Raw genomic sequence first — 72,089 nt, 5'->3', positions numbered from 1 at the left:
TCACTGTTATCTACTAAAGAGCAGCAAGTATGAGAACAAGTGATTCTCTTTTGAGTAAAAGATCTAGAGAAGGCAAAGATTGTAGCCTTGTGATTTCAGTATTCTCTTGGTTACCTCTAACATGACATTAGATAGTCCAGAAACACCCAGCTCTGTCTCTAACATGTTATAGCTCTAAAAAGCAGCCTGGGGATTTGTTTTTTCCATGGTAGGGAACCATTGCCCTGGTTAACAAACCGGCACAGTTTGGTTCTTTGCCAACCAAAATCCCAGTGGAAAGAAACTACCCAAGGATACAAAGCAAACATAAACCTCATGCAGAACACCTAGGTACCAGAACCCTGAATACGCTCAGTACACAGAACTGTTAGCAGGGGCAAAACCCAGAAATGGACATGAGCTAAAATCGAAGCTGTTTAATGCTGCCATTCCCAACATGAAGGATTCTACAGAACCATGCGGATCTGGGACACTAAGGAGCTCAATATTTCTCCCATCTGTCCCAGAAAGAAAGTGGCTCTGTGCTCATCCCTCAGTAAATACCAAGACAGTAAGACAAATCCATTGAGGATTCTGAAATAGAGGCCAGTCCCAAATCAGAAACACAAGTGCTCTGGTACAAAGGCAGATACATGGCCCAGTCTCTTTCCACCTCCCTGCCTCCTGTTGGGTTAGTAATTGTACTAATGTTTTCCCATTACTAACCTGTATCTGTCCCCAGGACACAGTATGAATGTTTGCGGTATACAGTGGAACCTCTACCTCTAGCTGCTGAGTTCTTTCATATACAATTGATAAACAATTCATTCAACTCCATAACCCTTTGAAGCTTAGGATAAGCTTGTTAGCCAGACCGTGCTGTGGCATACATCTAAGGTGTCTTGCTCTTGGGGCCACTGGCACAGTGAGCAGTGTGGACTCTTAGCACGTCCCAGAATAGTACTTTTAACAAGTGTTCATTTTCATTTGAAGAGTTGCCGCAAGAAGTGAGGCAGACGAACCTCCCCCATGCTGTGCATGTTTATGTATAAATGTAAATCTTTCTTACCTTTCATCTGTGAAAGCTGAAACATTACCAAATGGCCTTGTTTACTGAAAATTCACATGCTAGTGCTGATAGAGAAGTAGCTTTCATTCTGCATTATGTATATTCCTCTAGACCTGCACAAAATTAATTTTGGATTGTAATAAACAATTGCAGTATTATTTTTACTTGAACCAGAGTGGCAATCACAATATGTTGTATTTAATGTGTTGTACAGAACAGCGAAATACAGGAATAATCTTGGGGATTTCAAGACATTTATAAAAATTAATCATCCCTTTTTAGGGTAAGACTACCATGTGGCAAGTATGTTTGGGCTAGGAAAGCATTTCTGAGCTGTCTTTTCACCTCTGCCTGAGATGCCATCCTTTCAGAACATGTTTTGCATATGCAATTTTGGCAAATTACACACCCAGCAATCAAGCCAGCAAATTTTGCAGTAGGACATATTAAAACATAAAATCGGAAATCATTATGCCTCTCTAACGTGTTAATCTTTTCCCACTGTCACTTTTAAATAGATGGTGAGATTTCACCCTACAACTGTGTGTCTAAACAATGACAAATCTGCTAACGCAGAATCAACCCTACTTAGTGTCACTCTGCCTTAAGTTCAATAGTCTGCAATGCTGAAGCAAATTCAGACCAACTACAGATCAAACAAACACCAAGTAAAACCAATAGTGGTAATCAAAATTAACCTGACATTTGACAACAGAAAAAGAGAACCAGTGTCAGGGCCTCTTCCAGGTCCTACCTCTCAGATGCTAAGCACTGAACCACAGTTTCAGTGTGTTCATAATACTGCTTCTCGTGGTGCTCGTAGAGAGAAGCTGTCTTTTAACTCAGAGCACCTACAGCACGGTTTAATGCTAAATTTTGGAAAGCACTAGTTGCATGTTCAGTAGTCACTATTAAGGATTACTTGGAAGAAGTCAAAATCAGGGAGATTGACTATAAAATTGCTTGACGTTGATGAAAAGTGAGTATAGTTTATCATACACACCCTTGTGTTAATGCAGGCTGTGCCACAAGACCCAAAGAGCCTTCCTTCACCCCTGTCCTGTGGGGATGAGGTAGATGGGAAATTGTATTCCCACGTGGGGAAAATTTTCAAGAGCTGAAAAAAATTATCCACCCCAAATCAGGATAAGAAATGTCCATGTCAATTAAAATAAAAAATTAAATAGATTACTTGGGTTTGAAAAGAGATTCCAATCCAGTTTTAACGATTTTGGTTTTTTCATCATACAGTTTCAGTAGAAAAGTCACCTTTCAAAGGAGAAAAATTGAATTGTCTATGTATCTTTGTTTAACATCTTTGTCAGCAACATGGACAGTGGGATTGAGTGCGCCCTCAGCAAGTTTGCCAATGACACCAAGTTATGTGGTGCGGTTGACACGCTGGAGGGAAGGGATGCCATCCAGAGGGACCTTGACACACTTGAGAGGTTGGCCAATGCCAACCTCATGAAGTTCAACAGGCCAAGTGCAAGGTCCTACACCTGGGCCAGGGCAACCCCAAGCACAGATTCTGGCTGGGCAGAGAATGGATTAAAAGCAGCCCTGAGGAGAAGGACTTGGGGTGTTGGCTGACGAGAAGCTCAACATGAGCCGGCTTCAGTGTGCGCTTGCAGTCCAGAAACCAACCGTGTCCTAGGCTGCATAAAAAGAAACAAGGCCAGCAGGTTGAAGAAGGTGATTCTCCCCCTCTACTCCACTCTCATGACACCCCACTTGGAGTACTGCATTCAGCTCTGTGCCCCAGCACAAGAGGGATGTGGACCTGCTCGAGTGAGACCAAAGGAGGCCACAAAGATGATCAGAGGGCTGGAGCACCTCTGCTATGGAAACAGGCTGAGAAAGTTGGGCTTGTTCAGCCTCGAGAAGAGAAGGCTGCAGGGAGACCTTAGAGAAGCTTTCAGTGCCTAAAGGGGGCCTACAAGAAATCTGGAGAGGGACTTTTTATATGGGCATGTAGGGATAGGACAAAGGGGAATGGCTTCAAACTGAAACAGGGTAGATTTAGATTTTATGTTAGGAAAAAATTCTTCACTATTAGGGTGGTGAGACACTAGCACAGGGTGCCCAGAAGAGTTGTGACTGCTGCATCCCTGGCAGTGTTCAGGACCAGGTTGGACGGGGCTTGGAGCAACCTGGTGTAGTGGAAGGTGTCCCTGCCCATGGCAGGGGGTTGGAACTAGATGATCTTTAAGGTCCCTTCCAACACTAACTATTCTATGATTCTCCATAGATCTTGAAATATCTCATTTCATATCTCCAAAACCAGTGGTTGTTCAGATCACATGCCTCTGACTGTGGCATCTATCTGTCTATCTTCTCTTCTTCTAAGTTAGGTGCTATAGAGGGAACAGAGATCCTCTTTTCACTCTGCGTTTGTACAACATCTAGAACAAGTCCTCGATCTACTACTAATAAGCCTTTAAGTGTAACAATAATAAAACAATAAAGAATAATTGAATAACTGGAAGAAGCAGGTTGTCCTTTACGTCAGCAAGTTCTGAACAATGTAAAGCTTTATAAAGACAAAACTCATACCCAAAAGGCCACAGAGAAACTTAGAAGCAGTTCGTGTATCACAATAAACAGATTCAGATTTGCCTATAACTTAATTTTAAAACTATATCAAGTAGCTGTAACAATAGTAAGAGAATACTGCAGGAGAGATTTATTAATAACAACATGAATTAAATGCATTTGCAATATATGGTGTGAGTGGAAAATTTTACATATTATTAGACAATATCATAAAGCAGAGGGTATCCAATCAAGATGCTGATTAGTCTTCAATGTCAGAATCACAAACCCAACCAATTCTTGCAAGGTTTCTTACATAAAAGCCTTCATTCCATGTATCAGGTCACATATCATAGCTGGGACTCACCCAGGATCTTGACACTGCATCAGAACAACTAATCAAAAAGCCCACTTGAAGCCTCTAGTGGGCTCTGCCCTGAGGATCTCGAAGTGCAAGAACAGTTCAAACTTGAAAATCTAATTCAGCTCTGTCTACAGAGAGAAAAGAATGCCCTATATTTCCTTCAAGTGATTTTGAACCCAGAACATCAAGCAGCAGCAGCTAAATATGATGTTTCTAGATATGAAACATCATATTTAAAAATTTTGTTCTTCCACAAATAGTGGAAGCAGTATATGAAGTAAATTTTCCATCTTGTGTCTTGTTTTCTATCTTTCAAACTGTGATGATTTCAATGATACTCACGTGAAACTCAGAATCCCAGGTTACACGTGCATTATGGTCATTATTAGTATCACAATGCTATTAAATTCAAGGTATGATCAAAGTTGTATAGATTTACCACAAACATCCTTTGCAGATACTTATGCATTCCCCACAGTCCACAGCCTGATCATTTGCACTTTCTTTGTATTTCCTTTGACTTCACACAACTCTCTCCACTTGAAGTTTGTTCCATTATTCTCACAAAACTGTTCTGAGTGTCTTATAGATTGATTGACACACGAACAATTAGAAGATTCAGAAACAATTATCCTCCATCATAAGATGTACTAGAGTAATAAGAAATTTTTTTAAGGAACTATTATAAATCATTTAAAGCTGTTTATAAAAATAGAAATGAAAAGAGTAATATTTCTGAACACTGAGCTACAATGGAGCATATTTTTAGATCAACTTGCTTTTTAGATATATGCAAAAAATCCTCTCAGTATTCTTCCCCCACATGTGAACTTGAAAATTTACTCCACGACTTCAAGAATGAAGGCAATACCTTCTTAAACTAGAGATAGAGATAATAACCTTTCTTGAGAGCACTTATGGCATCTTAATTTTGCGAGTATCTTTTTGAAAGTGTTGTAGACATAAATCATGAAGGAACTTTTGCTGACATGATGCTTGCTGATTTTGATATTCTCCTACCAGGCATTGTAGCTCACTGGTATCCAGCACTCAGCTTCACAATGAGTATAGCCTGAAGCAAGCACTACACAGCTGCATGTACTGCTTTTGCTTCAATGGTGATGTAATGGAAGAGAGCTTTTCCTCTGATTAAGTTCCCCACCCACTGTCCTAAAAGATAAGCTGTCTCTCTTCCACCAGAAGTTTAGTTTCAAGTTCCTTATTATGAGAATTATGTGAACCAGCTGGAAGGAGTCAAAAGAGGAGCAAAAAGGATGATTTGAGAATAAACATCATTTAAAGAAATAGCAGGCTTGTTTAGCTCACAGAAGATGAGAGGCAACGTGATAAACAAGGGAAAGGGCATAACAAAGAGGAAAGGAATAAATTGCACTCCAAACCTGTCCTATGGATGAGACAGTCCAAATTGCTTTTGATATAGGTGAGACATAAGGGGTGCTCTTTCCATCTCAGATAGGTCTGAACACCTATCTGTAGACAACTGAATAAAGATGCAAATCTCCACTTCTTCTAGCAGAAACATATAAACTTGTAGTATTTGTAGATACATACCTGCAGACATCAACACTTAAAGAATTAATTCCACAATGACTATTTGAAAGATATTTCCCAGGGAAATTATTCAAACAGTACATACCAGTCAGAGCTGGAGCATTTTGCCTACAACGTATACAGTGTCTCCATCACCAGAAATTCTCAAGAAGAAGTAGGACAAACACCTTCAGGACAAATTTAGGTGAAGATGATCCTGCTGTGGAGTATAATGATGAGACAAATTATGTCTCTTCTCATACTATTTTCCACAATTTCTATGATTCTTCTAATAAGAACATACAAGAGTGGCCAGGAATGGGGGAAATAGGCCCGCAGAGAGTCAAAGATTGGAGCAGATAAAAAGGTGAGTGTATAAAGTCATTGTTTCCTCACAGCTAAAGTACAGATACTGGAAACTGTTCTGTTGGTACAAAAATCAGAAAAGAAATCAAAGTGAACCAAAATCTGAGAACAAAATCTCAGTCCCAACTATCATAATATTGGTATCTCGAATACTACAGATAAATAAATACTGAGATGATTTAATGTTTGTTTGCTTTCAGGGCTTTGTTCAAAAAAAGGGGACAGAAAAAATATATAAATGGAAGGAATAAAGAAAGTAGAGGATCTCATTTCTCAGGAGATGAGGCATAATGAACAGCAACCATTAGGAGAGTAGATATCACTGCCATTTCATTAATGATATGCAAAACGTAATGTGTAGTTAGCAGCTTTTGGGCAAATTGCACAGTTCCTGGGAAAAAAAAAAAGAATTCTCACTGCAACTGAAAGCCATTTTGTTCGTTTGTGGTAACTGTTGTGTTGTGGCCACTTCCGAGCCACCATGAAGCAGAACTATGTACGATATAACACTCCTCCCCCACCCCTCACCCCCAGGAAAAAAGGCACGAGCACTGATTCTTTTTTTGCGTCAGTAGGATCGGATTTTACCAAAATGAAGGAAACAGAATGGTATCACTTCACCTTGCAAAAGCACCAATTACCCACAGCACCGAGCTATAAAACTTATAATAAAACACAGTGCCAGGTGAGACAGCAGAATATGACGATAAGCCATGCTGGCTGCAGAAGGACAGAAAAGAGCTTGTTCTTCTGTAATGCTCTGCCAATTTGTGCCAGCTGTGAATAAAATAAAAGAGCTAAGGTCAACATTCGATTATCTGAGCATCCAAGTGCTCTTGCATTTTAAACTTTGGCATTTAAAACATTTTCAGACATACTAAAGGCAATTTCAGAGCGAGAATTTCTTCCTAATCAAGGAATCAAAAAAACCAAACTACAGATGGAAACACAAATTATTTTACTTAATGAAAATTCTGTAAAATTTATGCATCCAAAAGTGCTCAGTGTTTTAAGGTTTTTGACTCAAAAATTGAAATTTTGTAGCAACTAATTTTGTTTGAATTTTCGTTACTTCAAAATACAAAGACCCAATGATAAATAAATGAGATTAAGGCATTTTACACTCCCATATCCTTCTCTCCCTTCATCATTAAACCACAGCATGGCAGTAGTAAGAAATGAACACATGGGGTAATAAAAACCTCCTTAAAATGGAGACAAAATTCTTTTTCTTAAGCTAACATTGGGTTTCTCCATTACCTTCTCCCAGTGCTCTTCCCAGTCTGAAGGGGATCATAAGTATGAAGAATTCCTCAGCACCGACCTTCTTCCCCTGGCTACACAATGCCTCCTGGTCCTCCAACAAGCTGCTGCTTGAGGTGAATTCTATCCTTCTAGGTTTCCAGAAGCCAACATGAATACATTCTGCTACGTGAAAGCCTGTGTAATATTCCTGTCAGTCAGACTTTTTCAAACATCACATTGTTGCTTCCCTGTGCTCTGTGGCGAAGATTCCCATGCTAGTTTTCAATCACACCTCTGGATATATTGACAGTGGATAATTCTCTTTCTTGCTCTGGAAATGCTGAGAACAGTGAGCATGACCCCCGCCCTGACCCACTTCAGGGATCCCCCAAGTGATGTCTCTCAGCGGCAGAAAGTGTGTTTGCATCTGCTTGATTCACTCTCCAGCAGGCACAGCAGGGGAATTTCTTCACTGCTTCCCCCATCCCCAGCATTACTGACCCATTCTGTGGCCTTACAGTGCCTGAGGATTTTGCTTGGGTTTTCATGATGAAGGAGAAGGTGATAATGGAGTCAGACATCTCTCCACACTTGTCTGTGTCCACAGATGTGGTAGGCAATCCAAGGGTTTTTTTACTAAAAATACAAATTTTAAAAAAAGCTCGGATTTATCAAAGGCAGATTTCTGTCTCCTGCTCATTCTTTTGATCATTTCCCAGGCTAAGTGTCTCCCACAGTCCTGCAAGGTTGCGGAAGCACAGACTCAGACAAGTCAAAGGGTTTCAGAGCTTTCTCAGTGAGCAGGGTAGTAAACAACAAAGTAAAAATGCTCACATTGGGACACATGTCTCTGTCCAGCCCAGCACCTCTCTCCAACAGCAGCCAGCTGAAGACGTCCTCTGCCAAACCCAAGAACTAAACAAATGTATAAGGGCTCCAGCAGGGCTGGAACTTGGGGCTTGGGGCTGTCTTAGGGACTTGCTGAAACAGAGATCTCTACACTTTAGTTTTTAACAGTTCTAGAAGGATTTTTATTCCACTTGTTTTCTGAAAGAGAAAGCAAGTGGATAGCCAAGGAAAGCCCTTCTTTCTCCAAGGCTCTCAATGTGGTCCCCCACAGCCTCCTCCGAGAGTAAGTGACACGTTACAGTCTGGACAAACGTCTGTGCAGTGGGAACTGGCTGACCGGCTGCACCCAGAGGGTGGTGGTGAACAGCTCCTTTTCAAACTGGCAACCTGTCAGTGGGGTCCCCCAGGGATCAATATTGGGCCCAACACTTTAATATCTTCATAAATAAGCTGGAAGATGGGATCCAGTGTATCCTGAACAGATTTGCCAATGATACCAAACTGAGTGGAGAACTGGACAGTTTGGACAGGAGAGCTACCCTGCAGGAAGACCTGGATAAGCTGGAAGAGCAGGCTAGTAAGAGCCATATGAATTTCAACAAGGATAAGCATAAGGTCTTGTGCCTGGGAAAACACAATCCAAGAGTGCAGCACGTGCTGGGATCTGCCTGGCTGGGGAGCAGCTCTGTGGAGAGGCACTTTGGGGTCCTGGTGGGCAGCAAGCTCAATGTGAGTGAACAGTGTGCTGCTGTGGCAACGAAAGCCAAAGGGATGCTGGGTTACATCAACAAGGGCATCACCAGCACAGATAAGGAAGTCACCATCCCACTCAGTGTTTCTCAGGCCACATCTGGAATACTGTGTTCAGTTTTGGTCCCCACTATACAAAAAGATGTGGACAGGCTGGAGGGAGTCCAGAGAATAGCCACAAAGATGACTGAAGGACTGGGAAGCTGTATGAGGAAAGGCTGAGAAATGGGTTTGTTCAGCCTGGAGAAAAGAAAGCTCAGGGAAGAGCTTATTACCATGTTCCAGAATTTAAAGAGGGGCTACAAAGAAGATCAAGACTCCCTTTTTATTAGGAGTCGGATGGAAAAGACAAGGGGTGACGGGTACAAGTTAGTCCTGGAGAGATTCCAGTTGGACGCAAAAGGAAATTTTTTCACAATGAGAACAATCAGTCACTGGAATAATCTCCCCAGGGAAGTGGTGGATTCCCCAACATTGGACACTTAAGACTTGGCTGAACAGAGTGCTGAGACATCCAGTCTAGGTCATACTTTGCCTAGAAAGGTTGGACCAGATGATCCTTGAGGTCCCTTCCAACCTGGCATTCTGTGATTTTATGATTCTGAAAATATTGGTAGTTTCAGGGATTTTTTCCTTTTGCCTCTCTGAAACCTGACATCTGGCAATTTTATCTGTTACTCCCTGACTCCTATATTAAGATGGGTACTTTATTTATGGGGTTTGTGCTATCCATGGTTTACAGACCCTTCTCATACTCTCTCTTGGCTGTGTCCTTTTGAGGCCAAAGAATTCAGCCACACCTCATGGAGAAGCAGTCCCATATCCCTGATCATCCATATTGCTCTTTTCTAGTTCTACTGTCTCTCTTTTGAGATATGAAGGCAAGAGCTGCTTCAGCATTCAAAAAAATGCATCACCATTAACAGTGGCTTAATGATGCTTTCTGTTTCCTATTCTTTTCTAAGTATCTATTCCTTTCAGCCACGGCTGAACGCTGACATTTTCATTACAACTCCATTGTCCTTTGCCTCACGTGAAGCAAATGGTTCTTCATGGTTGGATTTTAGTTGTTATGACCCTGAGAAATCCAATATCATCATGAAATGTTGCCACTTTATTACTCATCTCTTCTTTCACATCCCCTATGAATATGCTGATCAGCACAGGCACATGAGCAGTACATGTTCTGCGCCGAAAAGCATGCTATTAGTCTTTAATGAGAAATCAATACAGGAAGAAAATCCTCATTCTCTGAAAGGATAAAATGACTACACAATTTGCCAAACTTGTCCTTAAGGGGAAAAAGGGTAGGTTTAAACTCTTGATGGACATTGCCTTTAAAAACTCCGCAAATAATGTATTCAGCATTGGCAATTATTGCAACAGCTTTTTTATTCTAGGGTGCCCAAAATATGCATGGGTCTGCTCTCACAGGCATGCTGATTTAAGGCTGTAACAGCAAAAGTCTGGAGAAAGAAGTAATACCTAATTATAATAGATAAGATGGTTGGAAAAATAAAAAGCTATCAGGAATGCTGTCTGTTAATCAGATGTGGCAAGTAAATAAATGCCAATTCTTCTTGGTATAAGCTATTTATTTTAAATTGAAATGTAGAAGTGAATGTTAAACTACATTTTTTTAAATATACAATACTTCATGAAATCAAATCACGCCTAGAAAATAACTAACATAGTACAGTTCATATTAAAAACTACTATGGGTTCCCAACAGTGAAGATGGAAGAATTTAGGATTATGTGCATTAGGTAGGTCTGGAATACACTAGCATTTTATGAATTGAGTCATTTTATCTAGTATATGTCTAAAGAATCTCAGATTTATGCTAACATTATGTAGTGTTTATGTAGAATACCTTTGAATGGACCGACAATGGATACCTAAATAATTTTTATTGCACATTTGACTCACATGAAATCATCATAGTTATCTCAGCAGCTCAGTGCAGTACAACTCACCAGTCTGTACCCGCTGCAGGAAAATGAGAAAGGCTTTGGTCTTCGGCTATGATCAGAGAAAAATGGAACAAAACATTTCTTGTCCTCCAAAGACCACAGGAATGACATGGGATCCTACTTGAAAAGAAAATAGAATGTACAATGGGACTGGATAAAGGAATGATGACTAATGAGAAGCCTCAGATTATATGTAATCACAGAAAAATAGGTCTGGAATGGACCTTGATTAGTCACCTAGTCCATCCTCCAATTCCAATGCCAGATCAATAGCACTTACTATTTGTACAGTACATACTTGAAGACATCCAGTAATGGAGACACTATTACACGCTCTGTAATATAAAGCTGTGCTTCACTAATGTTACCATTAAAAAACCTTTTCCTCCTTGATGCAATTTAAGTCCATTACATCTTACCCTACCTACGAAGAATAGATTATTCTTCTTTTCTTTGCAATGGCCTTTTAAGTATATGAAGACTTGTTTCTTAGCATGTCTGTCTTCTGCCTTCTTTTCTTTAGCCTGAACAACTCCAGCTCCTTTAGACTTTCCAGTCTTCTGTTCATGCTTGTTACCACCTGCCCTGTCTCCTTTTGGTTCATGTACTTCTAGAGCTACGGTCCACAGAAGTAGCCCTTCTACTGATGTACTACCAATACTGCCTAGAGTCCACGGATCACTTCCCACACATACGCCCTCCTAGGATGTTTACTATTTTTGCCATGAAAACACACTGCTGACTCACATTCAGCTTGTGACTTACAGTAGACTCCAGATTCCTTTCTGGAAGATTAGTTTTTTACCAATTGTTCCTTGTCCTGAATTTGTGCAATTTTTTATACCTGCCTAGCCTCAGCAGCTATATTTGTCTCCCCAACCTGCGCTTAATGGTTCTTAGACCACTTCCGTATTTGTCAAGATCCTAATCCCCTCCTCCAACATGCTTGCAATTCCTCCCAGAACTGAAAAGAACTGGATTTAGATTCCAAGAGGATCCTACCTAGTAAACCCATTTTGCCACCAGCTGTTGATACTTACCCTGTAGGCACATTTACCTACCTAGTGAAGCTCCAGCTCCATAGTAGCCCCACACAGACTACGTTTCTCTAGCTTTTTACCAGAATATCAAGGTACAATACCAAACAATATAACACTACATTTTTGCATGACTCAGTTGCTGTGGTAACACAAATTAACAAAATGTACATTGTCATAGCAGCTTTGTCATATAAAGTATGTAGGCTTTTCTACGCAAATAACAGCAGAAGCAGCACAACTGGACAAAATGTGGTGGCTGAAAAGGGAAAATAATGCCAGGTGGAGGCTAAACAAGGAACTGACAAATCATCTAGATGTTTCAAGGATGTTGGTTTGGAATCAGGGACCATAACTGTGGTTAAGTGGAAGGAAAGGATGAGGGTCTACCTGCAAAAGGAACTCAAATGACTAATGCAGAAAGCCAGCAAGAAGTAGACTTAATGTTTAAGATCTTAAAGTGAAACAGCAGTTATTTAAGAAGACAAAAGCAACAGGCACTAATAGTGATGATATTCTGCTGAAATCAGTTATCTGTTTTGGCGTATCTGATAATCTCAAGAACAAGCTGGATCAAGAGAGTTGTGAGCAGAGGTTACCTGAAAAGTGGTCTGGAGGCACAAAGCAGAGGTTTCCCAGGCCAAGAGGATGAGGAGTAGGTTCAGCTAGAGAGGCTGACCAGCTCATTGGACAACTGCAAGAATAAAAGAGGCATTCCCTATGCCACAGGCAGAAAACATTGAAGTCATGGAAAACAGCTGTAGCTTGTAAGGGAAGAGCAGAAATGGCAGATTAAATGCACAACATAGTTGAGAAGGTAAAGAAATTTTGAAAATAAGACTGTATTTTTTAATTAAAAAAAATTGTAACTGTGGTGCAAATCTGCTAAAGCAAGTCTGACCTCACAAGACATTCATAAAGAAGATAGATAGAAAGGAAAAGAGAGTTAACATGTATGGGAGGCCAGTTTTGTAGAAAAAGTGTTGTTTATAAACTTTTGCTATTCTGTATTGTTACGTTGTAGTTACACAAATATAGATTCTGGAAATAAAGGAGGTTCTGGTTTCAGAATGGGGCAGCTGGTCCTGTTTTCCCTCATCTTGCTTTTAAGTACTGATTAATCCCACAAGTGTGTTCTCATTCATTAACAACAACTTTTTCCTCCATTTACTGACCAGGAAAGTGTTGTGCAACATGTGAAAGTCCCAGAGAAGCTACGGAAATCCTGAGTTTCAGCAAAACCTGAAGAACAGTGATGTGGGAAAGACTGTGGACACACAATGGGGAACCAAACCCTGAGGAAAAGAGAGACGTAGCAAGTCCTGGAGGAGTATGAGTCCCCAGCCCCTGACTGTCCTATGCAGAGGAAGTCTTTTAACTCTTACAACCCCTTTTCAACGGTACTACTGCCGTATGTGGGGTTTGTGGTCACAAGGCAGAAAAATCCTAGATTCTGACAACTGAATGTGTATTTTACTTGGGAAGCAACTTGCTTCCTAAAGCAATAGAGGAAATGAGGTTTCACCAATGTGCAGTGCAGTGACATCAAGCAGCTTGCTTCATTTTGAGTAAACCTCACATTCGAGCAAACTTAACTCATGCTTATAACTAGCACATTGTAACAAATTATAAAGGTACTGCAGGTTTACAGAATTGCAATCTCTTCTCAACACGAGATGAGGTCAAAAAGATCCTTTAGGCAAACTCAGCTGGGACTCTAGTATACTAAGGAAAAACGAATAATGTGACATTCTCTTGTGACTTTAAGTAGTTTCAGAATCAATTCCACTCCATATTATTCTGTTATCTCTTATTCTGATAATTGAGAACCATTTTCTCCAGCACTGCAGTGCTTTTAACTGACTCATATGCTCCTCAATCACCAGCAAAGGCTTCCACAAAAAGCAGCGAAGTACCACTGCAAGCGTGTAATTCTTTAGTCTTGCTTTCCCCAATTTCCTCTATTAAATTAATATTCATAGTCACATTGGGACACCACTCTGTGTCTCTGGACTCTTAAACAATATCAGCATGTCTGGGACTGAGGGAACAAGCATTTTTTTTAGTAGAGGTCTCAAAGTCCTTATATCCAGCTAAGTAACTACCCAAAGGAGAAAGCCAGCCTCTTGCACCACGAGCTGAACCCTCAAGACTGGGATGAAATACACTGAGAAATTTGACAGATCTTGGTACTGAATGAGTAGAACAGACAAAATCATGTCATCGCTCTTACAGACTATGTCAGCTCGAAGGGGAAGGGTTTATTGAAACATGTATGGGAAAGCAATATAGCTGGGCTCCTCTACAACCTTTTGTCCAGACAAAACTATCACATTTTATTGGAAAAACAGACTCCAAAAAGTGGCCCTTCAGGATCATATTTCTGTGTAGGATTTGCATAGACCAGATGCAGAATTTTTGCCCATTTTCTACTGGGTACTGGAAGAGTTTTTTATAAACTCCAGTACAGTAGTAGAACAGTAGCTAGTAACAACTATACACATACACTTCCAGTCTGTGAGTAGCAATATCTGTACGTCGTGTCTTGTACGGGATACGCTCACCCAGCCCGCAAGCCGTGATCACACTGCCGTCGTTTCATTCATCTCCTAACCAGCCTCCTGGCGCCCAGCCGCCTCGGCAAGAGCACAGAAGGCAGGGTGGGATGGTGAGAGGTGCATTACTTCATCTGCATGAAAGTAACTGCGGGGTGGGTGGAAACATCTCATAATTAGAGCATGGGACGGAAATTAAGATTTCTACCAACTCCGCCACAGACCGAGTTTGTTATCCTTGGCAGAAAGATCTCCGGCCTCCCTTTGTCCGTCTGCAAAGCCGGGGCAGTAGGGCATGGGGAGACCTGAACAGTGAACGTCCACCCGGCGACCAGCTCAAGGCAGCAGCGGGACCTTCGCCACGCCGGGCGCACCGCTCAGCCCCGCCGCGGACGGTAACGTGTGGGCATTTCGGGAGGGTGTTACTGCGGCCGCCTTCGCCCTGCAGCGGGAACCTGCAACACGGCGAGTGACCCGTGTCCCACTACCACAGGCCGCTGCCCAGGCCGCGCCGGGCCCTCACCATGCAGGGCCGAGCGCCGGGGCGGGCGGTTCCTCTGTCAGGCTCCGTCGCGCCCCGGCAGCAGGTGCCGCCCGCCCGCCCCGGCGCGGCCGCCCCGCAGCGCGGCGGGAGGCGCGTAGGGGGCCCGGCGGGGTGGCTGCAGACCCCGCGGAGCGCTCCTCGCAGCGCCGCGGGCATGAGCCGGGCGGCGGGAGGCGGTGCGGCGGCAGGCGAGGTGAAGGCGACCTTGCCACCGCTACTCCTGCCCGCGGCGGGGCGGGCCGCGCCGCTCACGGCATGCGGCTGCCGGCAGGCTGCAGGTGGGTGGCTGCAGGGCCGCGAGAGACCCGGCCCCGGACGGGGCGGGGTGGGATGCGCGGCTGTCCCCGGCCATGGCGGAGAGGGGAATGCCCGCTCCGCGCTTCCGCCCCGGCGCCGCCCATTGCCGGGGCCGAGCCGGCGCGTGTGTCAACACGGGGCTGTGGTGCCGGCCCTGCCCCCGGCGCCTCCCCGAGGTCGCCCGGCGGAGGTCGCCGGGGCGGCGGAGGCCGCTGCGCGGCCGGGAGGAGCCGCCGCCGCCCGGTGCTGCGCGGGGAGGTAGGAGACAGCCCCGTGTCCCTGCCCCGCCACCCCAGGAGGCCGGCGCCGACCGCCCCACGCCTCGGCAGGCCCCGCGGCCGGCCCCGGCCCTGCGCAAAGTTTTCCTGGAGCTGGGCGCCGCCGACCCCGGCCGGAGCCGCGGGCCGAGCCGGCGGGAGCGGCTGTGCCTCCCCCAGCGCCGGGCCTGCCCGCGGGGCTGCTCCCGGGGGCACGACCGCGGCTGTCCGGAGCTGCAGCTGTCCCGGGGGACACCCGCGCCCGGAGTACCGGGGGCCTGAAAAGGGATTTAAAAGTTATTTCAGGTATTCTACCTCCCCTGCTGTTACCCTGGTTCTGACTTCTGGGTTTGGGTTGGGTTTGTTGGGGTTTTAATAATTCTGTGAGAACAGTGGAGATTTATTCTCCTCACTCTTGGGTGAGAGAACCGGCTGTGTAAGTTGCAGCTTGTGGTAGTTAACCAAACCGTGATAGGCAAGAAACCTCTGAAAGCATTGGCTGCACCGTTCTCACATCTGGCTGTGGCTTTTAAGTTCCAGTTTATCTTAAACATTAATTTTCATTCACCTGTGTGTTTTGGACCTAACTCTGAAGGCATGTCTGAGTAACAGCGCTGGGCATGTACGGTTGTATTTGTGGAGCGGTGACGTTATTCTGTAATGCCCCGGGGGAGGAAACTCTGCCGGGCTGTGTTTGTGCAGCACCTGATGCAGCCGCCCGTGGCCCTGTCTGGCACTCCCGTGCCTGACTCTGCTTCGGTAGCTTTGGTAGGGCCAAATAGCCCTTAAGCAATGGTGTTGCTGAAAGTTAGGTTAAGTAAACCCATCCCACTGAACAGTAGACCACGCTTCTTTAGCAGCAGATGTACTGAAATGTCTTGTTTACTTTTTCTTGTCCTCTTGGTCTGTGTTTGCAAGGCAGAGACATAATTCATAATTGTGGCTCTTATGCAATTAACAACATACTTAAGATAGCAGTAGCATAGTTTTTTGATCTGGAAAGAAAATAAACTATTTAAGTATGTCTGCGTTTTCAAAGTGACAGGGTCCTTTTCCACTGTCTGCTTACCACTTAGCATTTGCCATTGGTGTGAGCCGGTGAGTTCATGGTACCCCTTCTTCCAGTACCGCATTAGACAAATCTTAATGAACTACACTTTCTGTCTGGTGATGCTCCAAGTGAAGTATTACACTTCAACAGAGTGTACTGTAGAGAATAGAGGATTTGTTACGTCAGTTTAAAACACATTTGCAACTATTTGAGGGAAATAGGGAAAGGTTTTTGTGTTTCCCCCCCCGCCCCCCTTCTTTTTTATTAATTACATCAGCTAGTCTTGAGAATTCAAGAACTTTTTTTTTTCCCCCTAATGGAGGTAGTTGAACCAACTCAAAGTATTTCATTTCTCCACAAACCTTCCTGTATTCATGGGTTTAATCCAACATAGTTATTACACCTTTATGACTACACTAGACTTCCAAAGGGCAGCAGTCACTCAGTGTGGTCTTAATATTTGCCTTTACTGTTTGTGATTCTTTTAAAAAGGAAGTTATTGTTTATGAGATCCTCATAGGCATAGCTCCACTAACAATATTCCTAGGCATCTGCAAGTCAAAACATGCTTTAAAAATGTTGTCTTGTACTGTAAATGCAAAGAGAAGTGGAGTTTATTGAAGGTATGCAATTTAAAAACAAACCCCATACTCTCAAGCTGACAGAGCATGAAGGAATTATCCAGACTTGACTCATCTGTGTAGATTGTGCATTTCAGGCTGACTGCTGAGCTGAGCACAGTCCACTGGAGTGATTTCACTGCCTGATTCTCTGGGTTGTACCAACCTTTAAAAACATTAGTGGTGTTCCAGAGCTGTTTAATCTTTTGAAGAAAACTAGGCTTGCAGTTGGGACTTGAAGAGATTGGAGATTCAGTTCAATGTTTGATGAAACCTATTTGCTGTTCAATTTTACATAGGTAAGTTGAAAACCTTATGAGATTTTCTTCTGTGAAATCTTACACATCCTAAGTGAAGTTGAAAATACTCTTTAAGCAAGCTGGGAAAAGGCAATTTGAAGTCAGCAGGAGGTGAAACAAGGAACTTGCTTGGCTCAGGTCTGGTTTTTGTTGTACTCAGAAATGCCTATGGCTAAGCAATTCCGTGTTCGGTAGAAAGGAGATGTGTGATTTAGTTTGACTTCTTTCATTACAGAAGTCATAAAATCTGTTTTGGTATTTTCTGCATCAAGTCCGTAACTTCTGGCTTGAACCAGTAATTTAAAAACAAACAAAAACCCCGAAATCTGCCCTTGAACACTTCAAGTCTCTGTAGTTTCTTTGCTGGTTGCACTTCATTTTTTAATTAAAAGAGATTTCAGTCATGGATCTCTTTGTAGTTTGTATTTTAAGTAATTCTTGAGAACTGAAATGCTTGAAAGAGAGTGGCAGTAGTAAGAAAGAGTAGGAAGAGGTTATAGTAATGAAGAGGAAGGTTAGAAAATGCGTGCTGTGTAAGCTTATGGTGTAAACCTCCTCTTTTTCCTGTTCTGTAAATATTATTCTGCTGCTTTTGCTGTTCTGTGAAGCAGTGTCCCACATGTAGCTAGGAAGTCATGGATAAGGTGTTGGGTTTTTTTAAGTTATTCAAGAGAGATTTCATCATTCACTCATTTCCGTAGTGTTTGTTGCCATGGCAGCTAGCCAGTGGCCTTTATTAGTGATCAAGGTAGCTAACGCTTCAGGTTTTGTCTTGTGGTACTGAAAACTGTACCTGAAGTAAGAAAAAGATGTTGTACAAATTCTGCAGCAAGTTGTTTCTATTAAGAGACTGAAATGTTTCTGTCCTCAGGCTGAAGTTATCATATAGTGGTGCTTTTTATCTCTTATTACATATGTATAGTTATGTTTAAAATGCCTCCTGTCTTCAAGCTTACTAAACATTTACAATAAATGTACTGCTTCTACCATATGTTCGAAGCAAGAAACCCATTAATTGAACAAACCCATATTGTTATGCTAGAAAGAATTGACACTTCATTTTAGTTACTAAATTATATGTTACAGGTAGAATGTAACAAAAGCAGAGGTGAGACGGTGTAACAAGAAGCAGTCATTTTTCTTACCTCCTGGTCTCAAACTGTAGTCATTTCCAGTTAGCATAGATAGAAAATCAATTGTAATCTGCTCATAATTGCTTTCCTGGTAGAGTTATGAGGCATTTCTCCCCCATTATGTCTGTGTCCCCCCACCCCTTCCTCCTTCTTCTTTTTTTATTTCTTTTTTTACCTATTATTTTTTCTCTCCATATTTTTTCCTCTGCATGTGTTGTGGAATAGGCAGCTCTCCAGAGTTAGAGGAGATTTTTCACTGTGAAGCTTTGCATCTTTAAATGGTTTTGTGTGGCAGCTTGAGGCTCTGTCAGAAGGCATGTTCCTTACCATGTTGTTTAGTGATGAGCAGAAATTGACGGAGGTTTTCATAACCTTGGGTCTTTCTGCTTAGATGAACAAGGCATTTCTCTTTTACCTATCAGGATTGATTACTTTAGGTTAGATCACATTTCTTATGTAAAAGGCTGAGCTTGCACTACCAAAAATCCAAATTGTATTTTGCTTAGTATGAAGTGCTGGGCTGGACATTTGACGCTGACTTTCCCGTTCTGCAAGGATATTGTATTCCCCAGTTAAGGAATTACTTTAGCTTTTTGTTAAGAGCTAAAGTAATGGAGCTCAAGCTCCATTCATTCTTGAATCATAGCTGCAGAATGAGAACGTTTTGAAAGAATACTTTAATCTTAGGAGTTGTACTTCTGCTGTCCTGACTGGAAAGGTCTGGACAAGACTTTTTCAAAGTTTGCCCTGGGGAGTAACGAAGCTCACCCTCTGCAACTGCAAGATTCGTCGTTGTTCCAGGTTGCTCACAGCATGTGCCAGACTACCTCTCCTGACTGCCTGACCATTCTAAGGTTGTATTTGCTTGATTTATGATACCAGTGTAACACTTTAAAACTTGACATACATCATCCTTCTCCCTGGGAGGGGAGATATCTGTTTATGTATACAAATGTACACATATACATGTGTGCATGTATCGGTAGATAGATGCAGAATGGAATGTTAGACCATCCCAGAGTCTGCCATCCTTTAAATGTAGAAAGCTCCTATGTGCTCACAAATACAGCTCCCAATACCTCTGTTTTAGCCTAAAGTGATTTGGTTCTGAGTTCTTTCAAGATACGTCCTATACATAAATTTTCTACAAGATTATACACAGTATTTAGAATTTATTCTGTATTAAAGTTATAGTTTTCTTGAGGGTGGATAGTGAGGAAACTAAAGCTATGTTCAGGAGGAAGGGTACTCTTAATAGGAAGTTGGTATTTTGAGAAAAGAGCAGGGGGAGAGGAGGGAGAGGCGAAGCAAGACGTTACATGGTTGGGAGTGCAGGAAAGTTTAATGGACGTTAATAATCCTCCAATGGAAGAAATACAGTAATTTCTTTTGGTATGAAAGGAATGCATTGGGAGGTGGTTGAAAGTTGCAGAGGAGTGCCAGAAAATTGGGGAAGTCAGTGAAGCTGGAGGTGTTCAGCAGTAAATGTGGTGCAGGTTATTGCACATACCTGAAAAGCGGTCTGCTCACTGCGAGTAGGTAAATCTCAGAGGCTGGGAAGAGCCTTAAATCCTTGAGTCCTTTACTAATTGACAGAAACTGTCATGATAGTTCTTAAATGATCATTTGTGTGAGTTTCCTCCCCTGTGAGTTTCCTCCCCTGTGAGCTGTAAAAAGTAATGTGTTAAGTTGCAAAATCAGTTAATCAGTCCCATCAGGCTTTGAAGTTTTGTGATGAGCTGAAAATTTCTATTGTGCTGTGACTTAGAACTTTTATCTTAGGACTAATGAAATTTGGCGGTTTGGTAGAGATTGGCTGGAAAAGGGACAGATTACATTTCCTTTGACAGAAGCTACTTTCCTAGTCTCCTTTTGTTCTGCAAACTGTTAACATAAGTAGCTGGTATCTATAAATCCTCATCTCTGTGCTTTCCTAGTCACCCTGACTCTAGACAGGTTTCTTCAGTTCTTCATCATCTGTAAACCTAATGTTTGAGTCACTGGGTTATCTTACTTAAGCTTTCCAGTATCAACGCATGGCCCCATCCTTGATGAGAGACATTTCTCTTATAAAAAGGACCATCAACACTTTTCATGAAGATCCTCACTTCATCTAAGTGGAGGGTCTGAGAGCCTCATAGTGTGCAGCCATATCCCCTAAGCCCTTTCTGCCTTAAAATGTCCAACTGATTTGAACACCTCAGATGATTTCTCCTTCAGCAATAATTCCTATAGCTACTAATGTCAGATCCACCTCTGGAAATGGTTTGTTCTGGCTAGGGAAGGGCTGAGATGTACAAGTGCCCAGGGCTCTGCACCTGGGTTCACAAGTCTCTAGCAACTGCTTCTGCTGCCATTCTTGCTGGGCTGCCAACTGGGCTTTTGCCACTCTTGCTGAGCTGTGAGTTGGACTCATTAGTGTTTCTGGAACTGTTGCTGTTGGGATTACAGTCTGGGTTTCTTGAAGTTGTGAGCTACAGCCCATGCTTACTGCTGAAAGATTAAAATCAGAGTATTCTGGTTCAGCTGTTGTTTCCCCAGCCACTTGTTTGCTTGTGTCTTAATAGCTTTGTATTGTAGTCATCATGTGGAAGAAAATAACATCTGGTATCATGCATACATTGATGCAACTTCCATCTGGTTCCAGCAAAAGACTTGCATGGCTTGTAAACGTGTTGCAGTGGTGCCTGATAGCTGGAGTTTGACCTTATTACCAGGAGTCATTCAATATGGTGACTTACTTTCTTGTGAGCTCTCTGCCACCTTCTCTGAATTGACCATCACTTATGTTGTAAGTGAAACTTGGCGTAAACTACCCTTGCCTGATAAATTAGGAGAAATTAATCTACAGATCTTCACAGAGATTTAGTATGTGTTTGCATTGTGGAATTACACAGCCTGTCTTTTTCAAGACTCAAAAGAATTGCTTTTTGGCTTTTGATAGTGTTGATACCATGCATAGTCTCTCCTTAAAATTTTGTTCAGTATTTGGTGATGGTCTTCCATCTGATTTGTTTCATAAAACTGGCAGTTCCAACGTTTTGTGAGCTGTGGTAGCAGTCCGTATTTCACACAGGACACCTTGCTGCATTTCAGACATCAGTATGTTACAGATCAATTACCTTTTGATATATACAGCTGTCACAAGAGAGACCTCGGATAAGCAAGCTCATTAGTGTGAGAACAAGCATCATCATCTTAAGGTTGATTTTTCTTGCTGTGCTCTGTGTACTTCTGTGAGCAGTTTAAATTGTTCATCTGCAGCTTGAATATGCTTGTTGGTATGCCTATGGGAGCTCTGGGGAGAGAACGTTCATAGCAGGCAGACTGAAAACAGATGCCTCCAGTGGGCATTGTAAATAGAGTTTAGTTCATCTGCTGACATGGAATCCTTTTGTGGAAAGTAAAGCCTCATCTCTTGATAAGTGCAAGATGATGTTGCAAAAATAGGTAATAAGGCCAAATAGGCTGTGTTAGCAAGAGCATAGCCAGCAGATCAAGCAGAGTGATCATTTGCCTCTTTTTGGCACTGATGAGATTGCATTTGGAACACTGTGTCCAGTTTTGGTCTATAAAGGACAGGTGAAGATGCTGGCTTCATGGAGCAAGTCTGGTGCATGGCTACTAGGGTGGTTAGGGGGGAGAAGTACATCGTGTGCAAGGAGGGACTGGGAGAGCTGAATTTGCTCAGCCTTACTAAGAGAAGACTAACGGGGATCTTATTGCTGTCTTCAGCTGCATAATGTGAGGACATGGAGAAGACAAAGTACTTTATTCAGAGGCATGCAGCAAAGAAACAAGAGACAGCAGTCACAAGTTACGGTAAAGATATTCTGGCTGGAGATGAAGAAAAGTGTCACCATGAGGATACTTAAACACTGGGACGGGTGCCTGGGGAGGTTGCTCAGAAGCTGACTTGAAAAAGGTGCTGAGCAACCTACTGTAGTTGACCCTGTGTTGAGGTGGGGGTTTGTTGGACTAGCTGATCTCAGGAGATACCTTTTAAACTAAATTATTCTAAATGTTAATAGCATCACCAGTTCTGAATGAAGCCTTCCCATTTGTATCTGTCATTGTCAGATCTAACTTCATGACAGGGTGGGACTCTGAAAAGCAAAACGTGAGCTCTGGGGGCCAGAAAGGGCTTGAAATACTAACCTTAATGAAGGAATCTACAGGTATTCATGTTACTAAAATCTAGTCAGCTTTCCAAGTTAAGAAAAAGAAAGAAAAAAGAAGAAAAAATATTTATTAAGTGGAGACTAAATGTAAGGAAATTTGGTCTGCGATATTAATTTCTGCTTTAAAAATTGCAAATTTCTGAGCTCAGGATGAAATGACTCCGAGATTCTGAAGACCTACAAAAATGATGTGAAATCACTAACAGACGGTTTGTCGCTTTTTGATAGATAAGGTTATTAAACAGAGTGAGCTAGCTGTTTTATTAACTTACAAAATACCAGGATTTGAAAGCCTGGTGTACCTAGTTCAGTGTGGGGCCTTCCTAGTGGTCTCTTCTGAGTTCAGTAAATCTGAAGAAAAGCCTTACCTAAATGACCAATAATAAGATAGACTTCTGTGTAGCTATTTTCTTTCTATTTATTTTTGAACTTGGATTTGCAGCTACAGTAACCCACTTTCTGTAAGATCTGGCTATTGCTGCTGCTTGTCAGGTCTATTAAAAGCTTTCCCAGAAAGTAAGAAATAATTCTACGCTAAGTGTGTCTCGACACACTGCATGACCATTTCTTTCTTCCCTGATTCTTAACTTACTAAATCTGGGTAAAAAATGGGACCTTAACGTATTTTCTGGCTCTTTCATCCCAGTAGAGAGTAAATGGCAAGGCTGAAAGTCTTGCAGAAAATCCGCTGCTGGCAGCTCGCTTGCAGAAGGCTCCGGTCCAAAATGACAACTGCAGCCATGTGGTACAGGCACAGGAATTGTCTCTCAAACAAGCATAACCCTATGAAGCCATTTAGGGCGACGCAGAGTCCAACCAACACCTTGAACTCCGTCCAGGAACCCTGGAGATTATGGAGCTCTGTTGCCAGCAGAATGACCTGAAACACAACCTGGCCGTGTCGCTAGACAGTTTGAGAGGCCTATTTTCCTCTGACAAGCCTTTCAAACTCTTAATAATAGTCTGTGGCACAGATAAAAGATGTTAGGTTGACTAGCTAAGTCTCTTAAATTTGTATTTAAATGAAGAGAATACTTTTTTCTTTCACATAACCATGTTAGTTTTGTTAGAGGATTTTCTTCTGACAGAACAAATTTGAATAAAAGTACTTTGCTAAGCATGACGGCGTACACTTTGTACAGTTGTAGCCATTGTCTGGCCACCCAATATTGTCACAGGGAAAGTTAATTAGACAGTTCAAATTTTCATGCTCAGAAAGCATCCAGACAGCGTGACTCATTCTAGAAGTGGGAAGAGATCAAATCGAACATGTATTGCTGGAAACTTTCTTTTCCTAGAGTGTTTTGTATCTCAGTGTCTCTGCTTCAATTCATAAATAATAAAATTAAGGAAGAAATTAAAGAGAGTGCCCTCCAGCAGTAATTCTAAAATAAACACTGTTCCCCCATTTGTTGTGCAGATCGGCAGCATGTTCCGCACTGCCCTGGTGTGAATGAGAACAGTTGCTTAACAGCCATCTTAGTGCATGGCAGGGGTTTTCAGTGTTTTCTGGCTTGCAGACCCCTTAAAACTTTGCAGTGGAGCTGGAAGGCCCAGCGTCGAAGTAGCTGAACTGCAGGTTGGATTTTCTTGGGTTTCTTTGGCAAAGTGTAAAAATAGGATAGACCCTTCATAGGTGTCTATAGACTGGAATTTGAAAACCAGTGGCCAGTGATTTTTTTCTTTCTTTTCTCTCTTTTTAAGGATTTTTAATTTGGGTCATTTTCTTAATAACTTCAAATGGTTTAGGCTCTTGCACCCCCCAGATGGGCAGAAACACATACAAGATACTGTATTAAGTGCAGTTTTAAAGACAGCTAAAAAGACTACTAGACCTATCTCTCAGTGCTGGTGACAGCTGTTGTATTCTTCCCTTGTATTTGTATTTTTAATTTTTTTATTTTTTTATTTTTTTTCCGGACAGGAGACAGTAACTGAGGCTTCGGCCCTAAAGGGAGACTCACAGGATGATGTGGGTCTTACACATGGCAGTATCAGAGCAGGGAGTGAGGGGATTCTACCACTATGAACACAGGTGTAGTTGCAAAATTGAACCTTAACTGGTCAACCTGCGGAAATGGTCATGTTGCTTATGTCCCTAGTGAAGGAAAACATTTCCGTGACTTTGGGTGTAGGGCTCTGGGGTATGTGTTCCCCAAAAAACCCGAAGAATTTCTGGTCATGTGATTTACTGTCCTTGTAAACAAGACTTCTATGATCCTGCCATCTGTGTGCATATGCCCTGGTGTACTGGTGCAGGTATGGTTATAGTGACTTGTATGTTTGTGCCAGGTTTTAACCACTCTGGAGTTGGAGCATCCACTTAAAGATGGGAAAATTCTTGCGTCTCTGTCCTTGTGGAGGAGAAGACCAGTGGTGTCTTGGGCTGAGTTAGGAGGGGTGGTGCAGCAGGTCAGGGAGGTGATCATTCTCCTCTGTTCAGCCCTGATGAGACACCCCTGGAGTGCTGTGACCAGTGCTGGGCTCCCCAGCACGAGAGACCTGGGCATGCTGGAGAGAGTCTAACAGAGGGCCACAAAAATGATTAAGGGACTGGAGCATCTCTCCTATGGGGAAAGGCTGAGAGATCTGGGACTGTTCAGCCCGGAGAAGAGAAGGCTTGGGGGAATCTTATCAGTGTGTATAAATACCTGAAGGGAGGGTATAAAAAGGGCAGAACCAGGCTCTTTTCAGTGGTGCCCAGGGACAGGACCAGAGGCAGTGGGTACAGGCTGAAACACAGAGCTGTGAACATCAGGAAATACTTTTTTACTGTGAGGGTGACCGAGCAGTGGCATGGGTTGCCCAGGGATGTTGCAGGGCCTCAATGATTATCGATACTCAGCTGCTGTCTGGAGAGGGCCCTGGGCAACTGGCTCAACGTGGCCCTGCTTGAGCAGGGGAGTTGGACCAGATGACCTCTCTTCCAACCTCAGTGATTATGTGGAACTGTGGAAGGAGTGTTACCTAAGGATCCATGCCTACAATGGATATCCAGAATTATGGTGCTGAGGCAACTAGGTTTTCATTGTCCTCTTAGGTAAATGTAGTATGTTTTTATTTTGTCTCCTGATCAAAACTATTTACTTTCAAAATCAAAGTCTTAGCTTCAGAAAACCTATGTCAGGAGCTGCTTCTCTGTGTGATACTGACAGGTAATGCCAGTGGCTTTGCTGTTGCAGAATGCTGCTCTATGCTTTCTCTGTGGTTGGCTGGTATGGCTCAAGCCTGTTGGGCTCCTAATGTAGGCAAACTGTGCAGTTAGGTGCAGCTGCAGGCGGGCACCTTGTCATCTCATGATGAACAGTTTATGGTCATGGCCTTTGCCTACCCACAGACAAGGAAGGACCGGATCCGTTTATACCCGTGGTTAGCAACAAAATAATCACTACTTATGATAAAACTTAGGGTTTTCCTCTTCAAAACATATTAGAGGATGACATGATAAATGTTGCAACAGTTTGCTCAAGTCTTGCATGCAGTCAGTAGTGGTCATCTAACAGGATTATACTAGAAATTGCAGATGTTCTAACCTTTTAAGGTGACCGTCTGCTGGAAAATGCAGCTCTGCTTTTTTAAATTTTAAGGATGACTAGAGACAACTGAGTCTTCTTTGAAAGAGTGACAGAACTCTTCACTGCTTTGTTTCAATGCATTTGACAGTGCATATTTTCCTACAGAGAAATTACACTGCATTTGACAATACAATTGATCCTTTTTAAATATGATTTTTAAAGGCTAGTTATTCTCTGAGCAAAGCATTACTGATCTTTACTGCAATGCCATTTTTTAATGAATTCTAGGGACTTTTTACTAGTCATTTAATTCACTGCTCCCTACAGCTGTAGAGTGGTGGTGGGGTTTTGTTTTTTTTGGCTGTCTAGATACGGCCTAGAGCACCACTTATTCCTTAAAACTAAGTAAACTTCTTTCAAAGTGTTCTTCTTAAAATAGTTTGCATCTCTTAACATACTAACTGGAAAAGAAGAATTTCTATTGTATTGCCACTTCCTAATTTTAAAGATAAGCATCTCCCTTGCAGCTCCCAAGTCCAACAGTAAATGTAGGATATTTTGCAATGCCACAGCAGTGAGATTTGTCTGTAGCATACAATCTTCATTTCTATTTCATAAATCAATGGTATGTGATTGATTTAACTCATGCAGTGTGTTCTTGCAAATGCATCATTTATTACTGGAGGCTTAGCATAAAGTTCTACAATAAAAGATAATGAAAGGCTTCAGTGGGGCAACTTGTCTTTATCTGCAATAATACCACTTGAGTTACAGAATGCCCATTTTGTATGCTTGCATAAAATGATTTCTTTTTAAATAAGGCTTTGTTTGAAATAAGAAGAGTTGGCTGGAACTAGCAGCTCTTTTTTAGAGTGGGGTTTTCTTTAACCCTTTTAGTAGTGCTTCCCTAATATAACCAGTTTTTTATAGCTTATCTTGCAAGACCAGAAATTTGAAGAGCTGTTACTTTTGCTGTATTTTGGTGACTGGTTTTAACTTACTGACTCGCTGTATTTGAGATACGGTAATAGGAGATTGCTGAACTAGCCAGGTTATTGTATTTGGAGGTTTCAGCACAAGAAGGAGAATTTGCTTTATCCGTTTGTATTGTGTCCATTCTAGTGACAAGTCATAGCCTCTCACAGATGTGATGGAGAGCCAGTGTTTCTTGCTGAGGTTTCTTTGTTGAGCTCATCATTCCCAGGAGAAAGCCTCATGCACTGGTTAAACCTTAGTACAAATGCTTTTCTGTCATCACAAGCCTGATTTAATAGGACGATCTGATACCTTGTAAACCTTGGGCAGCCCAACTTCTTTTAGGGAAGAGCTGAGAAGATGCTTCCAGAACAGGCGTCTGGTTTAAGTAACTGACATAATGCACAAGGTAGAATTAGAAGATGTCTTCTTAATTCATGCAACTACAGCTTGGTAAAGTATTTTCTGTAAATTAGACAATATAACTTAAGTCTCCAGACTGTATCTGTTCTAGCTTTGGTCATAGTGCTACAGTGTGGCGTTAGCATGAACAATAATCAGCAACTAAAGTTTAGACCTAGTTCCCTGAAGACATGCACTTGGAGTATGGAGAGTTTTTTGGAGGCGTGGGCTATTCTTATTGTTACTGTAGAAGACATTGAGAAGACATTCTCAAGTAAACTTCTTACAACCTTATTTTTAAGGCAGATTTTTAAGCCAGATCATGCACTTGCCCTAGTTGTGCTTGTGGAGCCCTAAGTACATCACTTCTGTGCTACGGTGTTGTCAATTTGTGACAGATGCACGTAAAGCGTATCATACATATCACTGCAAAATGAGCATTTCTTGTATTGCAAAAGAAGTACCTGGCTCTAATCAGGGAGATACTCAACTAATGACAAGCCAAGTGATCCTGATTGCATTTGAGGGCAGTTCTTGGACGTAGGTGAACTGGACTGGCTTCCTATTTTGCCTACAGAAGTTTTAATATGCTTAACATTATCCAATACTGGCAACTGAGGTAGTCTAAATACCACAGCAGGGACTGATTAGCTTTTTCAGATCACTGCTTTTATTTGCTGTTTGCAAAGAGGCTTAATCCAGTGCTGGAGATCAGGCATCCCACTGTGCTCATGGGTAGCTTTCTCTCACTCTTTGTGTTCACAGTGGCAGAAATTAGTGAGGAGACTCCTCCTGCCTCCGACTTCAAAGCTCCAAAATAGTGGTGTTAGTAGTGGTTCTTAGGAGTGTTTAATGGACAGTGCCGAGAAACTATAGTTGGGGTTTCTGCTTTGCAGCTTAATATCTGGGCACATGATAAATGCATCAGTGTAATAGCATGATGGTATGTGATTTCATTTACTATGTTGAATCACTTTAGTATCCACATAAAGCTTGGGAAATTATTCAAAACAGTTCCAACAAACCTATTCATATTTTTTTCTTCCTTGAAATCACTGTATACGTTTCCCAGCAGATTGCCTGTCCTGCCAAGCAGAGGAGGACAGCTGCCTCTGTGGTTCTCACTATTGCTTCTAGTCATGTAGTGATGCTGAAGTTCAGTAAATATGCTTTTCTAGTAGTCACTCAGATGAACATTTGCAAATGTAGCATCCCCTCCTCCTCTGTACTGAGCTGTCTTCACTGAAGCTACCAGCAGTGGCAACTTTTATTTGAAAGTGCACATTGTTCCACGTTTTTTGGTCATTGCTGCTGTTATATCACTAAAATGCGTGTGTTGCAGGACTTGGTGGTAGTGGAAATAGTGGGCAGGGAGGGGAGATGTGGGCTGAAGTTTGTGCTTCCATGCGACTTACTTAAAAATTAAAACAATAAAAAGCTGTCTATGGCCTAGCTCCTGACTTTTGTTCGAATATTTCATCATTGCAAAGACAGGAAGATCTTGGCATCTAGAAGAGATCTGTGAAATGAAAGGGAAAGAAGTTCTGTTGCAAATAAATGACTCCAGAACAAAAGAGTTCATAGTTCCTTTCTGTCAAATGCCCTAATCATTCAGTGCCACTACTTAAAAATATCCATTATTCCTCATATTAATATTATGTGGGTTTACTTTAATCAGTTTCACCTTCCACTGAAATTACCCACAAGTACTCTGTTAAGGGTTGTGTGTAAATGCAAGTTTATTACATTTATTGACTGATGTACAAAAGTGTCAGGAAATTCAGAAAGCGGTTTCTGAATACATTTCAGTGTTTAGTGTGGGCTCCTTTCATACCTCCTCACACTTTATACCAGTAAGATTAATTTTGCTACAAGAAAAAGGAACTACAAAGCTGCCGATAGATTTCTTTCTCTTTCATATTTTTCCTTACAAAGAACTTTTTGTTTCCATCAGAGAAGGGATTATATTCCTTAAGACTGATATATTTTAATAGGAACTCATAAGTTTTACTTCTCAAAAATAATTCCTTTCTTTGTTTCATGAATTAGAAACAATGAGGAGAAGCTGAAGTCTGCCCAAGCCAGGTGTTTCTTGTTGGCAGCCTGCTCCCTAATGACTCTGGCTCTCATACAGCAGCTGCCTGCTAGTCTCTTTTGTATGGCCTATTGTTGGTGCACACCCCTCGTTAATACACATGCTGCCCGGGGCAGACCCTGAGAATGACATCAACTTGCTTATCTTAGAAACCTCCGAACCTGATGCAGGGTGGGGAGGTTGCCTTGCATCTGCCCAGCCAACTAATTGTGAGCTCTGCGGGTTGTGATTGGCTCCACGTCCGCTCAGTAATAGGTTAAGCAAAGACATCGCGGGTCCATCTGTTCGTCCATTCATTGTTCTGCTCGCTTGCCTGAAGTCTGCAGCTGAAATCGTGTTAAGGAGTTGCTTCTGGAACAGCTACAAGAAACCAATGTCTGTGTGTTTTCCAGCGAACGTAAGTATATGGGCTTCTCTCTGCAGAAATGGGACATTTCACCTTTCTGGTGTTTCAGCATATCACTTTGCATTTGGACAGTGTAGGTAGCATGTGTGTCGGCTGAGGTTTGCACACTTTGGGTGTCGCTTGGAAAAAGAGGGAAAGAAAACCCCAGTTTTGCCTGAAGACTTAAGTATATTAAAGAGCAATGATCTCACCTATTGCGTTCTATTAAGGAACTTTCAAAAGCATTGGTAATGGTGTATTTCCCAGAATTTGAAAATAGTAGGCAATAGCCATCAACAGAACAAATTTTCCTCGAGTCCCCTTGGGAGAAGGGGAGGTTTCAACTCTAAGTTATAGGTATTTACCCTTTTTTGCAAATAAGATATTATTTACTTTAATTTGTGACTGGTAGAAAAAACTTTTAAGAAAAAAAAATAATCAAACATCTTTTCCATTATACCATACAATGTGTGCAATCTCCTGTGTTTGTGAAAATAGGAAGAGCTCCAGTGCAGGCTATCTGAAGATACTGTACTGCAAAATAGAGCATGAGGATGCTGTCGGATGGGAACATGTTCCAGTCAAAGATTTTGTGCTTTGAAAGCTATTCTTAAGTGTGTCAGATCTAGCCTGGCTATTTTTATAAAGTTTCTCTTCTGTTTTATGTTTTGAGTTCAGATGTTAGGCTGAAGAACAGACACTGTATACTCCATGAGCCTGTGTTCCAAGGATCCTGTAAAGAAGAAAAAAAACCAAAACAAAGACCTTCATATATCAGTTGGGAGGGAAAGAGAGCATATAAAAGGGTTAAAAGAGGTTTGCATTTCTACCACATGCCCTATTGTGTGAACATATGCATGAGTCTATTGAAAGTTTTCAGAAGATGGGCAGGCCACCAGTTGCTGGTCTCCTGCAGTTCCAGCAGACATCTGTTGCCCCAGAGCATTAACCAATCTGTTCAATGGGACATCCTTCCTTTGTTGGATAGAATGATGCAGACAACAGGACTCGCTGAAATACAATGGTAATTAAATACGTAGAAACTACAGCAGTAGGTATTTATTACATATTCATTATTTTATTTGCATTGTTGCAGTATCTTTATCATTTAGATAACAGATACATTCAGGTTTTTTTATTTTCTGATCAGCTCCGCAGTTCTATTTGTGACAAGTAACGACAGTGTTTCAGCAAACTGATTTCAGTATTTTCCATTTTGTGTTTAAAAGACTCAGAAAAAGTCTGCCTGTGTGAAAATAGGCTGAACTATTTTACTGTAGAATGTATCTTCAGAAACTTTTGATAGTCTTTTGAGAATACACAAGCTCTGTTATACTGTGCCACATGACACTGTTTTACTCTTTGTTATTTTCCTCTGTGAACTAAATTTGCATTAAATTGCTTTCCTTGTGCTCAGTTATAAGGGGAAAATATTCTGAATATTAAAAGATTAGATGATGTACTTGCCCACATCCCTTTGAGAAATATTTCTGTTTTGTGCGAAGGTGAATTAATGGTCTGAGTAATGTTTAGTGGAAAATAATGGTGACTTCTAAGAAATGGGAAAAGATTACATTTCTACAATGTAGTAGCACAGTGCTCACCAAGAGTATTGCATTTATACTTGATAAATGTCTTCGACTCAGTAATACAGTATTTTAGGCCTTTAACAGTGAACCTAGTGTGAGATACTGTTGCTTTAAACAGGCTATAGTTTAAAACATACGTTGTCATACGTATGTCTAACTTGGGAGTTACCAGTTTCATTAATTTTTTCATAAATACAAATTCTATTACTCGGCTGTGGTGAGCATAATCAAAAGTTGGAGACTTTCTCGACAATGATTTTCTGGTTGAAGTCTGCCCAGTCAGATTTCTTAATGTTTGTTTGGCTCTCACTTGAGCCAGAATTCATAGCAGATATTTTTCTAAGCTATATTGCATTGTATACTTTAAAACCATATGTGTGTAATGAGAGTCTTTGTAAATAAAGAGTGCAAGGAGCTCTTATCTGATGGTACTCCTTGGATAAATATGACCTTTTCTGGTTTTCATGAGCTTCATTGTCCTATATATAGGTACGCTAGTGGTTATTTGGGATACAAATTAATTCAAATAGACTGACTGGCATGTTGCTCTTCACTAACCAAATCAAGATAAAATAATCAATTCCAACAGCGTTCAACAGTGACATCTGATTTTCATGGTTCTTATCAGTGAATCTTATAAAGGACATCATGTTGGGAGCTCCAAAGTCTAGCATTTTTAAGAGATATATGTGGTGTACAAAGTTCACAGACATTCTAAAAATTTGTCTGAAAATAAATGAAGTTTGGATGCAGGGTTTAGGCCAGATGCCAGGAACAGTGTACTGCTCTTGCAAAAGTATTTCAGAAATCTTTAGCTTTGGGTTTAAAAGTGTAAACACCATTTCAACTACCCTTTTAAAGCAACAGTATGGTGACTGTATACTGTGGCAGATTTTAAAGCTGCTGCTCTTATTACTCTATTCTTTACATAGTTTCAGAAAAACAGTAGAGTTCTGTACAAAAGAAGCAATTATATATTGGCACAAGATGGAGATTGACAGGAGACTTAACAGATAGCTGTGAGGCTGATTATGTATACATTCCCAACAATGGACAAAGCTCAGTTTACGGTCATTTTTCCTACGCAGTTGATGTGCAAATCATCTAAAGTATGTTTCATATAATGCCTGATCTTCAGACATATTCATATGCTAGTGACTTCTTTGAATCCCTGGGTGGATTCAGAGGTGGAGAGAGTTGCAGTTGTAGTTGCTATAAAGCACTTAAGCTTCAAGGAAGAAGTGACTGAAGAATGACTTAAGTATTATTTTAACTAACACTAAAAAAAAAAAATCCTCTTTCCGATCTACGCATTTCAAGCTTTGTTTATTGCATGCTGTTAATATGCAACCTCCTCTTCCCCCCTTCCAAAAAAACCCCTCCCTCTACTTTCACTTCAATACTAAAATGACATTTCACAGTACACGGATTTAGGCAGTGACCCATTATCTCCCCGTATTCTGTGGCGGTGGTACATGAGCCAGCTCAACTTTTCAGTCCAGCTTAAAAGTGTTGCCCATTAACTAGACTTCCTCGAGTCAGAGCAGATTGTGGGGTTGGTGGAACAATGATGTCGGGGCTTCCAGATCGGTTTGGCAGCTGCATTGTTCTCGGAGGGGAAACCAGACGCACTTAAGTCCCGCTCTCTTTCATGGGCTTTTGTTCATACCAAATTATTCTTTCGCTGCGCTAGTATTCATGATGGTATGTTAAAGGAGCGCATCCTAGCAACTAAAGGCTGGTTGCTAAGCAGCCTCGCTTCCAATAGGGATTTCTTGTTTGAGATTTTTTTTTTTTTTTTTAATTTTTTATTTTCGTTGGTGTTGGTGCTATGAAGGCCACAGTGTTGGTTTTTTAACTGTATCTTTTTATTGGGGTATTGTTGTGATTTGCTATTAGCACTGTGCTATCAAGTGCATTAGGTTAGTTAATAAATCACTGTGTGAAAAGGTTCATTTCCTAAATTCTTGTTGTTTATAATCTGTGGTGTTACTTGAAATCTTAAAGCTTTGAGTTAAGAGAAAGTAATATTCATTGATATACATATGAATTACAGGCCTACTGCCTTCTAACAAGGTCAGATCTAAATAAAACTGTAGAGTATTTTCTTTCTGATGAGTCTTGCCTGGTTTAAGGTGTTGGAGATGAAAACACTGGTGATAGATTTACTTAATTGAACTAGAAATGCTTAGGTAAAGTAAGGTTTTATGCCCTGTAGCCAAAATGCTCCACCACAGTGGTGATACCTCAGCACTCAGTGCCTATGGAGTCTGCTTTTACTGAACCACAGACTGATTTTTTTGCTTGTTTCTCTCTGGTCTTGCCCCTGGATGAATTTCTCATGTGCGCACTCTCAGATCTTTATTCCAAGAAGAGGAAAGTAGTCTGTATTTTAAAAATACTGGGTCATTCTTAAATGCTAACATAAAGGGGATGGGAGAGTTAATGAACTTTCTGACAGATTTTGGCTGTTCCCGAGACATACCTGTAATCTGTTAGTATAGATCAAGAGATTCTGCTTGACATAGTATTTTTTCTCGGTATATCATCGTTGATGAAATTTGTAATGTATCTGTCAAGTTCAAGTGAAGTCCTTTGACTCTGTATCTTACTTCAATATTCTGCCTTGCAAGATGGAAGTGTAAAAGAACTCTTTGTTCCATAGTCTTCTCTTAATGTAAATTCTTTATTTTTATGGTAACCTTGCAGTACAATTGGTCCATATGGTCCATTTTTATCTATGAAGAAGCATTTAGTTTTTACTTTCTTTATTGAAGCAGTTAGCAAAGATTCCTGTTTAAAAGAACAAAAGGGAAAGAGGTAGCAATCTGCCTTTAAATGTAAGTTGTGGAAGTAATCCTTGTGATGAAATGGGTAGTTAACCTCTGTATATAAGTACCATTACACAAAATTCCTCCAGAAATACTGACGTGGCAAGTGTATGAAATTCAGAAAATGGCAACTTTTCTTCTTCTGTTCTTCCTACATGACTTCTATCTATATATAGTTCGGATTCAGCAAAAGGCTTGCACAAGTCTAGTCCGAGAGTTTAAATCAGCTTTTAATTTTGTTGCCGTGTTGGCTTGACAAATGGTCTGTTACAATCAGTGCAAAGACTTCCACTGGCTTTATTGGCCATTAGATCAATCCGTGTTTCTAAATGCTGTATGTGTTAGTAATGCAGTGCTCCGTTGAGTGCAATTAGTCTTTCTTGACTTAATTATCACTTTATAAGGGAATTCAGAGATAGTTTTGAGTGTATTCAGTTGAACTGATAGTGTCTTTTAGGGCCAATAAGTTTTTATTTAATCATGTTTTCTGTTACTAATACATTTTATGTGTTATAATGTCTTAATAAGCCAGCTGGTCTAGTACTATGCTAATTCTTTGTTCAACAGAGTTGGTGTTTAGTTTAAAATGTGTTTTCAGTACTTGTATTTTATAGTTGAATTTTTTTTTTCATTATTACGATACTGTCTTAAGCTACAAGAAATATCTCAGTTCTTCTAAATGTGACTTGCTTCTGTCTGCATTACAGTAGGTAAACTTGCAGTCTTTAGTTTCCTATTCTTTCATAAATCCATTTCTAGAAATGTTTAAGTTAAAGCATTTGATACAGAAAAAAATGATCAGTTGTTTATCCCCTTAGCTATGGATGTTCCTTAGGAAAAGTTTTTTGCAAATAAGTCACATTTCTCTGCTGGGAGAGAATAAATGCAGTTCTGAGGAAGCAGAAAGAAAACACAAAACAAGTAATACGTGTAACCAGTTGCAACGTTTTTGTTCTCTCTTTAGGAATACGGAACACTTTATATTCAGGAATACAAGAAAAACAGCAAAGTGGAGTCAAGTACATGCAGCAGCTTCATGGGCTTGAAGGATCACCTGGGGCATGACTTAGGCCACCTTTATGTGGGGAACACTGGCACACAAATAAATGCAATTGTACCTTGGTCAATGGCGGAGAAGCCGACGATGGATAAGGTTAATTCTAGGAAAGAAGATGTGGACAAGGAGGCATCTGAAGAGACTTCTGGAAGTTCCAGCTGTGACTCTGAAGAAAGCACAAATTCTGATAATGATTCAGAGAGACTGAATAATTCTACATCAGAATCACATTTATTGCCTAAGACTCACCGACCGGTGTGCCGATCTCCTTGCCTAGAGCCTCATATACTAAAAAGAAATGAAATCCTGCAAGACTTTAGGATAGAAGAGGCTCAGATAGTACCTAAGGAGGTCAAAAAGCCCCCTGATGTGGTCAAAGAATATCAAACCAAACTGGAGTTTGCACTTAAGTTGGGTTACTCTGAAGAGCAGGTTCAACTTGTACTAAATAAACTTGGTACTGATGCTTTAATAAATGATATTTTGGGAGAACTTGTCAAACTTGGGAATAAAACTGAGACTGATCAGACTGTAACTAATGCTAACACTAGTGTAATGCGTGAAGCGTCTTCCGTAGAGTCTCAGAGGTCAGAGTCTCCACTGCAGGAGGATGTGACAGAGGATGGTGACAACCTGAGGCCCATAGTTATTGATGGCAGCAATGTTGCAATGAGGTATGTGACCATTAAGCTTTTGCTTTTATATTTAAATGGAAGCAGAATGATTTTGTCCCATTCAAGCACTAAATAGTATAATTACCTCTCTCGCAAGTGTCTTTGTTGACAACACAATATGCCAATCTTGTCATCAGGCTGGAGGTCTGTAAGAGTCCAGTGATTTATACTTGCAGTTAGAACAGCCATAGGTTAATGCCAGCAGCTTTTGTAGCATTGTAGGCGGCTATCAAATCTGTCCTTCTTGCTGCTGGTCTAGTACTTACTTAATTTTTGGTAGGCATCGCTGCTATAGGCAATTGCTGTATCCAGTTACATACAGGAGGTTAAAGCAAATGTAAGATTCCTTAAAAGAGTGATTTAGAATAAAGTGGCTTAAGGGATACTTCTCCTTGGTGGGCTATTCTGCAATAACTGATCTGTCTGTAAAATTGGTGTTGGTTATCAGATTTGGAGTTAGGTTTTATTGCCATTAATTCCTGAAATTGCTGTGCTTCAGACTTTCATTTACATGTCCACAGATGACACATTTACCTGCAGCATTCACCCATCCTGACCCCAGCTATCTAGGTGCATAGCAAGAAACTTGTCTGGGGGGAGACGGGAGGTTCATGCTTCATAGGTGATTAGAGAGGGAAGGAAATGGCAGAGAGACACACTGAGATGGAGTTTTTTATGGCTGTATAAATGATTAAATGACAAATTGATTAGTAACTAATTTGGTAACTCATAAGGAATATCTGATTACTAGCACCATGGTTTAGAAGGTCAATTTTAGTCTTGATGTGGTTTTGATTAGCTTAGTAATATAAGTTCATTTCTGGGCTAAAGGCCCAGAGTTTTTTAGCTCCTAATCAAGTTAATTACCTTTAAATGAGGCTTTTTCAAATTAAATTTAAATACAGCTCTCATTTGTGCCGGTATTATTGGTTTTGTTTATTTAAGTAGATGTGTTAGCCCATAAAGCAAGTATATTACTTCTTCGTAAGTGGGGTATTCCTGGGAGTTCTTTCTACCTGATGTGTCATTCCTAATCTTCTTGTTCAGTTTGAGCAGGCAAGGAAGTATGTCCTGTTGAACAAACACTATTTTGGTACTCAACCAAGAAGTTATCCAGACACTAAAATGGGTTTAGATTGTATTTGACATGAATCCGGAACAGTTTTAGCTAGGTAGCAGAGCTCAGACTTGATGAGTGGACTTAGGTTCAACTTCTTCCACAAGCTGCACTGAACACGTTCCAGAAGTAGCTCCAGATCAGTCACCTTTCCTTAATGTTTATTCAGTATTAGCATAAATATTCAGGACCTGCCTTCCTATGCTCAATTTACTTTCTTGACCACCTACATAAAATGAGCCAAATATGAATGCAGGCTATGCATGCTGCAGGGCCTTAAAACAGTTTAGATCTATTAATACAGCAGTCTTTCTGTACCCAAGAATCAAATTAATATGTCTTCTACCAAATTTAATCCCAGAATCACTCTGTTTGGAAGGGACCTCTGGAGATCTTCTAGTCCAGTCCCCTGCACAGAGTAGTGTCAGTTCAAGGCCATGTGAAATTGGGTTTTGAACGTCTCCAAGGATGGAGACTTGGCCTGTTCTGCAGGCCAGTGTTTGAATGCCCTCACTGTAAGGAAGTTTTCTTTTTTTTTCAATGTTTAAACAATACTTCTTGTATTCTAGTTTGTGGCCATTGTGTCTTGTCTTGTCCTGTCACTGGACACCAGTGAAAGAGTTTCTATTCTCTTTATTCCCTCCATTGGGCGTTTATACACATGGATAAGATTTCCCTGAGCCTTCTCTTCTCCTGGCCCTGCTCTTGGCCTCTTCTTGAATGGCAGGTGCTCCAGACCCTTGACTAACTTCATTGTCCTTCACTTGACTCTCTCCAGTATTGTCCATGTCTGTTTTATACCAGGGAGCCCAAAACTGAACCTGGCACTCCAGATGTCTCACCAAGGCTGAGCAGGGGGAAGGATCACCTCGCTTGATCTGTTGGCAACACTTTTCCCAGTGCAGCCCAAGAGGCTGTTGGCCGCCTGTGCTGAAAATGCACATTGCTGTCTCATGGTGAGCCTGATGTTCACCAGAACCCCAAGGTCCTTCTCTGCAGAGTTGCTTTCCCAGCCTGTACTGATGTGTGGTGTTAGTCAGTCCTAGGTGCAAGATTGGCATTTCCCTCTGTTGAACTTCCTGAGGTACCTGCTGGCCTGTTTCTCCACCCTGCCAGGGTTCCTCTGAATGGCAGAACACCCAGCTGGTGTACTACTCCTCCCAGTTACTTATCCTCTGCAATCTTGCTGAGGGTGCACTCTGTCCCGTTATCTAGGTCATTAACAAAGATGTTAAGCAATGCTTGCCCTAGTATCAATCCCTGGGTACACCAACACTGGCTTCCACCTGGGCTTTAGGCTCCTAATCATAACCCTTTGAGTGCATCAGTTCAGCCAGATTTCAGTCTACCTCCCTGTCCCCTTATCTTGCCCTTACTTCATTAGTTTGTCAGTGAGGATGTTACAAGAGACAGTGTCAAAAGTTTTGTTAAAGCCACAGCATCCACTGCTCTCCTAATCCACAGAGCCAGTCATCTCACCATAGAAGGCTGTGAGGTTGGTTGGATGTATTTCCCCTTCATAAATCCATGCAGACTGTTCCAAATCACCTTCACCCAATCTACATAATTTGTTAGGAAAGGGCTTCCGGGAGCGTTAGCAGAGATCAAGGTGAAGTTGACCAGCCTGTAGTTCCCTGAGTTATTCTTCTTGCCTTCCATGAAGATAGAAGGGATATTTACTCTCCTCTAGTCCTTAGGAACATCCCCATTCACCACAGCCTGTCAAAGATTAACAAGAGTGGCCTTGAGATGTCATTAGCCAGCTCCCTTAACACTCTTTAGTGCACCCCATCAGGGACCAGCAGCTTGGGAATGTCCAATTTCAGTGTTCCATAACCTTTGCTGAGGGACAGTCTTGTCTTTGTCCTTCGCCCAACTTCCTGCACATCAGGGTGGACCTGAGCTTGGTGGAGGTGATCCTTGAAAATCAACCAGCCCTCCTCTGCCCCTCTTCTCTCCAGGGTCATATCGCATGGGATTCTCCTGAACAGGCCAAAGTCTCCTCTCCTGAAGTTTGGGATTGCGATCCGCTTTTTGCCCTGCTCTTTCTTCACAGGATCCTGAATTCCACCACTCATGGTCACTGCAGCCAGGGCTGCCCCTGACCTTCACATCTCTGATCAGCTCTTCCTTGTTTGTAAGTATGAGGTCCGGAAGGTTCCCTTGTTGGATCCTCAGTCACCCATCTTAAGTTATCATCAATACGTTCCATAAACTTCCTGGGTTGCTCATACCTTGCTGTCTTGGCCGGCCTACTGGCAAAGACACTTTAGCTCTGCTTTTGGTCAGCCGGTTGGCAAAGATGTTTTTGTTGTGCTTGGTCCAGTGGATCCCACCTTTTTCTAGAAATCAGTCCTTGATTATGAAAGCCAGTCCCATGTTTGTAAAAGACAAGTCCCTGTTGCTGACACCAGCTGTGCAACCAGTTGTTTACCAACAGGATCTGTCCTTTCCCTTTCAAGAAAATAGGTAATAGTAAATAAGTACTTTAAATACCTAAAAAGGAAAGATTTCAGCTTTCACATGTGGAAGAACAGTGTTCAAAGCAGTGGGGGAGATACAGGAATTTACCTGCAGTTCAGACAACCTTGTTCAAATTTCTGCCAAATTTTGTGGCTCCTGTTACGAGTTACTAACCTATAAATTGGCAGAGTCTATTCCTTTCTTTCCTCTTTGCCTTTGTAAGCTGTGGCCAGTGAGTTCACTTTGGAGTTGCTAAAGGGAAATGGGCCTGTGCCCTTGGCAAGACTGTAGATAGTTTCTCAAGAGAGATTCTTGGGAGATGCCTCATGTGTTCTCACAGAAATGTGTAGACTGTGATCTATATTCTTACTCCCCTGTTGTAATACACATACTTGATGACACCATTTACTATTATAATTATTCTAGATAAGAACTGCTATTTTTCTTTTAAAAGATGAATGGGGGAGAGGGGTAAGTTTTGTGGAGAAGGTTGAGGTGACTGGTGTCAAATAATAAAAGTAGGATGAGACAGCTGTCTCTTCTGGAAGGATAGAACACTCCATGCTGCCCTGTCTCTCCATTGCATGACCTATCAAGGACGCGGTTTCAGAAAGCATCTAATGAGTGATGCAGAGTGACTTACTTGCCACCTCAGCTCTGTCTTGCTGCTAGGGATGCTTTCCTTCCTGCATCTCATCTGGTAACAGCGTGGCTGCAAAATGAGTTGATGCAGTTTCCTAATTCCGAAGGGTGGGGAGGGTAATCTGAAAGGATTATTTTTCCATTAGACCTGTAAATGAAACACAATGTTTTTGTGGGTGGGAGAGCAGCTAGGTGTGGCACAAGGGTGGAAGGATGTATCTGATTATGTGACTGGATGTTCATATGTGGTTGCATCTAGTCAGCTGATGATGGGTGGATTTGTGGTGTCCTTGAGGGCAGCACAGAACAAGGCTTGGGCCAGAGTAACTTACTCTGGCCAGCTGGAGCCGGCATGTGTGCTGGTTTAGTCTAGTGACTGCTCATGTTCCAGACAAGCTGCTTTAGCAAACTGTAGTTAAAAAGGCAAACAAACAAAACAAAAAACCAAAACAAAAAAACCCCCAAAACAACAACAACAACAAAAAAAAAAAAAAAACACAAAAAAACAAACAAACAAACAGAAAAAACCAACAAAAAACCAAACCGCACCACCACCACGCACACACCCCCTCTATTTATCTGCCTTTTGCTAATGCTTGGAAAGCTCTTCTTATACTTTGAGGTGGCATTGCTTGTCATTCATACCTTAAGCTGAAAATGGCTGATTAGGTGCATTGTTTGTATTTCAAGTTTAAAGCTCCAGTATTAGCAAAAGAATATGGATTGGTTGAAGTGGTTAAACAAAGCAAACTCCATCTTTCAGAATAGCAGAAAGGTGTTTTTTTGCAGGTTATGACTTGAAGAATTGCCATTTAATTTCTATGGGATACTTCAGATCTGGTCTTGTTCTTTCGTTACTTTAGCTTTCATGGTGTTGACTTAATCCCTTTCCAGAAGAGGAAAGATGGTTACACATTTAAGCCTAATGCACACAAAGTCTTGTTAGAACACTCTTACAGATGAGACTGATTTTTCTGTGTGTGTGTATGTAAACTTAAAATCAGAGCTGAACAGCAAATCACCTGGAGCAGCTGTGGAGCTCTTGAAAGACACTTCCCACAGCTGAGAGTGAGGCTGAACTAAGGGGTAGGTCCCGGGTTTCCATCATGCCATACCTGTCAGCTTTCCACAGAACTGTGTAGCTCTAATCCTGCTTCATTGGGTGGGGCTTTTTACATGTAGATGATGATGTTGTGATGCAAAATATTCACTTAGAACCTTAGCTCATGTGAGTAAGAAAGGCATTTGTTCATTGACATAAAAATGCACATAGGACCTTTATTTAGTGTAAACTGCACAACATAGATACTCGACAGGTAACACATTTCAGTCAATAGTAGTTCTGTATCCCTGTGTGTGAGATTTAAGTTACCCTAAATTTTCTCTTTACATAACTGAGGTAGGCAAAAGATGCTGATCTTTGCCCATCTAGCACCGCCAGATCATCAACTACATCTATCCTCCAGTGTATTCTTGGACTTGCTCTTCATGAACAACCAGCTTCCTCAGCTGAGCCTCTGCAGTCTGGAGTGGAGGGGAGAAGGTCCTGTTTCTCTATGAGGCAGCAGAAACAAGATTTGGAGGTTCTCTTTTGTCCCTTCATTTTAAGACTTCCCTTTACTGCTGAGGCTGAGAGAGAGGGACATCCTTCTGAAGAGAGAAATACACTGCAGCGTATTTGGACAGTCCTTTTCCTTTGTCCTTTTCAAGGAGAAGGTTGGGATGCTGAAAATGGCCTAAAATTTGTTTATTGCTGTGATCCTTTGCTGGAATCAAAGTTAGGCTTTTGTCACCAAGAAGTAAGGAGTAAGGAACAGAGTTTTTAGTGCAAAGGCAATGGGAAAACTTTTAACTATTTTATTCATTTGCTTCTGTTCCATATTTGTTAGTTTTCCCTGGCTACCCTGGGTGCCTTCAGACTTTCTTTGCTAACAGCAAAAAGAATGAGTTTCAAATTTTACATAAATGTATATAAAACTTTGTTAAAAACATATGCGCTGAAGTGTGTTGTGCTTACAGGGAACACAGCATGAAGATAACGCTGATAAGCAAATAATTGGATATTTTACTAGCTGTATTATAATTTTTAGACAACCACTTTTAGACTTACATAGGCAAAAGGACTGAAGTATTTTGATCATTTGCTATCTGGGTTTGCAGGTTGAAATGAATTAATCTTGGTTTGAGCTAATAGATTGTTCTGAAGACTTCACCCTTAGGATTCCCAGGCCACAGAGGTGATGTACTTCAGTTTCCCCTTTTGGAAAACCTTGGCGTATATATATAAATGGTGCTTGATGGTACTTCATTGCATAAGGGAAAATGCAGTGTGAGATAACCACTGCATACTTAATTTTTATTTGCAAGAGGAAGATGTTGATTTGGGGTGTTGGTTTTAAGTTTAATGCACTCCCATTCAAGACAGGTATCTTAGTCTTTTTACAGCTCTCATGCCCAGCCATCCCTCCAGCTATGGATGTTCTGGGTGCTTGGTGGCATCAGAAGCATACACCCAGGCCTCCCAGATGTGACAAGGACCACAGTGCCGTTCAGGAGTGGCATTCAGCTGCAGAAAGTGTGAGATACACAAAGGTGCCTAATCAGCATTAGATATCTCTGTTTAGGCAACTGAGTCCCTGTGTGTTAACCATGAAGCAGGCCATAGTAAAACGTTCACTGATACCCTGTTTACATAGAAGTTTTTCCACAACTTCAAATTGTGTCAACCAAAGGATGGTTTGATTGTCTTATCTATGGCATATGTAGTTTTCATGTGGCAGTTTAATTGCATATGTGTTTTAACAAACTAACAATTGAGCTGCATTAACTTCTCAGATTGCGTGTTGCTGAGCTCAATAGACACAATTTAGGTTGATACCTTGATCCAGAAATTCATCTTCCAGTGGCACTGGCTGTCTAGTCTCTTAGGTTATTTTGAGAAGTCACTGCAAGGAATAGATAAAAGTATTTTTCCAACAAATAATGATCATGTGGATAGGAGCTTGTCACTGGCAGCTTTGAGTATAACTTGTCTTTACCTGTTTTGACCTCCCACTGCTGAGTGCATGACTCTTGCTCAGCCAGACACCTGTGTGCCTGTCCGGCTGGCAACCACACTTGCCATACTCCATAGAGTGCCCTGGCACTGGAAGCCCTCCAGACAAAAGATGCTTTGAAAGATGTTACAGCTTCCAAAGCTTTTTATCCTTCTAAGACTTTGAAACATTGGTGTACTTTATCATGGGCTAATGGGGAAAAACAAACAAACAAACAAACAAAAAACAAACACCAAAAAACCAACAACCAAAACATTTGAGAACTTTTTCATCCACTTTGTGTCAGCACCAATATATATATAAGGAATAAATTCAGGACTGATGAGAGGCTGGGTTACTGAGAAATGCTTTGGGACAAATTATTTCTGTGGTTAGGAAATTAGTAGAGCTTAAAAAAAGGAAAGACTATAAAAAGGGGATTAGGCTAGTGGCAAAACCACACTGCCAGGCTAATGAGTCACTAATATGATATAGGATGGAAAGTCTTATCTCCATGCTGTGGACTGAGCACTGTTCTCCTCCTGTGACATGATAGAAGAAAATGATTTGGTAACTTTCTAAATTTACCAGGCAGATCTGTGTTTTAATTTTGTTGTTCTTGCTTTTAATCAGTATGCTTTTACATGGGAAGTACATTGATGTGTACACATATCAGTCATGTAAAAAGGTGTATGTGTATGCAACAGACATTACTGTAGACCTCAGCTCTAATATTTCTTATCATTCATGTGTGTGTTTTCTTAGCTTTCAAAATCTGAGAGGTCCATGTTGATTTGAATATTGCATTAGAGCACATCCTGTGTCTTGCAACTATTGTAAGTAGTTGGTGGTTTAGGAATGTATACCTCAGCTCTTTTCAAGACAGTCACTTGATAATCTAGTTTGGGGGCTAGGAAGGTAACAGAAATGTTCTTATCAGATGTATTACCACTTTCTACTAACTCTCCTAGCCTAGAAAATGATTGATTTTTGTTCAGGAAGTGTTGGGGTTTTGGGTTTGGTTGTTTTTCTTTTTTCATTCAAAAATAAAACCAGAGCTATCAACAGGCCAAATATAAAAGTGGTGATAAAAATAATCATTCATGCATGGTATGAAAGAGAAGTAGATAATTCTTAAGTAATATACTTTATCTTCTTTCAACTAAGTGTGGTAGGTTAAACACAGTCAGCAAGCAGAACCAAAGCCATATGCACCAGGGCTGCAGCTGTCATCCTGACTGATCTGAGCTTTCACATACTTCTAATAATTGGGAAGAGGTTTTTAAAAGAAAGTTTCTTGACAAAAAGAAAACCAAACAAACATTTCTCCTCTTTTTTCCAACTATTCAGAAGGAAAAAAGGAAAAAAGTCAGAAGCAGCAGCATGATTTCAGTCTTTTCACCATATGATGTATCATAAAGCTGATCAAGCACAGAGATCACAAAAAGGAGAGCATCAGATCTGCATGACAACAAAATGGAAGAAAAGAACAAATTTTAATTGCACATCTTTTTCACAGACTTTCTCACTAATCATTTACATTTCTTGGAATTTATATCCACTCAGATACCAGCTTAGACGTGTCTGAAAAGGAGTGGAAAAACAGTGAAGATTTATACAAGCTATAAATCCCTTTGCTCAGCAATGCAAAAAAAATTGTATGGATTGTAACGCATTCCCCATTTCTGTTTCATAAAGTTTAAATGTACTTTAAGTATATATAAAACTTATGTTCTGGGTGAAAGAATTACAATAGTCTGTATTAGGCAAGAGAACTGCCTGATCCTCTGTCCACCTTTAAAAGTGTGGCTTGAATTCCAGCCTGATGGAAAGCAATAGGCAAGAATGTCCATTTCTTTCAGAGAGGCCCAGATTTCGTTCCTGAAATGATTTCTCAGACTTACGGGAAGAAACATACTGTTTCTAAAATGTGGTCTAACAAAATGCTTGTTCACTGTCAGGAGTGAAAAAAAGTTTTATCCATTTGAAACCATGGAGATTTAGAGTAATAACAGTACAGTGATTTCACTGGAATTTAGTAGCTGGAACAAGCCCTTCCCAACTGTTTTAAAATGGATTGCAGTATGATTATGGTTGCACATGACCTGCTTACAGCATGAACAGTAACTTCCTGTATCAGGCTTTGCAAAGGAGGCCGTATGGCTGCCCACTGAGCACTGAATGCACGCTAAGTGTCCTGATTCTGTGTTGTCGCAGGGAGATGTAGTTAGACTTGACATGGCTTGAAATAGTTGGCTGTTTTTTCTGTGCATGTGCATTTTAAATCATAGAATGGTTTGGGTTGGGAAAGACCTTAAAGCTCATCTAGTTCCAACCCCCTGCCATGGGCAGAGACACCTTCCGCTACACCAGGTTGCTCAAAGCCCCGTCCAACCTGGCCTTGAACACTGCCAGGGATGGGGCAGCCATAACTCCTCTGGGCAACCTGTGCCAGTGTCTCAGCACCCTTATAGTGAAGAATTTCTTCCTAATGTCTAATCTAAATCTACCCTGTTTCAGTTAAAGGCATTCCCCCTTGTCCTGTCACTGTATGCTTTTGTAAAAAGTCCCTCTCCAGATTTCTTGTAGGCTCCCTTTAGGCACTGGAAGCTGCTCTAAGGTCTCCCTGAAGCCTTCTCTTCTCCAGGCTGAACAAGCCCAACTCTCAGCCTGTCTTCATAGGAGAGGTGCTCCAGCCTCTGATCATCTTTGGCCTCCTCTGGACTTAATCCAACAGGTCCATGTCCTTCTTGTGTTGAGGGCCCCAGAGCTGAACACAGTACTGCAGGTGGGGTCTCAGGAGAGCAGAGCAGAGGTAGAGAGTCACCTCCCTAAATCTGCTGGTCACGCTCCTTTTGATGCAGCCCAGCACTGCCAGCTCACGTTGAGCTTCTCCTTAACCAGCACCCCCAAATCCTTCTCAGGGTGTGCTCAGTCCATCTACACCCGTGTGACATATCTCTGTGTGGTTATATTTCCTGCTCCTAGGAAGCTATGAAATACACAAAGGAATTACTTTTTCAGGCAGACAAGCACAGAAATAATTGGGTAGTATGAAACAATGCCTAATAAAAAAACCGCTATGTGTTTTATTACTACAGTGTCATTACAACATAATGGTGTATTGCATGATATTGTCGTACAAAACAGAGAATGTATTATTGCAGAGGCCTATAACCATAGCTAAACAGGATAGTGAGATACAGATGTCTTGCTCCTTACAGTGTTCCTAGAATAGCCCTATAGGTACAGAAGATAGACTGAAACTATCCTAAAGAGTACGTTGTGCCAGCCTAAATGTACAAACTTTGGTTATTATATCCAGCAACAATTATGATATCTTAGTATATGTTTCCAGGTCCCAGCTCTAGCATCATTAGAAGAGGAAGTAGCACAATCCGTTATCACTTAAACCTAGATAATGGTAGTGGGCTCTTTTTTCTTTTTCTTCTCTCTTTTTTGTTTGTTTTTTATGTTTTGGTTTGGTTTGGGGTTGGTTTTTTTTTCCTTTTGTTTGGGGCCTTCAGCACAGGCTCTGCTGAGGATGATGCTTTGTGAGAGGTGTTAGCCATGACTCATTCTCTCTCCATGCCTAGACAGGTTCACGCCACCTCCTTCACGGGCTTTTGGAATCTGAACATTGTTTTAAATGTTTTCTCACTTTGGCACTTTCTCACTGTGGCACTTCATCCATAGCACAGTTACTCAAGCTGTCCCAAAGTGTCAAGGAACACAGAGCAGAGCTGTGCTTTAGGAAGCTGGAAATAGGTACTTCAGAATGGTCCTACTGAAAAAAAGTTTTCAAATAACTTTCTGGTGTTTTTGTTTACCTCAAAACATGCAAGTAGGAGGAGCTTTTACGATCCCTGTGGCTATCCATCATCATACTGTCCCCTTTGCAAATCACTCCCTGATGAAGCAGTTGTCTTTTACCTTTCTGGAAAGCGCATTGTGGCATACCTGCTATACACACAAGCTAGCCAAGTGAAAGGTAGCAGCTTGCTGCCATGCTCGTGTGTTTCTTCTGCTACACAGAGCTCTGGGGCTGGTAGAGACCTCACAAAAGTTGCTTGTCTCCTGCTGTGCATGGAGAGCCCAGACTGGCCCGAGGAGCCAGCTGACTTGTTCTGGAAAGTGTCCAGTTGGGAGATCCCAAAATCCATAGGCAGACTGTCCCATTGACCAGGTAGAAGACTTTTTGTAACGTACAGCTTAATTGTTCCTTATGCTAGTTAAAGGACTTTTCTGTCCGTACCCGGTATGACTATGGTGGTTCGGCTGCTGCTCCCCCACCAGCAGAACAGGGGAGAAAACAGGAGGAACATAAATAAAACCCATGGGTCAAAATAACAGCAGGGAAATCACTCACCAAGGACTGTTGCATGCCAAGCAGACTCAGCTTGGGGAATTTAACTGAATTTATAGCCAGTTAACGTAAATATTGAATTACTGATTGAGGTTTTGGGAAACAAGGCAAGACAAACAGTAAAATACTTAAGGGGGGGGGGAATATCTTTCCTTTTCCCAGGCTCCCTGCACTGCCAACACCCTTCCTCCACACTTCCTCATCACAATCTCACTCCAGCCACCTCTCCTGCACCTTGTCGTGGCTGCAGGTGATGCTCAGTCCCTTCAGAGAGGCACTGAGCAGTGCACAGTTGGGGTTGGCATGTCACATGTTTTCTCTCCTCCTTTCTTGCACTTTTCCTGTTCTCCACAGGCTGCAAGTCTCTCTGGGGGTGTACCTGCTCCTCCTCTAGCCTTGGTGTTCCTCATTCCCTTCTCCTCTATTGTGGACCCAGCTAGAGCTGGGCATACTCAGTATGGGACAGCCTCTCTTCTCCCAGAGGCTGCCCTACAGCCTCCTGCTACCAGAACTTTTCCATAGACACCCAATGGTTGATCACTGTCCTCTATTTTAATTACCTTCTGTATACTGAAGATTGGTTTGTTCCTCCACAGGTGGCCTTTTTTCTTCAGATTAACTAAATGCACTTCCGTCAGCCTTTACCCATAGGTCTCGTTTTACTTTCTTTTGGATTCTTACCAGTTCATCTGTGTCTTTTGTAATGTGTCATGCCCGAAACTGGCTGTAGAAGTTGGCTGAGGACTCATCTGCCTTTAGAAAATGACATAATTGTGTCTCTTGCCTTACCTCAGACAGTTATTGCACAACAGACGCACATCTTTTGTTTTGCTTGTGTCTGATCAGTTTCTGCTTAACTGCCTGTCCACAGCATTTTTAATACACAGTTAATTTCTCCTTCCAAAGCACAGTGCTAAGCAAATGCTTAGTTTTGTCATGTTGATTTTGGGCAGTCTCTCCAGTTTGCCTAATCTGTCCTGCAGAGTGCCTGCCATCCTCTTGGACTTGCAGACCTTGTCCTCTCTCTTTCATTGTTTGGATGGGACCTCACAGAGTTCCTGCAGCAGGGGTCTGCTGTCTCTTCCCTGCTGCCATGCACACCGGCGCTCAATACTCATCTGCTGGCATTTCCGAAACACATTGCACTCTTCCATGTTGGTATTTCAGGCCTCCTGCTTTCCTGCATCAAGTCTTCGTGGTGCCTGTTATACCCCGTACTTTTGGTTGGGCTATGAGGATTTTTAACGTACCCTACTTATATTTTTCCTTACTTGTTGAATCTGTTTACAGGTGCTAAAAACGTTGGGCAGATTTAGTATCCCACACTGTTTTGCAAGTGATGGCAGTGTTTGGGGAAAGCTCGGACTGACTCTCAGCTGCCTTTAGAAACCACAGAGCAGCTGTGGAGCGTTCCGCTGCGTTCCATTGATGGTCATAGAAAAGCAAAGTTATACAATAAGGAAGTTTCATGTGTGTTTCAGCCACGGGAACAAAGAAGTATTTTCTTGTCGAGGAATCAAATTGGCAGTAGACTGGTTTTTGGAAAGAGGCCACAAGGATGTTACTGTGTTTGTGCCAGCATGGAGGAAAGAACAGTCGAGACCTGATGCTCTTATCACAGGTAAGCTCTGTTCCACCTTTGTATCCTGCATCCATCTTTCAGAGCTGCTTGGGATCTCCAGATTCCACACAGGGAAGGAGAAAATGCTTTCGGAGAGGTGGTTGACAGACTGCATAGGATAAGAAGGAACTACATAAGATGTTAAATATGCTTATTTAGCAGGATTAGAGAGAAAACTGTTTGGATTTAATAAGACCTTATATATAAATGTGTAGACTGTTCTAGGAAAGATACATTCTGAAGTATTACTGGAGGTAAAAAAGAAAAAAAGAAAAAAAACCAACCCAAAACATATATTTGCTGTTGATTACGAGATGACATCAGAGCTCTTTTTAGGGGATGCTGTTAATGTTTGTGAAGAGCCAGAGTGCTTGTACAGAATGCAGATTTTTCTAGTCCTTGCAGGTATTAGTAGTGACACCTTCTCAGGAGTATGTGTGTCTGCGTGGGCACAGATGAGACAGTCCCATTAACCTGAGCTATGGGAATTATTTCAAAAGATGTTTCTTGCAGGGTACCCCAAAGAGATGGAAGAGGTCTATCCGTACCAAGGAGCTCAGTAATGGGAAATTCTTGGCTGTACTTGGGTGTAGCCCTCCTATTTGCTGAAACATTCCGTAATGTTTAAAAACGTCCCTTCGGTGAGAGTTTTTCACAGGCATTTTGATAAATAGTGTTCCTTTTGAACCACAGCAGCACGAACAAGGTCCCCTGTGTTAGTCATAGAGAAATGGTGTGGAACAGGAGGTTTTTATTTCTTCGTGGGGTTTTTTTTGAAAGTGTTGCCAGTTGACTGCAGACTGTAACTTCAGATACCATATATCAGACATCTGCTGCTGAAATATAACCACTTAAGACATAGAATCGTAGAATCAACTAAGTTGGAAGATATCTTTAAGATCATATTTAGTCCTAAGTGCTTGGATTTTCTTCCTCAAATCTGATGTTTATGGTGATTAAACAAACATATTTTTCTTTTCTTTCTTTTTAACTTTCAATTCTTATTCCTTGTAGATCAAGAAATCTTGCGTAAATTAGAAAAGGAGAAGATTCTTGTGTTCACACCATCCCGCCGAGTGCAAGGGAGAAGGGTGGTATGCTATGATGACCGATTTATAGTGAAGCTGGCCTTTGAGTCAGATGGCATCATTGTTTCCAATGATAACTACAGGGATCTAGCTAATGAAAAACCTGAATGGAAGAAGTTCATAGATGAACGCTTGCTGATGTATTCATTTGTTAATGACAAGTAAGTCATTCTGTCTTTATATGTGCCACTAAAATAACTGAGGAAAGGACAGTTCGAAGACTTGTATGAATTTCCTGTGTTACACCCAAATCATTAGGTACATGTAGGAAAACAGGAGCAATAGTGGATCATAGATTGGATCTTCTGATGAAAAGTACTCAAACTTTGGTTTTTGATAGAGCTTTTTTATAACAGTATCTTTACATTTTTATGCTATTTTTTTCCTCTTTGGGTATATGCCAATGTATATTTGATGCACGCTATGGTATAATATTCCAGTTCTCTTGATACACTGAGCCAGCATTTTTGAGTGCCTGTGGTTAGACTCCTAAATCCTAGAGTCATAGAAAAACCCATGTTGGTGTGACCCACAGGAGGTCTTTACTTCAGCTGTCTGCTTAGATCCATCTATGGTGTCTTCCTACCCCGGCATACAGATCAACTCAGTTACCACTAGTTGCTTCTTGTAGTGAGAGGGACTTTGTACTCTCCCAAGCAGACACTTGGAGTTGAGTGCGTAGGTGCTGGTGCAAGAGTCCTGGACAATCAGCAGTTTTGCAGAGCTAATTGTAGGGTTTCAAGCCTGTATTGCTGCCTTTACTTTGATTTAGGAATGGGTTGTGTGCAGCTCTGCTTTTTTTGCCACAGAGCAGTCAGCTGAGCCAAACTAAAGGTGTCTGAAGCAGACTAGGGGTGTCCACACCGTCTGTTTCTGTTAACTCATCTCTCAGATAGTACCTGCAGCAGAAAGGTGGCATTTCAAAACATCTCTCAAAATACCCAGGCTTAAAAATGTCAGCATGGCAGGTTATGGTGTAGGACATAGTCATGAGGTTCTTGGTCATTGCATGAGGAATATGAAAAGGCTTGTTTGCTTCCATAATTTTTTTTTTTCTTTATAGATTCATGCCTCCTGATGATCCTCTTGGCCGCCATGGGCCAAGTCTGGACAATTTTCTTAGGAAGAAGCCTATTGTGCCAGAACATAAGAAGCAACCATGTCCATATGGTAATTTAATTTAACTCATCAGTTTCGTGCACTGGGGACAAGGTCCTGCTTTGTGTTAACACTGCCAAAAAGAAAAGCTTCTCAACAGAGGTTTTTACATTGTTATCTTAGCCTGGTTGAAATGGTTGAAACGCTGAGCTGATGGTGATTTTTTTTTCATGTGCTAGTTAGAGAACATTTCTATCTACTAGTTGAACTAAAGGAGCAACTTTATTCATCATTTGTAGGAATAGATCTAAAACAGCAACTAAATTCTGCAGGCTCAAGAAAGCCCTTTTGTAATGTGGTCATAAGACATGTAATTTTCTTCCAGAAAATTGACTGAGCTGTCGGAAGTTTAGCTGCTGAGCATCCCCACAGGCACGCCACCATTTTGACTGAGCTGAGACCTGCTGGTCTTACGACTCTTGAGACTTTCCTGTTAAGTTTTCTGCGTGTATATCTCTTTGGCGCAATACAGCAGTTGTGTACAGACACACTGACAGTGTCATGTTCAGCTCAAAATGTGGCTGGTTGTGTTGGCCTGCATTCCCAGAGCACTAGCTGCAGCATGCTACCACTGCCTCTTTTTCCCACAATACAAAGAGAGAAGATCTTAGATCTCACGCTGTGTTGCACAAAGCCATTTGCAAGATCTTTCAATCATCAGTAAAACTGTAAATTAGGGACATTTCTTTTGTTTGATGATTAACAGATTTTGGTTGATTATGGTTTTTTATCTGTTTATGTTTGTATTAATAGGGAAGAAATGTACCTATGGACACAAATGCAAATACTATCATCCAGAAAGAGGAAATCAGCCTCAGCGATCTGTAGCTGATGAACTTCGTGCCATGTCTAGAAGCACAGCTGCCAAAACTACAAGTGAAGGAGGACTGGTAAAAAGCAATAGTGTTCCCTGTAGCACTAAAAATGATGGCACTTCTGAGCTGAAGCGTGCTGCTCCAAAGAGGCAATCGGATCCTAGTATAAGGACTCAAGTCTATCAAGACTTGGAGGAAAAGCTTCCCACCAAAAACAAATTGGAAACCAGGTCTGTACCTTCTTTAGTTAGCATACCAAGTTCCTCTGCTGCAAAACCCCAAAGTACTGCACCTTTAACTAACGGCCTTCCATCCGGAGTTCACTTCCCACCTCAGGATCAAAGACCACAGGGACAGTATCCTACAGTGATGATGGCAACCAAAAATCACGGAACGCCAATGCCTTATGACCAGTATCCAAAATGTGAGTCTCCTGTGGATGTAGGGTATTACTCTATGCTGAGTGCATATTCAAATCTAAGTATATCTGGTCCACGCAGTCCTGAAAGGCGCTTCTCCTTGGACACAGATTATAGGATTAGCTCTGTAGCTTCCGACTGCAGCAGCGAAGGGAGCGTTAGCTGTGGCAGTAGTGATTCCTACGTGGGTTACAGCGATCGCTCTTACATGAGTTCTCCTGACCCACAGCTGGAGGAGAACTTGAAGTGCCAACATATGCACCCCCATGGCCGCCTTAACACTCAGCCTTTCCTGCAGAGCTACCACGAGCCTCTTGCACGTGTGCAGAACTATAGTCATGAAGAACCAAAGCATCACCACAAACCTCCAATTCCGTACATGGCTGTGCATCTACAGCATCCAACAGTTGGTGCTCGTTCTAGTTGTCCCAATGACTACTCTGCGTCTCAGAGTTCATCACACACAAAGACCATGCATCTGGGGAGAGCCCTCGTGTCCACGAGAATAGACAGCATTTCAGACTCGCGTTTGTATGATAATTCTCCATTAAGACACAGAAAGCCTTATTCTGGCCAAGATGGGCTTGGAAGTTGGGATAGGCAAAGTTATGGGATGGATGCATACGGCTACCGCCAGACCTACTCCTTGTCGAGTAACCCCACACAGCCGTGTTATGAGCAGTTTGCCTTCCAAAGCTTACCTGAACAGCAGGACCAGACCTGGCGTGTACCTTACTGTGGAATCCCTCAAGACCCTCCGAGGCACCAAGACACACGGGAGAAGGTTTACATTAACCTCTGCAACATCTTCCCCCCTGATCTTGTGAGGATCGTCATGAAGAAGAACCCTCACGTGACGGACGCTCAGCAGCTCGCTGCAGCCATCTTAATGGAAAAATCTCAGCTAGGTTATTGAGAGATGACGCATCTTTGTGGTGTCTAGTAGTTTTCAGCTCAGCTCTAATGCTGAGGGAGGTTTGCTACAATAGCATTTGGGATCTCCTTCTCAGCAAGGAGGTTATATAGTAATCCGTTTATGTGAAATACTGTATCATGGAGTCTGTATGTATAGCCCCATGCATCGGAAGTACCAGATATGTTTTGTGTTCTAGTTTGAAATTTTTTAAATGGCTATTTTCACATCTGGAAAATGTTCCAGTTTAAATTAATATATATATATATATATAAAAAAAAAAAATCTGTGGTCTCTGGTTATAATCTTTGGTGCATCAGGGGTTTATATGCAGCACTTTCTATCCTTGTTACATGTTGTTGGGATTTTTGTTTTCGTTTTTAACTTGCTGGATGTTTGTCCTTTGTCTGTGTGGTATAAAACAACCTGCAGAAAGGATTTTGCTACTTCTGGCAGGCAATTTTCAAGCCAAGTTTTTGAACTTTTTACAACACCATAAGTATCTATGTATGTTTGTTTGTTTGTTTTTGTGAGCTTTTTTGTGCTATAATCATCTATTTATAGGAAACAAAGATTTGCTACAGCACTGACTTCATTTTTTTAAACAAATAATTGAGTTACCAGTTAACAGTGAAATGGGTAACAATATATTGGTAATTTATAGTATGGCACTTTTCATTGCTTGCTTTGTTTTGTTTAAATAGTTACATGTTTTGTTGATGCAGTCCATTAGTAAGATCACATGCAATCAGAGGAGGAAAAAAATGGTGGGTTTTTTTGTTTACTATTTATGGATAAGGTAAAAGCCTTATTGCCTGATTTTCAAAGGTGCTGGGAATTTGCAGCCCCCTTTGAACCTGGCAGAAGCTGCAAACGCTCAGAACCTCCCCAAACCAGCCCACCCTGTTTCCGTTCCTGTGTGTTGTTACCCAGCTCTGTGTATTTCTGGTCAGGAGAAGGGGGCCTGAAATCGTAAGGTCCCATTTAGTTGTTTTATGTGGTTTTTTCCTTTGTATTGCTGCACAAGTGTACTGGATAAAATACGCTTTTCATAAAATATTTACCTGTTTTTAAATGAATTTAATTATCTCAGTGCAAGTTTTGTATTTAAGATACTGTTTGATTTTTCTTGCTATTTATCAAGGCTGGCCTGAAAAGGTTTTGTGTGTTGAGGATATGCAACATTTATTAACTGCACTATGGTATGATATTGTAGCTCAGAATAATAACTTAAACTGTTTATTTTCCTTTCTGTTTTGGTGGGGAGGGAAGGGTTGTGGGGAGAGAAGATACCGTACGTGTTCCTGAAGTTAGTTTTTGGCCTGTTGGATCGTGTAGGCCTGATTCTTGCCACAAATAGTGTAGTTTTAGAAACAGACAAACCGAGTCTGTTTTAGTATTAGTAAGGGATATTTCTGGTTTTAAGTCATGGGTTTTACTAGCACCTCGTAAGCTTTTTTAGAGATATATAATAGAAATAGATTTTGCAATTGATGTCAGATGTACTTATATGACATAGTCAGTTGCCGAGAGTTTTAGGTTTCCATCCATTGTAACGATGTTCAGTGTTAAAGAAAAAAAAGAAATCACTAGTTTACACTATTACTGCTGATAATTTTGGTACACTTGCTGGAACTTAAAGTAAGGCCCTGAAGAACCAGAAAGTACCTTTTACTGTTGATACAAATTGTATCTTTTTAACTGAGAACTATTTTGATTTGTAGATTTAGTAGAAACACAAATGTATAACTATAACTAGTCTTTTGGGCAACATTTTATCCCTTATTTAAAAAAGTAGAGATTTCAGACATAGAATAGACATAGGAAAGTAACAGTAAATATTTATTTAGGCGTCTGTCTCAATTTCACATATCAAAACGAAAAAAAGAAACTATTGGCATCTTCTTCCTTCTAAAATCTTTGTAGCGGGAACTCACTAAAATAAAGGTAAAATGCTGCCTGAAAATGACGTCCAAGCACCTTTGAATACGAAGACGTTTTCACTACTTGTGTGACACCATGTGTTGCAGCGAGTAGGGTTTGGGTATACAGTAAATGCTTCTAAAGAGCATTGTGCTTATAGACATATCCAATAATCTGAACCGTGTTCAGCAAACCAATTCAGGACGTAGTGCTCTTGCAGCTTCCACTGCTGATGCGCTGCGGGATCTGCCGCTGCTCGTCCCTGCAGCGATACCGGAGGGACTCTGTGCTGTCTGTCCTGCGTGGTCTGGTTAGGGAGAGGACCTCGTCACCTCTGGCAACAGTTTTTCCCTGGATTTGGTTGGTCGCCACCGGTAGAGCATGTTTTAATGTGGAGATCGATGCAGCGCTGACGCTGAGGTTTGGACTGGGAAATGGGTCTCATCTTAGTTGTACACTAAGATTATTTTAGATTGAATTACACTTACGTACTACACCATAGTGTAGATGCAGCTGTTTTAATAATGCAATTATTATATTTGTGGTTTTAATGGGTTTCTACAGTTATTTTTTATGTAGGAATTTACTTCTGCCAAAAGTTGAATTACTTTAAGCATGAACAGAAACATTGTGTGTGTAATAGAGGCATTTTGTCTTTTTCCCTACCACGTGAGCATCAGAATGCTTCTTACCATGTACATGTAGCGGTACATCTAGAGTACTGGATGCGCAGGCTTAGCAACGTTGTTAAAATGGTGCAAGGAGACATGTGGGACTGTGTGCTGCAGCGCCCAGACCCGGGTTGTCAGTATTGATTGTGTACATTTAATGCAGTATTGAATCCCTGAAAGTGTGTTGATTGCTAAAGAATTCTTGTCATAGGTTCTGTGTTTTGTACTCAAGCACTGAAAATGCTTTAAAAGTATAAGAACAGGAGTAATTTGGTGGTTTTAACGTTGTGCAATGATGTGCTAGTTCCCCTTAGACTCTCTTTTGTTGGGTAAAGCAAATTTACTGTGGACAACATATCGGCCTTGCTATTTCCTTTGGTTTTGCTGTGATAGTGGAGAGAATGAGGAGCTGCATGTGAACTCCTCCACAATGAAGCAGTCAGTCGATATATTTAACAGCCTTTAGAGAGGACACCAGTAATAAATATGAACACAAAGATACTGGCCAAATACTACATTTGTCAATGTAATTGTGTTGATGCAAATTGAACTGTAACATCCCGTGGTTACAGGTAGTGCAGTGGTACTGCCTTTGCCACAGCTGATTGCTAGAATTGCAGTGGAGGATTAAGTACCTCAGAATTAGGCCTGTCCCACCTTCTTAAAGAGGGCAACACTTTCCCTTGCCTTTAGAACTTGAGAGTTGTTTTGATACTTAGCAGAAACTCTGTATTTTTAGGTGCAGTCCTGAGCTATTATAGGTACATCAGTAATGGCATATAGATACACAGTATTTTGAACACACATTTACGTCAGACATCTGCCCACAGTTGTTTTGTATACAGTGTGTTGCCAATATTTAAGAGTTTTTAATATGTCCCATGAATACCTAACTTGGAGCTCAATGTGCCAGGCTGTGACAGTATTAATGACATTGTTGTCTTTTTTTTTTACAACAACTATGTGTGTGCATATAGATATACACATTCACGTACACTTGGCAAGTGGGTTTAAGACTACTGCTAATAGTCAGAGGTAAGATCATCTTTTCAGGTGTCCTGTTTTCTGTGGTATGTCTGAATTGTAGCTTGGTCCTCCACTGCAGAAGAGCTCTGGGGAGAGCCACAAGCCTGATGTGTTCATGTGACACCCCAAAAAGAAGGGGTGCCAGTCAGGTGAAGCCCTGGAGAGGGACTTCTGCAGCCTTGGAGTGCGTGGACTGTTGCTGAGCTGCTGGTGATCTTCTGCTGTGAACGTCATAGCTAACGGTGAAGGCTTTTGCAACCCCATCACAGCTTTGGGTGTAAACCAGAGTACCTCACTTGGAGTGGAGAGCTGGGCACGTCTGCCCCGGCAGGGTGAACGCCTCGGGTGAGACACACCGCAGCATCCTCCCGCAGTAAGAGACTACCAAAATGTCTGTCAGCTCTGTCAGCTGATGGTCTGACCAAGGTATTTTTGATGTGTAAAGCTTGAAATGGGAGACACAATGCTTTCACGCTCTCTGGAGCATTTAGAAAAATACCCAACTGACTTTTCACTGCTACTGAGAATTTAAAATACTGTGCAATTGAAGAGACCGTTTTTTAAAATAAAAATAATGTAGAAGTTATTTATTTTGATTTACAGTGTGACTCTTGCTAATTTATTCCTTGCGTTACGAGGCTGTGGTGGAGTGCTGGTTTTGGTTGGAGTTTTTTTGCCTTTTTTTTATCATAGGAACTAAGACTGCTGAGAAGAAAAAACAATAGATTTAAACTTAAAACTCTATGGCCTTGTTTTGTTTTTTATAAAAGGGCTAAGGTTTTATAAATGTCAAATTGTGCATTTTATATACTTCGTGAATTTCAGAGAAGCGTAGTTTAAGAATTTTGTTCAAATTAATGTGCACAAACAGGTATGTGCACCCTGTTCAGACTAATCATGTAACTAACCCTGAAATCATCTGTGTTAAATGATTGTTCCAGCTAACCTTTTGCTAGGTAATGCACAAGATGTTCAGACTTCATCTTGAGATATTCCAGAATGCATTTCATGTATCTTAAGGTTTCATCAGAAACTGATGATCTTTTCACCTAATCACATGAGACACGTCTGTTTGCATGTGAACCATCCTCCTTCATGCTGGGTTTTCCTTACGGTGCATTACAAGGTAATACACAGGTACACGTGAGCTATGTGGTAGATCTTTACACAGGCACTATCAAATACAGTGTGTTGCTCAGAGGTACGAGTATGCTTTAAATAATTTCCCAGCTTCCATTTTCAGGTCTTAAAGGGTTGTCACGACTTCTGCTTGAAGTGTTTATTACTCTGTCTACTCTTTAACCTAAACGACTGCAATAGTTCTCATCCCCTCTCTTAGACTTAACAGCCGCTGCAGGGCCCAGGCTCCTGAACACTTACCCGTCTGCTTAGCTCCAGCACACTCACATCAGCCAGTTCAGTGTGGCGAGGGAAGCCCTGAGTAAAGCTGGCCTGTGTGTAAGTGCGGGAGGGCTGGGCGTTGAGGAGCACATCTGGAGCACATCTGGGGAACTGCCTGCTCCCAGGAGGAGGTGAGAGCTGACAGGAGGTGCTGACAGGTTGTTCAGCCAGGATTGCACTCTGTGGTCCTTGGGAACACCTACGAACCAAAACTATGTAGATCTTCAAGCACATCCATTCTTAATGTTTCAAAGGTGGAAAATCTACTCTTCACCTTGCAAAACAAAACCTCTCAGCTTTTTGTAGAACCATTTTTCCTGTGGTCTCAGATGAAGTCTAGTTTACCATGTTAGGTTGGCTGGTTGGTTGCTTTTTATTTATCTGAATGACATTCTTAATGAAACTGATATTTAAAAACCATTTTACCAGCATATTACATCCTGCTAGGAAACAGACATGCAGATACAGCAGCAATAATTGTGTTTAGTTCCTTTTCCCCTCATTTTCTCTGTACTTGTGTTAAGTAGGTGAGATTTTGATACTGTCCTCAAGTCCGCTCCAGCAAAAACATCAGTTAAAAACAATGTTTGGAGTAAGTAAGTTGATAATGCAATTGTCAAACTGGCTCTTCGTTCCTGCACTGGTTATTCTGTATGTCTTTTGTGATGTGACTATTCACATCTTAAAACCACCTTCTAAACCATACAAAACCCCATGTACATGGATTCTGCTTTTAGAGAAAAAAGAATAAAGATTCATTTTCCTCATTGATGGGCTGGTTTTGTTTCATAGAGAAAAATAAATAGATCTCGAAAGCAGTTAGCAACGAGTTCCTGCCTGCACAACAAAACTGCTCACTTTGAGTAGATTTAAACAGAGTTTCAAACACAGAAATGATTATAGATCATCGGTTCATTTTTAATGTAGTAAATCATATTTAATAGTCTCTTTTTCCTCATGTTGCTTACTAAGAAAACAAGCTCTGGGGTTAAGTAGCCACATCAGTCATGTAGTAGCAGAATTTGTATTTAGATATTTTTGCCAGTGGAATCACAGAGTGGTTTGGGTTGGAAGGGACCTTAAAGCTCATCCAGTTCCAACCCCCTGCCATGGGCAGGGACACCTTCCACTAGGCCAGGTTGCTCCAAGCCCTGTCCAACCTGGCCTTGAACACTGCCAGGGATGGGGCAGGGGTGAACCTGTCTCCTTTCAAGTACTGCTACATATTTATTCATCTTTTATTGTGTAATTATTAGTAACCAAGCTCCGAATTTTGTGGGGGAATAGAATTTAGAACAGAATAGAATAGTTATCTATCTGATGAATGTAAAGATACAGCCGAAGCTTTCTCTTCATGATGAAATGACTATTCAAACTACAAAAAGCTGTTGAATTGTATTTTTGCCAAACTGCATTGCCCAAGTAGGGCCACACCAACCATGCTGGGACCCCTTCTCCTCCCCTCTCCAGCCATACGTGCAGGTGCAGGAGCAGCCTGCCAGCCCTGCGCTGAGGAGTAAAGTGGAGTGATAAAAGTGCAGACAGAATGAGCAGTGAGCCTAAAATAACCCACAAACAAACCTCAAACTCCATTGAGGTGCCCTCCATCAGTTGTGACTGCTTTACTGTGCCCAGCCCGAGTGTATCCTTATGAGTGTGCCGCCTTTCAGGGCAAACACAGGCACTGGAGGGAGACGTGACAGTCCCTCCCCAGCAGCCAGATGGGAACATGACAACCCCCGAGGATGCTGCTCTCAGAGCTCGTCACAGTGTGCACAACCCATGACTGATCATGTCGGCAGCACAGTGGAGGAGCGATGGGAAGCTGTATGCAACGCGCGGGGCTGGAAGCACTTCCCTGGCTCTCAGGGTGAGGGGGTCCCATCCCAGAAGCACCAGTGCTGCCTGCACCACTGCTGACACGCTGCTCGGCTCTGGGTGGTGGCTCCTTTGCAGGCTATGGCATGAGGCTGCTTGGGCTCCATCACACCTGGCACCTCTGCTGCCCTGCTGTCAGGAGCCAGGCTGGGCTATTGCTGGCCCACGTCCTCCCGGCACCTTCAGCTCCGCTGAGCCTGCACGCTCGCAGCACGGACATACCTCATGTGTTCTGAAGTGCTGTTTGGTTTGTCATAGCTACTTCTCAGTAAATCACTGCTTGGAGCTTGAGCAAAGAGCATCTGAGTCAACAGAGGGAGGGCTCGGTGCGTGATCACGTCTCCAGCAGGAAAAGATGGATCAATGACCTGAGGTGAGGTTTCCTTGGCTGCTGACAGCACAGTGCTGCCAGTTTCTTTGGCCAGCTGCTTAAAGTCTCTCTCTAAAGTATTGGCATTGTGTCTCCACATCATGGATTCAGAAATCTTCTATTTGCAGTAGATGAGGATATCAAATAGCATCCTCTGCGCACTTTCCTTTGCACTTTTAAAAATAGTATCACATTATTCACCTGGCAGCAAAATGCAATTTTGGAGGGCAAAGGCTCCATCCCCCAAAGCACAAGTAAAGGACGGTCTCATCTATGGCCTCAGAGGTGTGAATGACTTCTGCTGTGTTTATCAGGATGAGCAGAGCTGTCTGAAAGACCCCACATGCATGTCCTTGAGGGACCTGCCCTGCTCTGCTTGACCTGCAGCCTCCACCCAGACAAGTTAAGTAGAAGAGAGATTGCTTTTCCTGCAAGTTGCTGTTCTTTCAAAGGCATTGGCTGGGGCAAGGGAAGAGAAAAAACACGTTTCATCCATTTCAGATGTTCACGGCAGGCAGGAGATACGCTGACACGGTGCCTCTTGCTTTTTTTTTCCCTCACAGTTGCACAGGCCAAGAGCAGCAGGTAGGGATGGTGGAAATTAAATGCCACTATTAATTTACATGAGCTGGGTGAAGCATTAAGCGAGAGGAACATGGGGAATAAGGTGCTGGCAATGGGTGTTCACCAGCAGGTTCCTTACGTCAGCCAGGCTCGGCTTACCGAGATCCCAACCGTGCCCTGGAACTGGAGCTGTGGTGGTGGTTTGGGTGACCCGACACTCCACACCTTGGAAAGTGGCCTCAAAAGGGGAAAACTGCACTGGGGCTGTGCCAGGGGTGCTTGGGAGCCAAGGGGGAGGAATCTGGTTTTCATCCACATATACAAGGCTTCCAGGCATGCACAAACCTGGATTTAATTTGTATTTTGCCAATTTAAGAATAAGAAATGCTCTTTTTTCCTGTGGAAGGGGGGGGGGAAATCCCCACACAATGAATTGAGTGGTAAAATCCTTGCCTCGGGCAGTGTGTTTCGTAGAATCACAGAATGGTTTGGGCTGGAGGGGACCTTGAAGATCATCTAGTTCCAACCCCCTGCCAGGGGCAGGGACACCTTCCACTAGAGCAGGTTGCTCAAAGCCCCGTCCAACCTGGCCTTGAACACTGCCAGGGCTGGGGCAGCCATAGCTCCTCTGGGCAACCTGTGCCAGTCCCTCACCACCCTCACAGGGAAGAGCTTCTGCCTTATATGCAACCTAAATCTCCCCTCTTTCAATTTAAAACCATTCCCCCCATGTAGAGACAGCTACTTGCCCTTGTTTCCCTCCCTGCTCCCCCACTGCAGCCCCGTTGCAGACCATGGCAGCACCTCTTGCTGCTCCATCAGCAGCCGGTAGCTCTGGCATGAGCCACATACTTGCAGGCTGACTGTAACCACTGAACATGGTGCCCCTCAGCACTAACCTGGCTCCAGTGTTCGTGGACTGAGGCTCTGCCCTGGCCTCCTCATGGTCACAACAGCTGAGGAAGAGGCAGATGCTCCAGGAACTGCAGAAGGATGATGCTGTGCTTGTTTGTTGGTTTATTTTATACAAGAAATGAGTGTCCCTCAGCTCCTTCTGTGATAAAGTGATTTAATTGCTGTTGGAACTCCGTGCGCACAGGACGCAGCAGAGCGGCTCATGGCTGGCAGCGGCTACGTCTATAGAATCATTACAGAGAAAGGAAAATGTCAGCACGATAAAAGTGGAAAGCATTCCTGTGCCACGTGCTGCCAGAAAATGGGGCTGCTACCCTGCTCTGAACCTGCACCAGGCTTCTAATGAACGTTAACTTGTTCACCCAACCCTTTTCTCTTGACATTTAAAACTCATTTAGTGGGATGCCACCTTCTCCTCCCGCTGAGAGCCCACAAGCGCTGCTGCAGGACCTGCAGGGCTGGGATGTTGTGCAGGCTCTCATTCACTAGCTGAACCTGCACATCAAGTATGGAGAGCAGCGCGGCAGCACAACTTCAGTCACAGAACCCGGAAAAACAACCCCAAAACATATGCAGGTTTACGACACTGCCCTTCACCATTGGAGCAGCGAGGTGGCCCCGAGCCTATGGTGTCTGCACCCCGGACACTGCCCGCCCGGCCCAGGCCGGCTGCAGCACGGCTGATTTCAAACCCAGGCCCTGCTGCGGCCACAAATGCAAAGACCTGTCGTGATAACAGAGGAAAGACCCACGAGGAACTTCTGCACGCACCAGGAAAGCCGCCAGCCAGTGTGGAGGTAGCAGGGAAGTGAGGGAGGAAAACACCACTTCAAGTGGTGATGAAGTTGTTTTCTGCCTTACAGACCAGGCACCGCTCTTTCATGCCAGCTATTCACAGGCATGATGGAATTCACTCTTTCCTTCCCTGCAGGACAGCATTTTTCATCATACAGCTGTGCTACAACCACACTTCAGACAGACCTTTACCTATGGGTAACCACCAATCTGCTATTTAACAACAACATCCTCAGCAGGGCAAAGTCCTGACACCCCCTTCCCCGAGGTGACTGAGGAACCTCCTGTGGTCCTCCCACAGGCAGAACTGTCACACCGCATGGAAAACTGCAACGATTTTCAGCCATAAATGCTTATACAAAGCGGCTGCAGGAGGTGATGCCCCCAGGCTGTGTCCTCCAGCAGCTGCCAGGGGGAGCTGCCACCCTCCCTGGACCAGCTCCTGCTGTACCACCAGGGTGAACCTGCACATTCCGGCTCACAAGAAGCCAACCTGATCTGTGATAGCCAGACTAGAGCAGCTGCATTTTCAACAAAGCTATGACCAGTGGTGGGAAAGAGCCCAAAGCTTTCACTACCTCAATACACATTCTTAACGTGTCTGTTTCCAGTTCTGGCAGCTAAGGTACATCACACTTTACCTCACCCAATTCCCCCTCTGCAGGGCATCCACCAGAGAACTTCAAACACTGACCACAGAAGCCAAGAAGCAGCATAGGCAGACATCAGCAAAGGCAGCACAAGAGCAAGTAAAATCCTCGGGAACATTTTGCAGTTGTACTGAAGATGTATTTTGCATCATTACCTCTGCTGTCGGTACCCGAAGCAAACACAGTTTTGGCAAAGGCTGCTTCAAGTGGCAGTTGTTGCAGAAACACTTTAAGATCTGGCTAGAGAGGAAATTCATGGAGGCCACTGTGCCTCGTGAGCACCAGGAACATCTGTAACCCGCTGCATGGGTCACATGGGGAGAGGGAGGCTGCAGGAACCATTTTAAAAGGCTCACTCAAGCGCTGAGCAAGCCGGTCCCAAGGCCCCGGTGCTGCCCTAGATGTGCAAAGCAGCCTCTGAAATCCCACAGCTCTGGATTTTATGTTCCTCTCAGCAACCTGAACCCAAACCCTGTCCTCCCAGGGCTGAGCCAGGCTCTTGTTTCAGCTGTTGGTGCCCCAGAGGCTGGGGAGGCTCCAGCAGGAGGCTGGTGGTGACCCACAGCCCACCTCGCTCACCCGCGGTCATGGGTTGGGGGATATGGCTCCAAACCTGCCAGGATGGAGAGCCCACTGCCCACAGCCCCCCTGGCATCAGCTGCTCCTCATGGGGGCTGCCTACAGCAGGCACAGCGCGAGCACCAAGGCTGCCCCTGGTCCATGGGAGGCCTGCAGAGCACCAGCACCGCTCCCTCCTGGGCAGGTACCCGCGGCCGACTCCGGGTACATGCTGCAACGCTTTGGCAGCCGCTGTTTCAGACCCAAGTTCTCCAGCGGATCTACCCACACAGTTCCCAACCGTAGAACAGTTTGGGTTGGAAGGGACCTTCAAAGATCATCTAGTCCACCCCCCCCTGCAATGAGCAGGGACATCTTCAACTAGCTCGGGCTGCCCAGAACCACATCCAGTCTGGCCTTGAATGTCTCCAGGGATGGCACATCCACTACCTCCCTGGGCAACCTGTGCCAATATTTTACCACCCTCATTGTAAAGAATTCTTTCCTCACATCCAGCCTGAATCTCCCCTCTTTTAGTTTAAAACTATCACCCCTCGGTTCTATCACAACAGGCCTTGCTAAAAAGTCTCTCCCCATCTTTCTCATAGGCCCCTTTAAGAACCAAAAGGCTGCAATAAGGTCTCCCTGGAGCCTTCTCTTTTCCAGGCTGAACAAACCCAGCTCTCAGCCTGTCCTCATAGGAGGTGCTCCATATCTCTGATCAATTCTGTGGCCCTTTTCTGGACCCTCTCCAACAAGTCCAATGCAGGAGGCCACTGTGCAAGAAGGCACCACAAGGAACATGAGTGTTTCCAAGGTTTGGTATATTCCCAGTGGGCGCTAGCTGAATTTGAGAATAACACAGGTGTCCATCTACTCAATTACCAGCTTCCTTAATTATCAGCTCCCATCTTTTCCTTCCAGAGCAAATAAAGCCTCCCATGGCTCACCTGATCACAGCACAAGATATTAACCTGCAAACTCCAGTTTGGATTGGTGCCACAAAATGAATCAAACTGAACTGAAAAAAACACAAAACGTTCACTACCAATAAACAACACTGATCATCAAATGAATAGTGATTCTTGGGATTAACGTTAAAACCCATTTATTCAGGCTTTTGTGCAGGGTGCACAATTCAATGCAGTTATGTATACACAGTATGCACATCCTCGTAGCGTACAAAAAGGCAAGTAGCAAGGGGTGCTTACACTGGAAATATATGTACAGACATAGCAAATTGGGAGTTTTACATTAGAAAATTACCTGACGCTATTCATGTATCATCAAGGCTATTAGAAATTGTCTGGAAAACCAATAAAACTTGCTAAGTATCTCTTCTTATTTCACTTTACCCAGGCTGGATATAGAGTCCCACACTAGATCATTTGTGGGCAAAACCTACAAGATCCCCCACGCACTTTGTAGGATCACATCATTCACTCTAGCACGTCCCATTACATGGTAAAGATTAACATATTAGTATCATTTCCTGTTTTTCTGGGAAGAACAACAACTTAAATACTTCAAAAAGCTCATTTTCTCCTGGGAAAAGACAACAAAGGAAAGGTTTAGAGAGACCATGAGAGAACCAAACATTAATGAAATGTTGTAACAGCACTTCCTGGTCCTTCTAAAAAACTCTTCGCGGACCAGGCAGCACCAAATTTAAAGTGCTGCAAATCGTCCAGATTCACAGAAGTGCAATAGCAGGCCTTGGCAGACCCCAGGTCTTCTGCTGCTCTGTACCTTGTTCCTATCCTAAGGGCTGCAAGAGATTGTACTTTTGTAACCTGCACAGAAAGACACAGAGAGACCAAGCAGATTTAGCAAAAATATACTAAACAAAACCAATAAATAGAAATAAGCAGCAACATTGCAAGAGCCATACTTCCCTCCTGCAGCTATTCTGAATTTAATTTCTGACCGAATTTTGTTTTAAGATGTTGGCAGAATGAGGAAGCATCAGAAAAAGAATGATTTCAGGAACACATGGTTCTTGTGGACAAGGCCCCCAAGGACACCCAGAACCCATCTTCATTGACTTTCAGCTTGAAGAACAGGTCCAACTCTTTAATCTTCTATGCCAGAGTCAAATTCTTGCACATACCAGTACAGTTTTGATGGCAAATTTTAGCATTATAAAGAATCTACCCTAAAATCCACCCAGAAGTAGTTTTAAAGAATTAATTTGCTAATGCAGACAACACAAAACACAGCTGAGTGCAACATAGGTAAGACTGTGTTAAAACTGCTCCCAAAGGTGGCTGAAGTAAGGTGCTTTTTGCATAAATACACCAAATACAGGACATATTTGTAGAACATTCAATCACAGCCAATATGATTTCAGACATCTCTTCCTTTTAGCACGGCACTCGTGCGCTTTGCTGTATAGGCTCTGCAGTTTAGTTTATTCAGTTTTTTGCCTTGCATGAGCCTTTTGGAGAAAAGGGAGGACAGCAGAAAGAATCTCTCTCAAATTTATTTCTCTCCTAAAGTTTGAAGTTCTCTGCTGAAAATCTTTACAATTAGTCAAAATACATTTCAAAAATGGGTATTTTCCATGTTGATTTTTATGAAAATTCGTTGTTGAAGTGGCTTGAAAAGTGTTTTCCTTTTAGAGAATGACTTCCTTAAATATATTGTATTATGAATAGGCAAAGAACGATCAGTATTTTAAATTCAGCTTTCCTATAGTGTGAACTTCTCATTTTGATTGCTTCAGAGAAACACTTCATCTATAAGTGTTGATAATTCAGAATTTTATTTAAAAGGAACCAGGAAAAAGACTTAATTCCAGGTATTCTTTGTCATTCAACAAGCGTAGGGAATTAGTTGCTACTTAAAAGTAAAAAGCCCTTAATAACACTTTCTTATGCTTACGAGTTCACCTACAGCATGTAATACGCAGGGAAGTCACGTCAAATTTTGTATCACAGAGTGTTTCCCACACAAATAATTTTCTGGCACAGAAAGTCAGTGGGAACTTCCAGGGCTTGAGCATAAGCAAATAGGACGTGCGGTTAAGATTTAAAAGTACTAAAGCCACTCTGGTGCTTTAAAAGTCCGACAGCAATTCCTGGCCAGGGGTGGGGAGGAGAAACAGGCTTCTGGCAGCGAGTGAAACTGCAGGTACCACTGAAACCTGTAAAATACTTCCTGCAACTAAGTGAAACCCAGAAACAACTGGCTTTTGCAGGAGGATGAAAACAGGCAAATTAATCCAATTCTGACATCGAGGGCTGAACCATGCTCACTCTGCAGGCCCTAAGATTTTAAAAATACTCTTTTTTAACACAGATAGCTTTAAAAAGATTGATTTCTAAAACGATTCAACATCAAAGTTTACATAAAAATCAGGAGCAACTCCTGTATTTCACTTTAATACAGCCATTACAAGGCATGATGCCAGGTACTGCATTAGAAATATCCATTTTAATCATACTATATATACATTTTTTTATATATATGTATATGTATAAGTTATCAAGCTCAATTAAAGGCAAAACAAATTATACTACCTTTCCCTCAGAAAATCGTTTAATCCATTAAGCCCCAGACTGCAAAGCTAGCTGCAATGTCATAAGCAAAACACAGTTTTACAAAATCACTAGGGAGGAAAAAGGCGTTTTTACTCTTAAATTGAAAGAATAAGCCACAACAGAAGTAATTAAAGGAAATTTGACTGAAGAAATAAATACAGGTTATTCTCTTTCTCCAGTGTTCTCTAAAGAATCCAGCAAATGTCAAGGAATAAGTAAATAAAAAGCCTGATGGATTTTACCAAAGTACTTTGCTGCCATAAATTTAGTTTGAGAAAAAGTCTACCTTGCCACAGGAAGCTGCTTGCCTCTTGTTTTCACCCTGTAGTCTAAGTTGTCAGCTAATGCAGCCTATTTCTTTTGGTAAGTCTTAAGGCTTAAACTAGATGTTTTTAAACTAATAATTATGCAAGATCTTCCTCCCCTGTCTTAATCTGCATTTTCATACTGAAACAAAGTTAAATTACATTAAAGCTCTCAATGATCTAAACTGAAATATATTCTTCAGATTAAATAAATGGCATGACACTAGTGAAGACAAGAAAACCCCAAAACAACAAAACAAACAAAAACCCAAACAAAACCCCTCCAAACAAACTACCCCAATAGCAGTAAAGCAAGGTGAGAAGTAAGAACCTGTCCAAAGATTGGGAGAAACACAAAAGAAAAGTGCCACCCAAAGCATGCAGAAGCCACCACTAGAAAGAAGGTCCTCCAGAATTTATTCCCTGGCTCCATATTAAAAGGAATGGAGACAGGTATGAGATCTTTTCCCCCACACTGGCCACTGCTGCTTAAAGTCAGGGTGGGCTGAAGAGCTGCTGGGTACCCAACTCTGCAAAGATATCTGTGCTTATGCTATAGAGTTCTGCTTTAGCAGGGCGACCTGCAGACAAGGTTCGAAGCCAGGCAGGAATATAACCATAGCTCTTCTAAGGAAGAGTCCACAGGAAAAAGTCAACTATTTCATGTGGGGTTTTTTTTCAGTTTTATTATTCTGTCATCCAGGACAACTGTTGTGCAGAAAAGCAAAGCCATAGCACCAAGCAATGGTGCTGTTTGAGTGGGCATAACCCAGCTGCTCTGCTGTTTGAATGGGCATAACCACTCTATTCTAGTGCTTTCTCCTGTCTCGTCCACAGGGACAGAGAAGCTGCACAATGAAAGCACAGAATTTCTCTCCGTGTGCTCCCTGTATGTGTGACTAGGTCTATGCTCAAAGTTGAAGCTCATGTGTATAAACACTGAGATTCAGATCTTTACTGGTTTTCTGCATGCATTAACATACCTTTTTTCTGACATTTTCCATTCTCCAAAATGCTACTAGCAATTGTTAACTAGCCAATAGAGTTACTTCTTCTGTAAGGTGGCATATACTATGCGTGCTTAATAAGAGAACATGTAGCCAAAATTAATCCACAGATTATTTCTAGAAGTAATAGTAGTAGTTCTAAATTTAAAGATGGTAAGTTAGCTGGCTTTGTTGAAAACAACACTGTAAGATCCCAAATGCACAAGAAGAAAGAGGAAGAGCTGTGTTTTCAAATGGTACAGAAAAGTGCAACAGCTGGCACTGAGCAGCAAGATGCATGCCCAAAACACTGTTCACAAGAGAAGAGATCGAAGAATCCAACATGAGAATTCAACTGAAGAAAAGCTATCAAGGACAGGAAACACAGCAGAAGTGCTGATTAATGATACAAAGATCTCTTATAATTTTCAGAATTTTTTCTGATGTGTGATCAAGCTTGCTGTCCCAAATCCCTAAATGCTAAATCTGCTCAAACATAAATGAATCTGTTCCCAGCAATAAAGGCAGCAGTGACAGAATCCATGTATTCTGGATGTTACTTTCCCATTCTCAACTTACTTTGTTGAAGATCGAAGTGCGCTCGACAGAAAAGCTTTCAGCCTCAGCCTTGATGCAAATGAATCTCTTTCTGGCAATACAACTGCAATTACCATATTCATAGAGATTATTAATCAGATGTGCTGCTTAAATAAAAGGAAAGTGTGACTATTCCAACTCATCGGTATAATATACTTTAAGAAAACATTTGACATGGTAGTCAACTCTTTACTGGAAGCTCAGTTTAGTAGAATATAAGAAGTTATAGATCAAGAAGTTAAATACTGTATCAAGTTCAATGAGGAAATCAAGGGTGAATAAGAACCATGAAAGCTGGGGCCACGGGGAACTGTAGACTTGATATGAGATTCCGCAGAGCTCAGCGTATGTGGTCACGGAGCCTGTCATGCGATTACTGTTTCACATGGGTACATATGGGCTTTGCATTGCTGGAACAATGCAGTGGGGCAGCTGGAACCGTGCACGTACATAGCTCTTGTCAATGCAGAAACGATCTAAGGCAAAATTATCAGACTGCAGAGGATGTCTTCTGGTGAGATTTAGCAAGTGATAATACAGAGGCCAGTCTGAGTACACATTATCTTAAGAACTCCAAGACCTTTTAGTGCTGGGCAGGCAGCAGGCTTTCTAAAAGCTTTCAGCTAAATATTCAGATAACAGCAACTCCTCTCCTGTAAATAAGGCAGTTTAAAAGCAAACAAAACCGAAATAAACAAAGCAATGTAATTGTCCTACCTCTGAGCTTGATCTCTTTCCACCTGATCCACTTATCCAGGGAACATTAACTGTTATGCACACATGCATTAGGAATATTTGCACCAACCAGGCCACCTCCTTTGATGTACATTTCCATCTCCCCTTGTTTCTTCTGCTGCCTAAAGCCTACTGCTGTGAACAGAAACACTCCGACACGTTATTTACAAAAGCCAGTATAAACACCTAATGGAATCCCAGCAATTCAAAATCTCCATTGCCCTTTGCTAACTTTGCCTTTCCCTTAACTATGAGCTATGCGGCATAATCATTCTCTTCCTGAATACTCAGAATATTGCAGGCACTGCTGCAAGTATTGTAGTCTCTTCTTGTGAAGAAATGATGGTTTAGGATTGGAGATTTGGGGGGAAGCTTTCTGGGCTTTAGTGAGTCCACTTCATTCACAGTACATGAAACATATACATTTGATATGTCAGCAATCTCTGCATGGAAGGGAGAAGAAGCAAAGCAAGTCAAATTTTCTCTAACTGTAGTCCAAAGGAACAGTTTATCAACTCGGAGTCTGAAGATAGTAAAGTGAACACAAGCGACAGCACTCCATCAATCAAAACAAAACCAGGTAACTGCCCTAAGCCTGTAGATCTGGGCTCAGCTCAGTGCAAAGTGCAAGGTCCTTCCAGCAAACTGGCTGCTGAATTTGCTAAACAAATTATTGGTCACACAGTGAATTTATGGATGCTGCTCTAGCATACTGAAAGGGAATCCTCAACTCAAGTGAATGAATAGACCAGTTAAGTATTCTAGCTCACCACACTCATGTTTTCCTTACAGCCCTCTACCATTACTCTTCAGCTTTACACCACCCCTTCCAGCCCTGAGCTGCCCCTTGCTGCTGACTGGGTCCCCAAACTGGGAAAAGGACCAGTTGTGTAAAACTCACATGCTCGCTGACCAGCTGGCTGGGAAGGAAAGGTGCTGCACTGGCAGGATCCGGAGCAGAGCAGAGGGACGTGCTACCCAGCCAGAACCTTTCCTCGCCACCACAGCTGACCAGCAAGCATGGCATTTCGGCTGGGCTGCAGGCATACTCCATCTCTAAGCACAAACAACAGAGTATGCTCTGAGAGGGGTCAAAGACCTTTCCACAGTTTGTATGCTGATCCACGGACACTTAGTACATTTTCCAGGAAAATCTTATCACCCAGCTAAGATACATTAAGTGATGTACAACATCTATGAGAGTGGTGAGACAACGGAACAAGCTGCCCAGAGAAGCTGTGGCTGCCCCATCCCTGGAAGTGTTCAAGGCCAGGTTGGATGGGGCTTGGAGCAACCCCCAGTCTAGTGTGTGGTGTCCCTGCCAATGGGAGGGCGGGTTGAAACTAGACGATCTTAAG

The 72,089-nt window shown here is 42.2% G+C and overlaps 1 protein-coding gene across 3 annotated transcripts; it reads left to right on the top strand.

Annotated features, from left to right (window-relative positions):
* Window positions 1-14,265: 14,265 nt before the first annotated feature.
* ZC3H12C (zinc finger CCCH-type containing 12C) lies at window positions 14,266-58,021 on the top strand. Of its 3 annotated transcripts, none has more exons than XM_030477115.1 (6): window positions 14,266-14,668; window positions 35,412-36,178; window positions 49,283-49,422; window positions 50,437-50,671; window positions 51,574-51,680; window positions 52,422-58,021. In XM_030477115.1, the coding sequence occupies exons 2-6, from the start codon at window positions 35,484-35,486 to the stop codon at window positions 53,816-53,818; spliced, it is 2,574 nt and encodes an 857-aa protein (XP_030332975.1). In that variant the 5' UTR covers window positions 14,266-14,668; window positions 35,412-35,483; the 3' UTR covers window positions 53,819-58,021. The 3 variants fall into 3 exon arrangements, with proteins under 3 accessions (XP_030332975.1, XP_030332976.1, XP_030332974.1); XM_030477116.1 differs by lacking the exon at window positions 14,266-14,668 and adding an exon at window positions 15,274-15,677; XM_030477114.1 differs by lacking the exon at window positions 14,266-14,668 and adding an exon at window positions 29,823-30,039.
* The last annotated feature ends 14,068 nt before the right edge of the window (window positions 58,022-72,089 follow it).

The sequence above is a fragment of the Strigops habroptila genome, chromosome 2, assembly GCF_004027225.2.
Source record: "Strigops habroptila isolate Jane chromosome 2, bStrHab1.2.pri, whole genome shotgun sequence".
Taxonomy (NCBI): Eukaryota; Metazoa; Chordata; class Aves; order Psittaciformes; family Psittacidae; genus Strigops; species Strigops habroptila.
This window is presented reverse-complemented; position numbering and strand designations above follow the sequence as displayed.

Bases quoted from the DNA above. Each gene is read 5' to 3' on its own strand.
- ZC3H12C (XM_030477114.1), top strand. From the start codon at position 30,016: ATGTCTGTGTGTTTTCCAGCGAAC. The intron at 36,179-49,282 runs GTATGTGACCAT...TGTGTGTTTCAG, and splicing joins GGCAGCAATGTTGCAATGAG to CCACGGGAACAAAGAAGTAT. The intron at 49,423-50,436 runs GTAAGCTCTGTT...TATTCCTTGTAG, and splicing joins ACCTGATGCTCTTATCACAG to ATCAAGAAATCTTGCGTAAA.